This window comes from Sarcophilus harrisii, chromosome 5 (genome assembly GCF_902635505.1).
Source record: "Sarcophilus harrisii chromosome 5, mSarHar1.11, whole genome shotgun sequence".
Lineage (NCBI taxonomy): Eukaryota > Metazoa > Chordata > Mammalia > Dasyuromorphia > Dasyuridae > Sarcophilus > Sarcophilus harrisii.
In genome coordinates this window covers 6,884,271-6,954,042 of record NC_045430.1, presented here as the reverse complement: position 1 = coordinate 6,954,042, position 69,772 = coordinate 6,884,271, and the positions used below count along the sequence as shown (strand labels likewise).

Sequence of the window (69,772 nt, the reverse complement as noted above, 5' to 3'; positions counted from 1 at the left end):
AGAGAGAGAGAAGAGAGACAGAGAAAGAGAGAGACAGAGAGAAAGAGAGAGAGAGAGAGAGAGAGAGAGAGAGAGATGGAGAGAGACAGAGAGAGAGAGAGAAGAGAGAGACAGACAGATCGAGAGGGAGAGTGCGTGTGCACGCGTCTGTGTGGGACCCTGGGAGTGCGGGTGAGCATCCTCCTCGCACACCTCTGAGCGTGTCTGTGGGTCTGGGTGCACACGCACATGTACGAGTGTGACAGACAGTTGGCGGAGAGCAGGCGAAGGCAGCGGGTGTTAATTGCAGTGTAGAAGCCTGTGATTAGCGGGGAGGAGGCGGGGAGGCTACCCTGACGCCCGTGATAGCTTAAGGACCAGTTTGGGGGTGACCATTGACTCTCTGACAGGCTGATGAGCAGATTACAGGGCTCTCTTCCTCTCTGGAAAGAGGCTCCTGGGTGCACATGGCTCTCTCTCCCTCCCCTCCCCCCAGGGCCGGGGGAGGGCTGGTTGGGATAGCAGGTCCCTTTCCTCAGACCCTGTCCTGGGCCTTGTCCCAGCAGAGAACCCCCCATCCTGACGCCCTGGTCTCCCCTTCCTACCCAACTCTGGGTCTGTCCCATGCCCAGGACCCGCCTGGGGTGGGCTGAGTGTGGGCTGGTGGAAGGCGTGACTGACTGAAGGAGGGGGGGGGGAGCTCAGGGTGAGGGGCCCGGGAACCCTGACCCCTTTGTCCCGCCTGAGAAGGATGATGGGCTGCCTGGGAGTCGGGAACATGGTGCGAACCCTCGACGTCGACCTTGGCTGCTGGGATAGCGGGGAGTCAACTGCCGGGAAGAGAGCTCCTCTCCCTCTCTGGCTCTCGGTGTCCCACTGTCTTTCTCTAGAGGTCAAGGTTAAACACACAGTTGGCCTTTGATAAATGCTCCATCAGACTGCGTCCAGAGCTTCCCCCAATTTCTAGCATCTTCCCGGCTAAGGACAGGGCTCCCAATGGGCCTCCTCCTCTCCTGTTTCCCCGCACCCCTTTAGGGGCTTCACCCACCTCCACCTTGCCCCAAGTCCTGCCCTGTCAGAGGGAGAGCTGAGCGCCATATTCAGGGAGGAGTTAGGACTGAGCCGGGGCCAGGGCTGGGCCTGGGGCTCGACATGATTCTGTTGGCTCTTAGGGGGCTGGAGCGATCAGAGAAGGCTCTAGCTGGGGCTTGGAAGGATGGGTGGACAGCACGATTCACGTCTATCTGGAGAGATGCTCATAGGCCCTCCGTGTGTGCATCTGGGGCTGGGCTTTTCTCTCCCCTCCCATCCCTGCTGTGACTCCTGCCTATTCTGAGTTCTGAGCTGGCTCCTCTGCCTCGGGGCCTGGGGCTGACAGGCCCCGCTGGTCCCCAGGGGCCCGTGATGGGCCGGTGGTGACAGGGGGCGGCTCGAGCCAATGGTCATGCCCCAGAGACCCGGCGAGGGAAGTGGGTACTTGTGTCCGGGCCGGCTGCAAAGGAGTCCTGGGGGAGAGAGAGTGATTTCCTCTGCAGGCCCCAGGGAGCCCCCGTCCCATCCTGGGAGGCTGCTTGGGGGGTAGTGGGGAAGCTCCAGACTGGGGCCCAGAGGGTGTTGGCAGGCTGCGGAGTCCCTCCCCACCAGCTGGGCAGCCCTCCCTTCCTCGCCTGTGAGCTCCTCACCGGGAAATCTCATCTTTGCAAGATCCAACCAGCTTTTTTTAATGAAGCTTTTTATTTTCAAAACATAGCCCAGAGCCTGACACACAGTAAGAGCTTAGTAACTGTTCCCGTGGACTTGGGACCTTCTCTAAGTCCTTCCAACTCCAAATGTGTGATTGGGGGCATCCGCTCGGAAACCCCGTGCTGGGGGGCCCCCAGCAAGCCAGCTGCCTGCTCTAGGGCCTGTGTCTCCTCAGCTGTAAAACCCAGCCATCGGTGTTTCCCCGGCCGCCTCGCACTTGCGCTCCACGTAGGTAAAGCTTGGGGTTAACCCCGCCTGCCTTCCGGGGAGCCTCGTGCCATGTCCGGCCTGGGAATGCTGGCCCTCAGTGGGGGAAGAGAAGTCACAATGTCAGGATGCCCGACGCAGCCCCCCAGGGCCCCTGGTGCTCCCGGGCTGCCCCCGGAACCAGCCCTTCTGCCCGCGTCTGAACACCTCTCATCGGGCTCTCACCCCCCCGGCCGAGGCCCCTTCTGTACAGGCGGTAGAGCAGGACTCTCAGCTCCCTAAAGCTCCTCCAGGGTCAGGGCTGTCTGGCTTTTATTTCCAGCACCGAGATCAGTGTCTGCCCAAAGGCCTCCCCAGCCACTCTGCCCCCCGGCCTGACGTGGCCCCAGGTCACCGCCCCAGGGCATCTGTCCAAGGCCACCTGACCAAGTCTGGAGGCCGGGCCATGTTCATCCACTTGGTTTCTGCTGTGTGAATGGCCAGGCTGCACTCGGGAACATAGCGTCTCCTCAAAGGGGCTCTGGGATGTTTGCTGCAGGACCTGGCCACATGAGGGCATCCACAAAAAGGGAGAAGCTCACCCCTTCGGGAGGGCTTCTTGATTTTGTATAAAAATAAAAACTTTCCTCAGCGGAAAGACCGCATAGGGGTGTTTCCCAGGTAGCAGGAAGAAGGAAACAAGCATGTATTTATTAAACACCTATTGTGTGTCAGGTCCTGTACAAATAGTTCATTTGATCCAGGACTAAATCTTAGAACAGCCTCCTCCACTGGACATGCCCTCGAGTCCAGCTCCCCTCACTGCCAGGCCCAGGGGGAGGGGACCCCGGTCCCGAAGTGAGGGGACCCAGAAGGGCGCCAGGGCAGAAGTGTCACATCTGGAGAAGGCCTGGGTCCCAGTGGGGCGCCTGTTAATCCCAGAACGGTGGCCGTGGAGCGGGCCAGACGGGCGCCGAGCCTGCTGTTGGCATTCCCTACGCGAGCCAGGCTGCTGCCAGGGGCTCTGGGCTTGAGCCAGGCCGAGTGTGGCCGGGCGGGTTTGGGGGAGACCGAGCCTGCCATGGGGGGCCCTTTTTGGCCCTGCCGACGATCCTCCCCACGGGCCCGGGGCTTGTTCAAGGTGACCTCGGTAGCTGTGTCTCTGTGCCCGTCCCCCTCCCTGGCGTCGGCAGAGGGACTAACAAGGCCCCGGGGAGACCGGGGCGAGACTTCCCGTCGGCTCGCCCTCCTGGGGTGGGGAAGGCTGGGCTTGGGGAGATGCTAATGAGGACTGAGGGGGACCTGACTCCCCTTCCTTCTTAGACCACACCCTGCCCCCACCCAGCTGGACTCGAACACTGTGCTGCTAGTGAGGCTTCTTGTTTCTCTCCGGCCCCCTCCCCCCCCAGTCTCACAGCCATTCCCCCACTTTCCCTGGGGGTCTCATCACTCCACAGGCATATATTAGGCACCTACTGTGTGCCAGGTCCCCTGCTAGGTGATAAAAAGGCAGACCTGGTAGCACATTCTAAGGTTTGCACTGTACAAATATTCTGTCATTAGATCTCCACAACTCTGGCTGCAAGATGCTCTTGTTACCCTCATTTCACAGATCAGGAAACTGAGGCACCCGGGGTCACACAACTAGTAAGGGTTTGAGGCAGAATTTGAACTCAGGCCTTCCTGCCTCCAAATCCAGGATTCTATGAAACAGTCCTGCCTTCAGGGAGTTTCCATTCTAATAAGGGAGACAGTGCGTGTGTATGAGTGTGTATAAGAAAGACACAGACAGAGATGACCAGACCTGTACTTGGCTGTTTTTCTGTGAAACACGGCAGAGATTTGGCTTTTAATCTCTCTCTCATGGCCCCCCCCAAGCTCCGGAGGCAGCCCTTGTGTTCCCCCTGCCCCTGCCACGCTCCCACGCCGGCCGCCCCTACTCTGCCCCAAGGCCCAGCGGAGGGCCACCTTCCCCTGAAGCCAGGCTGACCATCCCGGCCCAGGAGCGTCCCTCTCTGGTGGGAAGCCCAGGAGTCAGAGGTGGCCGCCTCCCCCGCTTCCTTCCCCGGCTCCCGCCCCGTGCTCCTGCAGACGCCGGCTTGTGGGGGTTTCAGAAGTGGCAGCGGGGGGGCCCTTCCTTCTGATCCGGTCACTCACTGCTCAGTCACACTTATCTCCCCCATGGCTTTGATAGAGGCGGATTGGCCTGGGAGGAGGGGACAGGGCAAAGGACCAGAATCCTCCACCTGAGCAAGGATCCCTTTGATAACATCCCAAGGTGCTGCGCCTCTGCTTGGAGGGAGGGGCCCTCATTTGACTCAGCTCGATCTTAGATCAAATCTAAGTCTCCCTCTTGCTTCTTCACCTGGTGGTGAATGGGCCGAGTCCGGCCCGCTGGTGGCTCCTCCAGTTCCCGGGGCAGCGGTCCTCCCTCACTCCGTACCCATCACCACTGGGGGGGGGGGGGCAAGGGAGGGAGGCTCACCATCCGGACCACTGGTGCCCGGGAGCATGTTCAGCACTGACTCCTATGGGTGGTAGCCTGGAAGCCTCCGCGCCCCTGCCTTAGCCTCCCTCAGCACTAGCCTCCGGGTTCAGGAACCAGAGATCAGCCCCAGGGGTGGCCATGGGAAGGAGAAAGGGAATCATGAACTAGTGACAAGGAGGCGTGACCAACCATTCCAGGGTGTTAGAAAGCAGTGGGTGGAACCTTCTTGGCTTTTTTAAAAAAGTGACTTATTTTTAGCACATAAAACTTTTCAGTTTTGAATTTTCTTCTCCCACCTCTTTTTCCACCCATTGAATTATACATGCGAAATCATACAAAGCTCATTTCCATATTATCCATGTCGCCCCCCAAATGGGGGACAGCTAAGTTGTGCAGTGGATAGAGTGCCTGACCTGGAATCAGGAATACCCATCTTTGTGATTCAAATCTGGTCTCAGACACTTACTAGCCGAGTGACTTCATGCACGTAATCCTCCTTGCCTCAGGTTCCCCATTTGTAAAATCCTACACAACCAAAAACAACAGCAGAGGCAAGAAAAATAAAGAAAAAATATGCTTCAATGTCTACTCAGAATCTATCCGTTCTCTCTCCAGAGGTAGCATTTTCCATCATGAGTGCCATGGACTTGTCTGGGATTATTTTCTTGATTAGAGTTTTTCACATACAATATTGCTGTTACTGTACAGTGTACACTGTACTGTACTAATTCTCACTTCACTTTGTATCAGTTAATACAAGTTTTCTTAATTTTTTTTTTTCTGAAACCTTACCATTTGTCATTTTTTAAATAGTATAATCATATTCCTTCACAATGGCTGTATCAAAGGGCAAGTACAACTTTACAGCTTTTGGGCACAGTTCCAAATTGCTTTCCTGAATGGTTGGACTCGCCAACAATTCATTAAGAGTTTCTACTTTTCTACATCCTCTTCAACATTTATCATTTTCCTTTTCAGTCACGTCAGCGAATCTGCTAAATGTGAGGTGCTTACTTCAAGAATTGTTTTCATTTGCGTGTTTCTAATCAATAATGATTCGGTGCATCCTTTCATGTGACTATAGACACCTTTGATTTCTTCTCCAGAGAACTGCTTGTTTTTATCCATTCATCAATTGGGGACTGGCTCTTTTTCTAAATTTGACTCGGTTCCCTCAATATATTTAAGAAATGAGGCCTTTATCAGAAACTTTCTTTCCCAGCTTCCTGCTTTCCTTCTAATTTTGGAAACATTGGTTTTGTTTATGTAAAACTTTTTAAATTTCGTGTAATCCAAATGATCTGTTATGCTCCCAGTGATCCTATCTCCTGCTGATCATAAATTCTTCCCTTATCCATAGATCTGACAACTATTCCTTGCTCCCCAATTTGCTTACGGCATCACCCTTTATGTCTAAATCATGTGCCCATTTTGATCTTATCTCAGTATACAGCATGAGATGTTGGTCGGTGCCTAGTTTCTGCTACACTTCTCTTCAGTTTTTCCAGTACTTTTTCTCAGGTAGCGATTTCTTGTTCCAAAAGTTTGGGTTTTTGTGTTTACCTAGATTACTATGGTCATTTACCCCTGTGCATTGTGTACCTAATGTATTCCACTGATCTACTGCTTTATTTCTTACCTGGACCAAATTGTTATTACCACTTTGTAATATAATTTGAGATCTGGTACAGCTAGACCACCTTCCTTCACATTTTGTCCATCAATTTCCTTAATGTTCTTGACTTTTTGTTCTTCCAAATGGCATTTGTTATTTTTTCCCCTTGGTCTACAAAATGATTCTTTGATACTTTGATTGGTATGGCACTGATTAAGCAAATTAATCTAGATAGAATTGTCATTTTCATTATAGTGGCTTGACTTACCCAGGACAAGTTAGGTTTCCTCCAGTTGTTTAGATCTGTTTTTATTTGTGTGAGAAGTATTTTGTAACTGTGTTCGTGTAGTTGCTGGGTTTTTCTTGACAGATAGAATCCCAAGTATTCTGTTGTCTGTCTGCAGTTATTTTAACTAGAATCTCTCCCTCCCTCCGTCCCTCCCTCCCTTTGTCTTTCTCTCTCCTCTTGTTGGTAATATGAGAAATGCTGATGATTTATGTGGGCTTATTTTATATCCTACAATTTTCCTAAAGTTGTTATGTTAATTGTTTCAACTAGTTTTATAGTTGATTCTCTAGGATTCCCCAAGTATAACATCCTATCATCTGCAAAGAATGTTTCCTCATTGCCCATTCTTATTTCTTCAATTTCTCTTTCTTGTGTCATTGCTATAGCTAACATTTCTAACATAATACTGAATAACAGCGGTGATAATGTCTATCCTTCCTTCAACTTTGATCTTATTGGGAAGGCTTCTAATTTATCTCCATTACAGATAATGGTTGCTCTTGGTTTTAGATAGATACTATTTATTTTAAGAAAAGCTCCATTTACTCCTGTGCTTTCAAGTATTTTTAATAGGAATGGGTGTTTTATTTAGTCAAAAGCTTTTTCTGCATCTAGTGAGAGAGTCATATGATTTCTGCCAGTTTTGTTATTGACATGGTCAATTACACTTATGATTTTCCTAATATTGAACCATTCCTATATTCCTGGTATAATTCCTACCTGGTCATAGTCATAGCATATGATCTTTGCAACATAATGCTGTAGTCTCTTTAGTTGTATTTTATTTAAAATCTCTGCATCAATATACATTAGGGAAGTTGGACTATAGTTTTCTTTGTTTTGCTCTCCCTGATTTAGGTATTAAAACCATATTTTTCCTAAAAGGAATGTGGTAGGACTTGTTTAAATTTTTTTAATAGTTTAAATAGCATTGTAATTTATTGTTCTTTAAATATTTGGTAGAATTTACTTCTTGATCTATCCGGTCTTATTTGTTTATTTTTTTGTATTAGACATTTACTTCCTTTTTTGTTAACCTGGGCTCTTTATATTTTTGTAAATATTCATCCATTTCACTTAGATTTTCAGTTTTGTTGACATATAGTTGGGCAAAAAGAATACCATAGCTAATACTTGCTTTAATTTCATTAGTTTATTTATTGTATTCACTGTTTCATAAAACCAGCTTCTAGGTTTATTTATTACTTAAGTGAATTTTTAAATTTCAATTTTAATGATCTTTGATTTTTTTCTTCAAATTTCTCTTTTGGTAGTTAGGGATTTTTTTCATTTGTTCATTTTCTAGTTTTGAAATTACATATCCAATCCATTGATCTGATCGTTGTCTCTTTTATTAATATAATCAGTTAGAGATTTGAATATTCTCCCTAATAACTGCTCTGGCTGAATTTTGCTATCTTGTCTCATTGTTGTCAATATCTTTAATGAAATTATTGATTGTTTCTATGATTTGTCCATTGAGTTCCTCATTCTTTAGGATTAAATTAGTTTCCACTAAAGCTTTCACAGATATTTATTGAATGTAATTTTTATTTCATTATGGTCAAAAATGGTGCATTTGATATTTCCGCTTCCCTACATGTGTTTGTGAAGGTTTTATGCTCTAATACATGGACAGTTTATGTGAAGGTATTACATATAGCTGAAAAAAAGGCATACTTCTTTCTATTCCCATTCAATTTTCTCTAAAGGGCTATTATTATCTTACTTTTCTAAAACTTATTTTATCTCCTTCACTCTTTTTCTTATTTATTTTGTGGTTAGATTTATCTCTGCTCTAAAAGGAGAAAGTTGAGGTCCCTCACTAGTATAGTTTTACTGTCTATTTCTTTCTGTAACTGATTTCATTTTTTCTTTAAGAATTTGGGTGATATATCACTTGCTGTATATAGGTTTAATGTTGCTCTTACTTCATTGTCTTATGACACCTTTTAGCAAAATATAGATTCTATTAGGTATATTTTTGCTCTTTCTGAGATCATCATTGTTAACCCTTTCTTTTTTACTTCAGCTGAGACATAATGTATTCTATTTCAAGTCCTTATTGTAGCTCTGTGGGTATCTGTTTCAAGTATGTTTAAAAAACAAAGTGTTTGGATTCTGGTTTCTAATCTGTTCTACTGTCCATTTCCATTTTATGGGTGAGCTCACCCCATTCACATTTCCACAGTGATGATTACTAACTGTTTATTTCCCTTCGTCCTATTTTCTTCTGTTTATCCTTCTCTTTCCGTCTCTCTCCCTGGTCAGGGACATTCCCATAGGACAGTCCTACTCCAGGTACTTGGAAACTTGGAAAGAAGAGCCGTTAGAGGCCTTTGGTGACAGATTGATGAGCACATAAAAGACCACTGGGTTTAGAGGAGTCAGGCAAGTTGAGTTTTAATTTTAACTCTGCTATTTACTAGCGGTGTGATCCTGGATAAGGGCCTTCCCTTCCCTGAGCCAGCCAGCCACTTTCTAAGGCCCCTTCTCACCCAGAGGCCCTTGCCCATGTCACAGGTGTCACCATGTCTAAGATCAAAGCTAGATTTGAACAACATGACTCAGTCTGGAATTCTTCTGTCCTCTGGACTGTGATGTCACGGGGATTGAACTAGAAGGAGATAAGGGGCCAAGCCTCGGAAAAGAAGGATTTCCACCTGTCCTGTGGACAGCTGAAATTGTAGAATAGTATAGTACATAAGGACCCAGAGGACATCCTGGCTCACGTTTGTCTGCTCCCAAGTGCTCCCTTTGGGCCTTTTCCAGCTCCTCCTCCTTCAGAGTCCTGCATCTCAGCCTTTCTGAAGCTCCTCTGTGGGCAGCCAGACTGATGGGGAAGCCTTGGGCTTAGCCCTGTGTGCTGTTCCACTGGGTCCCCTGCTTGCCTAGATATTAGGTTTTTGGGTTTTTTAATTTAATTTTTTTAGATTATACTTGTAAATTCACTTTTTATATTTCCATATGAGTCATGTTGGGAGAGAAAAATCGGGACAAAAGGGAAAAACCATGAAAAGAAGGAAAAAAACCAAGGGGAAAAAAAAAAGGTGAAAATAGTATGCTTCAACCCACATTCATTCTCCATAGATTTCCCCCTGCATGCAGATGACATTTTCATCCAAAGTTTATTGGGATTGTCTGGGATCACTGAATTGCTGAGAAGAGCCAAGTCTATCCTAGTTGATCATGATACAATCTTGTTGTTACTGTGTACAATGTTCTCCTGATTCTGTGCATTTCACTCAGCATCAGTTCCTTCAGGTCTCTGTATTCATCCTGCTGGTTGTTTCTTACAGAACAATAATATTCCATAACATTCATATACCACAATTTATTCAGCCATTCTCCCACTGATGGGCATCCATTCAGTTTCCTGTTCCTTGCCACTACAAAAAGGGCTGCCCCAAACGCTTTTACACATGGGTCCTTTTCCCTCTTTTATGATCTTTTTGAGATATGAAGCCAGTAGAGACACAGCTGGATCAAAGGGTATGTACAGTCTGATAGCCCTTTGAGCATAGTTCCAGATTGCTCTCCACAATGATTGGATTCATTCACAACTCCACCAACAATGTACCAGTGTCCCAGTTTCCCCACATCCCCTCCAACATTCGTCATTATCTTTTCCTGTTGTCTCTGCTAATCTGAGAGGGGTGAGATCGTCCTTCAGAGTCAGTACCACAGAATCCTGTGGGTATGAGGGCATTGGCAGTCTGGCTTCCTTGTGCCTCTGTCACCTGTGGAGGACCAGGGCCTGGAGAAAACAGCAGGAACGGGCAGCTCAGCCTTCAGAGTTTGGACGGGGCAGTAGGAGCCCTCGAGGCTACCTCACTTATGTGACATACCATCTCTGCCTTCTGTGGCCCTGCTTTTTCCCTGGGTAGAAGCTGAAATGGTGTGGAGAGACATACATTTGCACACGTGGATGGGCCCCCCAACCCCTACCCAACAGCTCCATCAGCTAAGAAGGAAGGGAGGGAGCCGCGTGGTCTGAGCAGCTGGCAAAGGCCCTGTCCCTCCTAGAGCCCCAGGTTTCCCAGAAAGGGATCCCCCTCCCCAAGTGACAGTCACTGTCACCTGACTGGTGAGTCTGGGAGAAGCCCGGGGCCGGGCGCCTCAGACTCTCTGCTGGCTGTTCCAACTGAGAACAGGGGTCCCCCTCCCCAGAAACCTCTCGGGCAGGGAAACCTGTCTGTGTGCCTTGACCATGTTCCGCTGTCTCCTCCTGCCCACAGCTTGGGGCCTGGGAGCAGCCACCACCCCCTCCACATGCACACGCCCAACACCAGTTAGCCACAGGGACTCAAGCCTTGTAGGGAAGGAGCAAGTGGGGGCGGGGGGGATAGGAGGAATGGAACGTCCCAGAGGAGTACCGGAGAAGACCCTAGTGACCTTATGGGCTATAGCCCTTCACTGGACAGATGAGGAAACTGAGGGAGGGTCTCCAGGATGTGAGTGGAGGACTTCCAACTCAAGCGCGCCTCCTGTCAGAGGAATGGAGCTGCCCTTTCCAGGAGGGGGGGGGGGGGGGGCCCACAGGGCCAGCCCTGTTACAATCTCATCTGGGTTAGATTAGTGGGGGAGGGGGGTGTCCAGCCAGAAGAGGTTTCTTGGAGAAGGCGGCAGGTGACCAGGCTTGGCTTGGGTCTTCCCTCCCCCTCCCCCCAGGCTCTTGAAGATCAGCAGCAGCTCAGCTCCAGCCCCACCCTTGGGGAGCCAGGTACTGACTCACCGGGACTTGACTCCCGGTGGCACCTGGCCCAGGTGGGAAGTCTCCGGAAGACGTCATTCTCTACCGCCTGGGATTGTGGGGACCATTTCTGTCCTGCGTCCACACCCTGAAAGTCTCTGGCCCCGGGCTCAGCCCCACCCCCGGGTGCCGGGTATCGGGGAGCAGGAAGGAGGGAGGGAGAAGCAAGGGACAAAAAGACTTCTGACTCCCGATGGCTGCCCGGGGCAGCTGGCTAGTGGAGATTTCTCGGGAGCCTGTCCTCCTGTGGCCTGGGTGAGTCTGATTGGAGGCTGGAATTTATGGCGCTTCCTGTCCTCCCGACCCCAGCCACCGGGAAGGACGTTTCCCCGCCCCTTTCCCCAGAAGCCTCGGCTCTCCCCTAGGTCTCAGATTCAGGGGACCGGGCAGCCCGAGTTCTGGCAGCAAGTCCTCCCTCGGCGCCCCTCCCTTCGTCGGTTTGGAAGGGCCGAGGGGCTCCTCGGTCCCCTGGTATCTTGGGCCAAGAAGAGGGGCACAGAACTGGCCCTAACTCGTGACCCCAGGATGAAAATGGGGGGTTGCTGCTCCCTGAAAGGAGGCCCAGGAGATGCACGTGCATTTTCCCCAGGTGTCATTAGGCACAAGCACGGGTTGCCAGCCCCGGGCCGGGTCCCGAGGTGGGGGGAGAGCCTCTGAAGCGGGGGAGGGGGCGTGGGCAGCGCTGGCCACATCGGGGGCTGGGGACTTGTTCATGCAGCCCGGCTCCCCCTTCCTCCCCCGCCTCTCGCTATGTTTCCCAAGAAACCAGTTGCTCTCCCATCTTGTGTTTACTTTCCCGATCGATTTAGAAATATGGTCTTGTTTCGGAGGGGCTTCCTCCCTGATGTCTGGCCCAGGGTGTGCCAGGGAGAGGAGCTGCGCCAGGGGAGCCCCGTTCTGGGGGGGGGACCCTGCGTCCGACAGCCTGGGCACGTGCCCGCTCCCCGAGTGGGGGGGCGGGGAGTCTGAGAGCGCTCTCCGGGGCTGGCAGGGCCCTGTGCGCCCATGGCCCGCGCTGCCCGGGGCTAAGCTGGAGCCGGTCGGCACCCGGAGGCCTGACTCACTCTCGGAAGGGCTGGGTGCGGCTGTGCCCCGGCTCTACCGGGCATGTGTGTGTGAGCTCAGCCTTGAGGCATGTGCATCCCGGGCCGTGGGGGTGGGAGGGCCGGGCAGTGCAGGGGGCAGGGCTGCCCCTTGAGGGAGGTTCAGAGGCAGGGGCCCCCTCCGTGCGAGGGCAGCCAATGAGACAGGTAGCCAGGTGGGAGGACCAATCCGGGCAGGCTTCCCTGAGCAGGTGTTTTCAGGTATTTCCTTCCTCTGGGGAAGGAAAATGTCTGCCACTGGCTCTCCCTGGAGTTGGAGAAGGAACCGCCTTTCTTTCTTTGAGTTTATATTCCCAGCACTTAGCATCAGGCCGGTACGTAACGCCTGCTACTGCTCCGTCAGGCCCGACTCTTGGTGACTCCATTTGGGGTTTTCCTGGCAGAGACACTGGCGTGCTTTGCCATTGCCTTTTCCGGCTCATTTTACAGATGGGGAAACTGAGGCAGACGGGATGAAGTGGCTCGCCCAGAATCCCACAGCCAGCGAGTGTCTGAGGCTGGATTTGGACTCGGGAATCTGAGTCTTCCTCACTCCAGGCTCAGCCCTTCACCCACTGTGCCCCCTGGCACATAGTAGGTACTTCAAAAAGGTTGATTGTTGATTGAAGAAATGAGAACCTTGTAGGACCAGAGCCAGGAGGGATATCCCTGATCATCCACTGGGTCAAAGGTAAGACCAGGACCCAGCTCTGTACTTCTATGTTTGTTGTAGAGCCTCAGGACCCTCCCAGTCAGCTTCTCTTGGAAACAGGCTACAGAAGGGCCTGCCGGGGCAGTGGCCGGATCTCTGTGTGTCAGGAGATGGGAGGGGGCTGAGCAGACAGCATTCAGGGCTCCTCCTGTGTCTCAGCTCTGCCTCCCAGCCGCCCCTGCTCCCAGCTGGGTCCTCCCTACACTCCTCGGCTCCTCCTCCTCCTTTCTTCCTCCCTAGATTTCCCCTCTTTTCTCCCTTCCCTCTGCTTTTTCTTTCTCTCTTGCCACCTTTCCCTTTTCCTTCCATCCTCCTCTTTCCTTTCCCTTCTCTCCTTCCATTTTCCTTCTCTTTCCTTTTCCCCTCCCTCCCCTCCTCCAGATCCCTGAGGCTCCCGGGAAATTGGAATGAATCACAGACTTGCAGGGAAAGCTCCCAGAGTCTAATTAGGAAGCCAACCTAGAGGCTGTAACGAGTCCCATTCCTGTTCCCCATCGGAGTCCCCGCGGTGGGGGACCTCTCCAGGACCTGCCCGCTCTGGTCTGGGAGGGGAGCGAGGGCAGGGCTGGAAGCCCCAGGAGCCTGGGAGTTGCCACCGATGAGATTACTACCTTTTATTTCTCAAAAACAACACTGACAATACAGTCTTTGTGTCTGTCTCCCTCATTGATCGGCTTCTCCTACCCTTGCCAGTAGGGTGGGGTGGGGCTGGCTGGGCCTTCTCTGGGACTCATTTTGCTCATCGGTCTCCAAGGTCTCTGCCGCCTTAATTTCCCATGACTCTGAAGTAGTATCAGCTAAATAAATTGAATTGGATTTCTTGAATTGTAGCAGGAGTCAGGAAGACTCATCATCCTGTGATCTCGACCACTCACAAGCTGTGGGAAAAGTCACTTGATACTATTTTTGCCTCAGTTTCCTCATCTGTAAAATGGGGATCATAACAGCATCTGCCTTTCAGGGTGGATCAAGTGAAATAATTGTCATAGGCTAAGCCCAGCACTTGCCATGTAGTGAGCACTTTATAAAGATTATTGTTATCACTATCCATTCATTCCAGGGGGAATTATTGAGCTCAGGAACATTGGGACAGAACAAAGCAGCCCCTGCTCTTAGGAAGCTTTTGTGGGGAAAGAACATGTACCTAGAAAATCAAATACAAAACCCTGGCGGTGATTTGACAGGCGGGATCAGAATACGCTTGCTTTAGGAAGCTGGAGCCGGGCCAAGGAGGAAGAGTAATTCCCTGTGGAAGGCCAATGAGATGATTTCTTCTGGAAGGGCCATAATCCCTAATGAACTTGGCAGGAGGCGGCCACCTTGGGGAGGGCTTTAAAAGCCCAACCAAGGCACTTACACTTAATCCATGGGCAAGAGAGAGCCACAGCAAGTTCTTGACTGAGTGAGTTCCATGGCCAGATCCACAAGTTAGGTAAGAGGCGTTAAGGACCCGAGTTAGGTGGGAAGCTGAGTCAATTAGCAAGACTTGTTAACTGATCAAGGTAGAGAGAGGCTGAAAATGGTCCTGAGAATGTAAGCTTGGGCACCCAAAAAATGGGAGAGGAGGGACCCTTAACAGGAAGAGAGAAATCAGAAAAAGGAGGAAATAGGGGATAGATGGAGGGTCATCTGGCAGGAGGGCACTTCACAGGCCAGATTTATTAGCTGGGTGACCCTGGTTGAATCACTTGTCTCGTGATTTCTCATTTACTTTTCTCTTACTCATCTGTAGCATGTGCTCTATTCTTTGCTCTTTTTTTTTTTTTTTTTTTTTTTTTTTTTTTTGACTTGACATCTTTTCATAAAGCTCTTTCCTCAGGTCGTTGTATTCCTCGTGTCTTAATTGCACTGTAGTATTCCATGTCACGAATGCGCCACAGTTGATCCAACCATTCTCTTGTTGTCCAACTGTGAGGCTGCTTGTAGTTTTCCGCAATTGCATATAATGATGCTGTCATGAACTCCTCGGAGCAGAGAGCTCTCCCTCTCTTTGCTTGATAAACACTTTGGGGTTTCTGCCCAACCATGGCATTATGGGGGACAGAGATTATGATGCTTCATATACTGGTTGATATATTCTGTCAGAGGGCTCCAAAAGACATTCCCCACGATTTCACTCTTCTCAGCAGAGATTGAGTGTACCTGTTTTCACCTAGCTCCACCAGCATCGCGTTTCCTTGCTTTTAATTCTTTTTGCCAATTTGATGGGTTTTAATTCAGGTCTCTTTGATTATTAGGGACTGAGCATTCTTTAGCATTATTAGGATTTAGCATTAAATACCTAATAGTAAATAAATAAAATAAGTAAATAATGAATATTTAATCATGTTAAATATTTAGCATTATTATGAGCATTATTAGGCTGAGCATTCTTTCAAGGGACTTAGCCATTTGTGCTTCTTTTTTGAAAACTGGCCATCCCCTCTCCTTTGAGATCACTCAGATTTCAAGATGATAATGAAATCATTCAGATTTGGGGTCCTTCTTGCCACGGAGCCACTAGCTGTATATCCGCAGTTTCTTCCTGGACCCTTGTTTACAGATCCATCCAATGGATGGACCAAGAGGCCCCTCTAAAGTCCTATTGATTGATGGCATGAGATTTAGTGTTTCTCCAAAAAGTCACCATTATATCCCTGCTCAGATGGGATTGATTATAATAATGGTTCCCATTTATATAGGTTGGCACATTGTCTTATTTGCAATCCTTAGGACTTCTTAAAAGTATAAATGGTTTGTATTGGACTCCCTGCCATCTAGGGGAGGGGGTGGAGGGGAGGAGAGGAAAAGTTGGAATGGAAGTTTTTGCAAGAGTCAATGTTGAAAAATTACCCAGGTATATGTTTTGTCAATAAAAAGCTATAATAAAAATTTTTTTTTAAAAGTATAAATGGCTATCTTAGGAAGGTAGGTATATTTTACAGATGGGGAAACTGAGGCTCAGAAATGTGAGGTGATAAGCATTTATTAAGTGTCTATTATATATTATATTAAACACCAAGGATACAAAGAACAACCAGACAGCCCCTGCTCTCCAGAGCTTACAGGCTAATGAGGGAACAAACTGCAGAGAGTTACATAAAATACTATTTATCTATCTTGAGAGGAGAAACAGACAGACAGATAGAGAGAAAGACACAGAGACAGCGAGAGACAGAGAGAGAACAAATTGTAGATAATCACAGAGGGAAGTCGCTGGGAGTAAGAGAGGTTGGAAAAGTCTTCTTGCAGAAAGTGCAATTTTGGCTGGGACGGGAAGGAGAATCCAGGAATTGGAGTTGAAGGGAGAGTATTCCAGGTATGGGGAAAAGCAGAGAAAATGCCCCAGAATGGAGAGATATAAAAGAAAACATGCTGGAGATTGAGGTATAAGAAAACTGAAAAGATAGAAAAGGATTAGACTGTGAAGGGCTGTGACTCCCAAGGAAAGGATTTTTCTATTTGCTCCTGGAGGTAATAGAGAGCCCACTGGAGTTTATTGAATAAGGGGAGGTGAGCATGGTCGGCCCCCACTTTAGGAAGATCGCTTTGGTGTCTGAGGGGAGGGTAACTGGATGGAGCAGCATCTGTTGTGTGCAGAGCCATTGGCGAGGGAAGATGGAAATTTCAGACTTGGTACCAACCCTTGATATTTAAAGGCCTCCGTGATCTGGCCTCTTGGATGTAGCGTTCCATTTCCTATCTCCGCACCTTTGCCCAGGCTGTAACCTAGCCTGGATGCCATCCCTTCTGGAGTCTCTCACTGCCTGAGCTGTTCTCCCCTCCCCCAAGAGGCCTTTTCTAACTATATCTTGTCCAGTTCCTTATCTTTTTCAGGATCTTTACCAATCATGAGTTCCAAGTTCCTGCTGTTGTTCAGTCCCTCCCCTCTCCCGGACGAAAGCTTCTCAAGGACAGGAAGACCTTACATGGCATCCTGTCCATAGTGGCCTCTGTCCGGTGATGAGTGGTCCTGAATTCAAGCCCTTTCCATCCCTAATGGAAGAGGGGATTTCATTCCTAGACCAGTTCCTTCCTCAGTTTCCCACTCTGTCAATGAGGATGTTGTACTGAGAGGGGGCCTCTCAGGCCAGAGAGGTGGCTCTGGAGCCTGTTGGGGGCCTGTGGGCCCAGTTCTCAGGGCCTGTGGAGGTTCAGGGGTCCCCTGGGCCTGTGTTGGGAAAACATCGGATCTCCTGCCTCCTGGGAGCCCTAAGTCTCCCTCCCTCTGCTTGTTTTGTTTCTGGGCTGATTTGTTTAATGCTCTCAGCTAATTACTGCTTTTGCATATTCATGGACCAGCTTGCCCTCCCTCCCCTGGCAGCTGCAGGGACTGAGGAGGAGGGGAACGTCTTGGCAGAACCCAAGCCCCATCCCCCCCTTTCTGGGAAGGCTCTTATCGTTCTATCAATCACAGAGTGTTTCCTGAGTCAGCCGGGGGAAGGGGCCTTGGTGGGTGCTCACTGGACCCAAGCCTCTGACTGGCTAGTGACCTTAGGGGGGGGCTGAGACTCCCCCCCCAGGATGCCCGTGGGGCGGGAAAGGGTCCGGGTGGGGCCTGGCCTCTGCTGGGGAGGAGGGCCTGCGAGCAGACCCAATTTTCCAAGGGAATTTCCTTAGGAATAGGGTTTTGACCCCGCTGGACCTTGGGAGTTTTCCACTGTGCTTCAGATTTCTCAACTTGAGGCTGGCCGACATGTGAGCTAGACCCAAGTCTCAGCGGCCATGGCCACGTTCAGCACCCATGCCTTTGGCCTGGTAGGAACCCGAGCAGCCCCAGGGATTTGGGGGGGCCTCCCTGGCTGCCCAATGGGATGGCCCCTCCAGAACCCCCAGAGACTGCTCTGGGCCCCCTGTTCTTAGCTGTTCAGGTCATTCACTCTCCGGCTGCCTCTGTTCTCCCTTCCTGCCTGAGGGTCTCTGGGATGACCCTGAGGGAAGCTCCCTGAGGGCAGGGCAGAATCTCCCTGGTCTCTTTCTTCCTTCCCCCCATCCTCCTCCTCCATTCAGGTCCATACAAGGGGGTGCACTTGTGGGGGAGGGTTAGAAGTGGAGATTGAGTCTAGTTGTACCACTGATTGGGAGGATGGACCCACCAATGTCCCCAGGCCCGTGGCCAAACCTAAGTCATGGCGGAGTGTATGGAATTTTGTACTTCGGGGTTTCCGGTCAGGCTGGGCAGACAGGGACCCTGGCTTGGCTGTCACTGCCCTTGTTCCCAACCTGTGGGGAGAACTTGTACAGGAAGGTCAGGGCTCTTGGGCGCCGTGTTTGAGGAAAGACATTGGCCATGTTCCTCCTGGGGAGGGAAAGATGTTGGGGGACACAGTGACTGCCTCGGGCTGCCTGAGGGAGGAGGCTTGGCTGGGAGCTTAGGGAGCCTAAGCAGCAGAGAGGGAGATGGGGGGCCCAGGTCAGGAGTCTTTCTAACAATGGCCCCTAATACCAAGTTGAGATGTGTGCTCTAGACTTACTGTGTACCAGGCACTGGGACTAGGAAAGGCATCCTCAGAAGGCAGTGAGTTTTCTGTCACTGGAGCTCTGCAAACAGAGGCCGGGGCTTTGTGTTTGTGGACCGGAGGCCTCCGAGGACCTTCCTGACTCTGGAGTTAATGTTTTCCTGGGGGCTGCTGAGTGGGTCGCTGAGGGTGGGTTGGGGGGCAGTCATGGTGTGAGGGGTGACAGGGTGGGGGATAAGTGGGGGGACTGAGTCCTGCTGTCCATCTGTCTCTTGGTCTGGCCCCTCCTGAGAGCTGCCGGGCCGACTTTCCAGCCCTCAGAGGCATTGGCCTTTATCATCGTCTCTGCTCTTCCTTGGCCTGCTGGGACATGGGTTTGGGGGACCTCTTGCGGTGAGGGGACGCTCGGCTCTCCTTCCTCAGCATTGCCAGCCTGGGGTGGGGAGGGATAGGGGTGCCTGCTACCCCCGGCGGGGTCCCGCCCCCTTTTCTGGAGGAGCAGCTGGAATCGGGCTGCATCGTCCCCCCCAAATTGCGCCCGAGGCTGACGGAGCTGTGAAGGAGGGGCTGCTTGGCAGCGGGACCGACTGGCTGCTGAGAACCAGAGCTGAATGAAATATTCCGTTTGTTTGTTTCGCGCCCTGATGGGGACCATCTGCAGTGTGAGTTGGGGGGAGTACTGGGGGTCTGTTTGAAGGAGAAGTGCCTCGGTTTGGAGAGGCTTAGGCTCTCTCGAGTGCTTGTTCCACCATTTTTGTTTGCTGCGGGGCCAGGGACAGAATGCACCCATCCCAGAACCTCTAGGAACAGGCAGGACTTGGTGTGACCTCATTACAGTAACTCTGGGCCCGGGAGGGACCTGGGGTGTGTTGGTGCTTGGGAGAAGGCCTCCGGACCCCATGGGAAACAAGAGCTCGGGAAGGAGACGTTGTTCTTCTCGTTTTACAGGTGGGGAAACTGAGGCTGAGAGGTTGTGCCCTTCCCCGTCATACACAGCCAGTAAGCATCCGACCGAGGTGGGATTCACACTGCAGCTCTGGCCCAGCTCTCTATCCACTGAACCCTCTAGGTCACGGAGCTCCTGGACCTCGGTGCCCTATTCTGTAGAAAGAGGGGTTTGAATGGGGCAACCTTCAGGTCCCCTGTAGCTACAAAACAGGTCTGGGCCTCTGGGAGCAGAGCTGAGGGAGGAAAGCCCGGGATCTGGGGGGTCCCATGTGGACCCCGACAACCCCGTGCCGCCGAGTGCACCTGCAGCGCTGCTGGTGTCTTAATTTGGAGAATGGGGAGAGGGGGCCCCGAGGAAGATGAAAGAGCTCCAAAAAATGGGGCCCAGATGGAGCAGGAGCTCTGGCTGTGGCCAGAGCCAGGGGAAGGGGCTGATGGGACTCCTCGGAGAGAGAGGAAAGGGAGCAGGAATGGGGCGGCCTCACCGAGCGGAGCCACCGGCCTGCGGAGGTCACTGCAGCCGGGGGAGGAGCGGGCACAGGAATCCGAGGGGAGAGCCAGAGCCCGAGCCGCTGAGTGGGAGGCGAGGAAGCCGAGGCGCCTTCTCCACCCGCTTCGCCATGAAGAGACTTGGAGAAGACGCGAGTCGGTGAAGGGCAGGGTCGAACCCGGGCTTTTTTTAGAAGCGAAATCCGAGCCAAGTATTTCTGCCTCCTCTCCGCGGCCTGTTATCATCCCAGCCGCCCCCAGCCATCGTCCCGAGCCTTCTTTGATCCTCCCCCTTTCCCCAGTATTGCTAAAAACAGCCAGAACCGCTCTGTTGTCCTTGGCTGTTGTGACAGCCAGCTCACTCGCTCTCCCACGGCTGCCTGGTGGTGGCTTCTGTGATTCCTTCAGGGCCGGCCCGCTGCTCCCTGCCCCCTCCCACCCGGCTGTTCCCTCGTGGACCGCTCCCCCACCCCCCACCTCCCCCTGTCCTCCTCCCGCACTTGTTTGCGTCGTCTGAATTCTGTCGATGAGCTTCCCATCCCAACTCCCCAGTGGGAGCTTGGAGGCCGTGGGAGCCTGAGATTTATTTGGAATCTGTTCCCACTCCATCCCTCCAAGGAAGGAAAGGGTCGGTTTGTCTTGGACCCCCTTCTGGGCTCACCCCAATGAAGAAAAGGGACCCCTTATCTGAGACCCCCACTTTGGCCCTCCCTCTGCCCCAAGCTGTACATCCGCCCCCTCTGGGCTCGCCTTTCCCATCTCTCCAGAGAAGATCTGTCCGGGGCCTGGATTTCCCAGCATTTTTGACATGGTCCCAACCTCTCCTTCTCAGGCCTTAAAGGCCCTTAGCTGACTACTGGAAGCATCTCCTTGCTCTCCGGATGAGGGCTGCTTTCCCAGAAACTCAGCTTCTGGTCCAGATGGTGGATAGAAGTTCTCTTTGGCCCCCGTTGGTCTGACGATCTCCCTGTTTGCTCCAGGAGAGGGGAGTGTGAGTTTTGGACAGATGGATAGATGGACAGGCAGACCGGGCTGCCCGTGGCCCAGGAGGGGCCAAGGGCTGATCCTCCAGTCTTGTCAGACCATATTTGCTGGGAAACGAGGCATAATCACGTCCGTGCTTTGGACAACTCCATCGGCCTGGAAAAAAAGGCCTCGAGGAGCTGGAGTGGAGGGGGCAGGGGGCAGAGGACGGGCTGGCATCCAAGCTGGTGCTCCCAGGGCCTCTCAAGTGTCCTCTCATGCACCGGGCCCTTCTGACCGAGTGCCCATCTATGTGGAAGGGCTTGCCAGGGCGAGCGGGATGTTAACTAAGCTGGGCTGATAATAGCCAGATCAGAGCAGAAATAGTGAAGTCCACTCAGCCTCCAGGAACCCTCCGGGACTTTTCAGGACTTTCCAGAGCCTGGGAGGGTTAGGAGGGCGTGAGCTCGGGGCACTGGGGGAGCTGGGGGATAGAGGAGCCCGATCAGGGGCCGCCGCTGGAGAGACGGGAACTGATCTCCACTTTTAGGGAGACACTGACCCACCCTGAGGAGCCGGACTCCAGCCACAGCTGCTCCTGCCCTCCCAGCCCAAAAAGTCGCCCAGATGTCCTGGGAGGGGGTGTTGCCCGGGAACAGCTGCTGCCCCCACCGGTGCCAGCACTCTGGGCAGCTTCCAGCGACAGCCATGGCAGGGATGCTATCTGGCACCTTCTCGGGCAAAGGGAAGGAACGAGCGAGCAAGGAGGAGGAGGGATCTGGGTTCCTGCCCATGTGAGAGGAGGCCTGGACTTTCGCCTCTTACTGTCCCGGCCATCCCATCTGCCCTCCCCCACTGTCCTTTACCCAGAAGGTTCAATAAAGAGAGCTTCCCACCGTCCTAGAGGCCTTGGTCGGGAGGATGAGTGGAAGGCCCGGAGGGAGGCCAGCCTCAGGAAGTGAGAAGTGAGGCTGTCCCAGGAAAAGGGCTCGACCCTGGAGGGCAGAACTGTCAGGGAAGCCACAGAGAGGGCTCAAGGTCATGAAGAACTCCCCACAGTGAGAATGAGCAGCTTCGGGAGGTAGTGAGCTCCCCATCCAGGGAAGTCTCACCCACATGCTGGCTGATGATCTGGCAGGGGTGGTCAGTGCGGGAGGGATGGATTCATTGACCTCTGAGACCCCCATGGTTCTTCTCAGTGAGAAGGAGCCACACGCTACAACAAAGTCAGGAGGCACCCGTTCAAATCCTGGTTCTGTTATTACCTGCATGACTAAGAACAGTCACAGTATATCCTCCTGTCACCAAGTACCGATGGTGCTATGGGTCACTTCAGCCCAGCTCTTAACTGTGGCCCTCCCCACCCACCTCCCCCTCCACGCACCCTGGTTCTCCTGGGACCCCAACACCTGGTCCAGGACGGGTTGGGAATTATCTGGAGTGCCGAGGGTCTAGAATTCCCTGGATGGCAAGGACCCCGACTTCTTCCTGACCGAAAGCTTTCGGTTCCAGCCAGTGGGGGTTTGTTCCAAGAGAACGCATTTTTTAATTATTCAGGAAATCATCAGAGAGACGGAATCTGATTCTGTAACCAGCTCGGCTACAACTGTGGCCGTCCCAGGAAGCCCAGAGCACCTTTCACTGGGGGTGGGACGGGGCCTGAGGTGGCCCTCCAGGCCAACAAGCCCGGTAACAGACCCCTGAAAGCCCATGTTCTTAGAGCTTTGGAACCTGCCATTCATAGATCTCTCTCTCTCTCTCTCTCCCCCTCCCCATTGGTCTTGTAGATAATTGCCAAACCCAGAAGGAGGCAGACCCGGCCCAAGACGGGGACTCAGGACGGAGGCATGTGGGGCAGACCGTAAGTGAGACATCTGAATAAAGGGGAGAGTGGTCAAGGTCACGTGTGCCCTGTGAGCCTGGACACTAGTGGGAGGCGGCAGGTATGATGGGGAGACGTTGATGGACGAGCTCTGTCATTCTCTGTGACCCTGAACAGGTTTTCCCTTTGAGGACTCAGTTTCCTCATCTCTATGGGACAAGGTAATTATAGGAGCAGGCGCCAGCTGGGAAGCCATCCCTCTCATTTTCCAGAGGAGAAAACTGAGGCCCCAATAACCTTGACCCTAAATTTATGACATGCTCAAGATCATGCAGGGGTCGTAAGCTTGAGAACATGACCTCCAAATTGCTCCTCATCCTCAATCTAGGGTCCTCTGCTCCTCCTGCAGAGCGAGGCTGGGTAAGGGGAGCAGGGGAAGCTTGAGCAGGAGTGGGTACCTGCAGCAGGTAGGCAAGAAATAATGTTTATTGAAAAGTGCTTCCCATGTGTCCAAGCGGACAGCCAGAGCATTGAACCTGGAGCCAGGACAATTCCTCTCCCTGACTTCAAATCCAGCCTCAGACACTTACTAGCTGTGTGACCCTGGGCAAGCCACTCTATTTGCCTCAGTTTCCTCATCTGTAAAACGGGGCCATTAAGACCTCTTATTATGATCTCCAGTGCTAAAAAGCATCATGGGATGAATGTCTGTCTCAGCTGTCAGGATGATCATGATGAGGATTCCAGGTGGTTGGGCTGCTGTAGACCAGAAGAGCCGCCAGTTCTTGGGTGGCCTGGGCTCCTGGGACCTCCCAAGCTCCAGATCACCAAACACTTTGTGTCTGTGTCCCCAGCTGTTTGACCTCTAGCCTCTGGTCTGGATTAAGTGGTGGGAGAAAGGGGAGCTGATCAGAACTGAGGGAAGAGGTTCTTAAATTCTTAGGCTTTAAGAAATTGGGGTTTGGGGTCATAAAAGTATATACTCTAGACCCGTGTAGACAAACGGACCAGTGTCTGTCCGAATGAGGCGTGAGTGGAAGGTGTCAGTGGCAGTAGAACTGGTTCTGAGATGCTCCGGGTAGGTGGGTAGGGACTGTGTGGAAATTGGAGCTATTCAAGGAAGGACGGGATGGCCAGGTGTAGATAGCCCACAGGTCAGAGTTCTGGGAAAGAATGAGCAAGTATAGACAGCAAACATGCTGGGGGGAAATATAGACAGCAGACAGGTCAGAGTTCTGGATCAGAGTGAGCCGGTGTAGGCAGCAGATAGGTGACAGTTCCTGGGGCAGAGTGGGTAGGTGTAGACAGTAGAAAAATAAGGATTTGGGGGCAGACATGTGGTGTTCTGGAGTGCTCAGCCCCAGGAAATGGAGGAGGTTTATTGTGGACAGCCCCTAGCAGAGGGCAGAAGGATCAGTGTGGATAAATGCAGCTGGAGGAGAAAGGAGAAAATGGGAATAGGAAACAGTGGAAATAGCTCTGGATTTGAAATGAGGGCCCTGGGTTCAAATCCCAGCTCTGAGCCTTGCTGGCTGTGTAATCCTAAATCCAATCCTTTCTTCCTCAAACCTTAGTTTCCTCATTTGTAAAGAGGCAGTGAGCTGCTGCCTAACTGCCTCAGGGCAGCTGTTGGTAGGAATGTGGAAAATCAAATTGGGCTATTCTTTTTTGGGCTAGATAAAAAGTAGGGTAGGAAGCAGGGGGTCTAGCTCCAGAAGGCCTGTCTTTTGTGCTGCTTCCCAGCTAAACAACCTTGGGTCAGTAATTTAAAGCACGATCTCCTTCCCTGTAGAACCGATTTGGTGTCTGTAGCTTCAGGGGGATGTGATAGTTATTTCCAGGTCTCTAAGAGGCTGTCCCGAGGGGCATCTTCAGAGCAGCCAGTGGAGGCTTGAAATCTAGAAAACCTTCCAAATAATAGGAACTGTCCCAAAGTAGAATTGGCTACTCCGGAGGTGGCGCCTTCCCTCATTAGTAGATGTCAGGAGAAGCTAATTTGTGCACACTCTTTGAGAGAGAGAGCCCAAGGAAAGGTGGGTGAGAGGAGGTGACCAAACAGGTCCTTTCTAAATTTCCCTCATTAGTCAGGTTGTGAAAGAAAACATGGACAAAAGGAAGGGACCAAACAGGTCCTTTCTAAACTTCCATCATTAGTCAGGTTGTGAAAGAAAACAGACAAAAGGAAGGGACCAAACAGGTCCTTTCTATTCCATCATTAGTCAGGTTGTGAAAGAAAACATAGACAAAAAAAGCTACAAGACAAATAATTTAAAAGTTTGCTTCAATCTGTATTCAGATACCATCAGTTCTTTCTCTTGGGTGGATAGTATCATAAGTCCTTCAGAGTTGTCTTGGATCTTTGTATTGCTGAGAGTAGCTAAGCCATCCATATCTTACAATATTGTTGTTACTGTGTACACCGGACATGTCGCTTTGTATCAGCTCGTGGAAGTCTTTCCGGGTTTTTTCTGAGAGCATTCTGCTCGTCATTTCTCACAGGACAATAATATTCCACCACAATCACACACCACGGTTTATTCAGCCCTTCTCCAATTGTTGGGCATCCCATCAATTTCCAATTTTTTTGCCACTAGAAAAGAGCTGCTATCAAGATTTTTGTATCTATAGGTCCTTTTCCATTTTGTTTTTTATTTCTTTCATAAAGACCCAGTCACTACTTTGCGAGGTCAAAGGAAATGCATGGTTTTTTATAGCTCTTTGAGCATAGTTCCAGGTGCTCTATAGAACGGTCAAATCAATTCACAACTCCACCAATTGTGCATTAATGTCTCATTTTCCCCACATCCCCTCCAACATTTGTTATTTTCCTTTTCTGTTCTCTTAACTAATCTAATAGGTATGAGATAGTATGAGGTAGTATCTGAGAATTGTTTGAATTTGCATTTCTCTAATCAATTAATAGTGATTTAGAATATTTTTTCATGTCTATTGATAGCTTTGATTATTTTATCTAAAAACTCTTCATATCTTTTGATTATTTTTCAAATGATGAATGGTTCTTATTTTTTAATAAATTTGACTCAATTCTCTATATGTTTGAAAAATGAGGCCTTTCTCGGAAAAACTTGCTTCAAAACTTTTTTCACAGTTATGATTGCTAACTGTATTTTCCTCCATTCTATTCTCTGTCCTTTCACCCTCTCCCTCCTCAAAAGTGTTTTGCATCTGACTACCCCCTTCCCCAATCTGCCCTCTCTTCTCTTATCTCCTTCCTCTCCTTCTTTCCTATAGGGTAAGGTAGATTTCTATACCTAAAAGAGCGTGTGGTATTCCCTCTTTGAGTCAATTCTGATGAGGCGTATGGTCCACTCCCTCTCAATTCCCCCATCTTCTCCTTGACTTAAAAACTTTTTCTTGCCCCTTTTATGTGATATAATTTGTCCCATTAACCTTTTCCTTTCTCCTACCTTTCTTCCAGGATATTCCTCTCTTCCCCCTGAGGCAATTGGGGTTAAATGACTTGCCCAGGTCACACAGATAGGAAGTGTTAAGTGTCTGAGACCAAATTTGAACTCAGCCCTTCCTAACTTCAGAGCTGGTGCTCTATCCACTGCACCACCTAGCTGCCCTTCTTATCTCCTAATTTTATTTTAAAAATATTATCCTTTCATATTCAACTCAACTTTCCCATTTATACTTCTTCTGATGCCCTAATAATGAGAAAGTTCTTATGAGTCACAAGTATCTACTTGCCATATAGAAATGTAAACAGAAGGCCTGTCTTTTGTGCTGCTTCCCAGCTGAGCCACTTTGGGTCAGTAATTTAAAGCACTATCTCCTTCCCTGTAGAACCGATTTGGTGTCTGTAGCTTCAGGGGGATGTGATTTCTAGGTCTCTAAGAGGCTGTCCCCGGATAGAGGACAGAAGTCCATTATGAGTTGTCATTCCTGTTTACCTTTATATATATGAAAGTCAAAATTTTCTATTCAGCTCTGATCTTTTCATCAAGGATGGTTGAAAGTCCTATATTTCATTGAATATAATTTTTTCCCTCTGAAGGACTATACTCAGTTTTGCTGGGTAGGTGATTCTTGGTTGTAATCCTAGCTCCTTAGCACTCTGGAATATCATGTTCCAAGCTCTCTGATCCTTTAATGTAGAAGCTGCTAAATCTTGTGTTATCCTGACTGTGTCTTCATGATACTTAAATTTTTTCTGGATGCTAACAATATTTTTGCCTTGATCTGCAAGCTCTGGAGTTTGACTCTGATGTTTCTGGGAATTTTCATTTTGCCAATCAGGAAGTGGTTGGCAGATTCTTTCAATTTCTATTTTAACCTCTGGTGCTAAACTATCAGGGCAGTTTTCTTTGATGATTTCTTGAAAGACAATGTGTAGGCTTTTTTTCTGATGTGGCTTTCGGGCAGTAATAATTTTTAAATTATCTCACCTGGATCTATTTTCAGGTTGGCAGATTCTTTCAATTTCTATTTTAACCTCTGGTGCTAAACTATCAGGGCAGTTTTCTTTGATGATTTCTTGAAAGACAATGTGTAGGCTTTTTTTCTGATTTGGCTTTCGAGCAGTAATAATTTTTAAATTATCTCACCTGGATCTATTTTCAGCAAATAATTCATGTGCAATTTTTCTATACAATTTTCTATACATATTTCCACAAATATCGTGCTACACAAGAAAAATCAGATCAAAAAGGAAAAAATGAGAAAGAAAACAAGAAGCAAGCAAACAATAATAAAAAGAATGGAAATGCTATGTTATGATCCATACTCAGTTCCCATAGAGCTCTCTCTGGGTACAGATTTCATTACAAGTCCATTGGAACTGGCCTAAATCGCCTCATTGTTGAAAAGAGCCAATTCCATCACAGTTGATCGTCACATAATCTTGTTGTTGCCATGTACAATGTTCTCTTGGTTCTACTCTCTTCACTCAACATCAGTTCATGTAAATCTCTCCAGGTCTTTCTGAAGTCATCTTACTCGTCATTTCTTATAGAATAATAATATTCTCTAACTTTCATATACCATAACTTATTCAGCTGTTCCCCAACTGATGGGCAGCCACTCAATTTCCAGTTCCTTGCCACTACAAAAAGGACCACCACAAACATTTTTGCATATGTGAGTCCTTTTCCCTTTTTTATGATCTCTTTGGGATACAGACCCAGCAGAGACACTGCTAGCTCACAGGGTATGCAGTTTGACAGCTCTCGGGTCATAGTTCCACGTTGCTCTTCAGAATGGTTGGATCAGTTCACAATTCCACCAACAATGTATTAATGTCCCAATTTTCCCACATCCCTTCCAACATTCATCATTATCTTTTCCTGTCACCTTAGCCAATCTGAGAGGTAGGAAGTGGTATCTCAGGACTGTCTTAATTTGCATTTCTCTGATCAAAAATGACAATTCTTGTTTTTCTCGGATGCTCCGGATGTAGGAGCTTCGACTTTGTTGCTTTCTGCTGAGTATGTGATTATGTGTTTGGATCTGTCTTGTCAGTATAGTAACTTCCTATAGTCAGAATTATTTTCTGTTGTTTGCTCACTTCCCCAGCCTAATACTTGACCTTTAACTCTTTTGTTAAAGTGGGGCTTTGCTTTCAGGGTAAAGGGCACACTGTTCCATGCTTCGGGAGTTTTGCACAGCTCTTTTAGAGATAATTCTAGGTATCTGTAAGTTTTTACTTTTTTCAGGGTGATATAAGCTAAGACAGGGGTGTTTACTACTCTCCTAGTTTATGCTCTGCTTCGTGAGCAGTCACAGTTTCTGCCCCGGAACTGGAAGGAAGGACCCTGCTCCACGGTGGCCACAGACTCCTCCTTGTCTTGGGACTGCCACCCAGGACCGGGACCCAGATCAGATTATAGGCAAAGCTGCAGAGTCCTGCCTCAGAGCTAGCACAGAGACCCCATAATCTCCTGTTGACAGTTGTTTGATCCCTTACTGCCTGTGGGCTGAGAGCTCCAGAAGCAGCTGCTGATTCCGGGCTTTGCTGGGGCCTGCTCTGCACTGTGAAGGCCTAGGCTGGATTGCACTCCACTCTCACCCCTCACCTTTCCAGCTGACCTAAGTTATCTTGGGCTGGGAAAGTGTTTCAGTCTGTCTTTGGGTGAGTTCTAGCCCTCCAGGAATTGTTTTACGACACTATTTAAAGCTGTTTAGAGGGCTTTGGGGGAGAGCTCTGGCAAATGGCTGCCTCTTCTCTGCCTCCTTTTCTAAATTTAAATTTCTCATCTGGAGGCAGGGCCAGGATAGGCTGAGGTTGCAAAGTCTGGATGGCCTTCCTGGAAGAGGCGAGGGGTATCTGTTTGAGAAGTTACTGGGGGAGGAGGAGGAAGGGCCTTGGAGGCAAAGCTGAGTCTGGAATGAATTTTCCGGACTTACGGCGGGAAGGAGTCTGGGCAGACGGTCAGAGCTGCCTTCACGGAAACTCACCTCCTGCCCCTTGCCAGGAAGGACAGGCTTTGAAGGAAGCCCCAGATCATGAGCGTGAAGGGGCTCCCCGGAGAGGCTTGCAAAACAGGAAGCGCTTGGAGCCCATTCCAGGAAAGCCTGGCCGGCCCTGGCAGTGAGATGGCCGGCCGTGGCGGCGGGGCAGGGGGGCCCTTGGAGTTCCCAGCAGGAGCCGGAGTCACCTCGCCCACCTAGGAGCCCTTCCGCACAGCGTGCGGGGCTGGGAGGAGGCCTGAGAAGGGCAGAGCCGCTGGGAGCGCGCCCCGAGGTTCTCCTGGGCTACTCCGAGCCGGCTGCCATTAAAGTAGGAAGAGAGCGGGTCAGTGTAATATAACAGGCAGCTGTAGGTGGGGAGCCTTCCTGGGTCTCTTGAACTCTGAACTTTGAGTCAAGTTGGGCCAAGGTGGGGGTGGCCCGGAGTGAAAAAAAAAAAACAACCCCGCTTCCTAATCCTGCTTCCCATCAACTCCGGCCGGAGGAGTCTGGGCTCTGGAACTGGACCAGTCAGAGCTGGGGGCTTGCGACGAGGAGCCAGGGCTGGGTAAGCCGAGGGTACTACCTGGGGCTCCTGGAGCTCTACCTGGGGGTCTTTCCTATAGCACATAGCTGGCCTTCTAGAGCCTGAATGGAGCTGGGGGTGGAGAATGGGGGCCCCAGGGCTTCCCTTCTTACTGTGATGGACTCTTCACATCTTATGGGTGGGGGCAGAGAGAAAGCGCTCAGAGCTGTTGGTCGGCTTGCCCCCCAGGGTACCCGGCCCCAAGAATGATCTGACTCAGCATTGTTATTACCATTGGGGACATGGTGGCTGTTGTCTGTCCTGCCTCCCGGGGCCTTTTTGGCCCCCCTGGGGTCTCAGGGGCTGGAGTCTCTGGGCTCTACATGTCATTGTATCTGTGCTTCCCCCGTTCTCCTAATGCCCTCTGGGGAGGAGTCTGGGCTGCCGGACAGTGCGGTACATTGTGTATATGGTGTCTGTGTCTCATCGTGAGGCCGCCCATTGTGCTAACATAAGCCGTGTTTCTCGAAAACTTTGCAGTATGTTAGTATCCCCAGTCCACAGATAAAGAAAACGAGGCAGGAGGCAGTGCTTGGGTCAGGGTCACACAGTGAGTCCCACCCCTTCCCCACAAAGGGCCGGCCAGGCTCACTGGGGGGCCGGGAGGGGGGCAGGCCCACCTTCAGGTGGCCAATCCATCTTTGAGGGCCACAGAGGCCGGCTGAGTGATGGCGCCCGCAGGGGCTTGCCGGGGTCCCTGGGCCCCTGAGCGCCGCCGAGGCCCCGCTCTCCCCGCCCCCTCCTCCCAGCTGGCCTCAGCCCTGGCCGATTAGATCAGCACGGCAAGCCGGCCTCATCCCGGGAACATTCCAATCATTCCCCCATCAGCACCGGAGTGCAGCCGAGCCAGGCCGAGGGAGGGCCCGGGGGAGGGCCGGCCACCGGGGAACTTTCCTCCCTCTCGGCCCTCCTGCCCGCCCTGTCCCGGCCTCACACGCCGGCTGGAGAGTCCTCTGGCCGCCCGCAGGAAGGTGGGCTCCCGGCTCGGGCCGCAGTGGGCAAGACTGGACAGAGGTGAGAGGGAGAAATGGCCCCATGGAAGGGGCCGGGGCTGGGGCCAGGGCTGGGCCACGCTCTTCCCCGGGGCCTCCGCATTCGCTGTCAGGCCCACAGCTTCCAGTACCTCTGGAAACCCCTGGATTTGGGCCTAAGGACACCTCGCGGGGCCAGGAAGGAAGGCGGGGAGCCTGAAACAGCCTGAGGCCTCTGGACTTTGAGAACCTACAACCTTTCCTCCCCAGCAGCTGGGGCCACTCTTTCTGTCAGGCCTGGGGGAGGGGGTCTCTATGCATCTCTGGCTGTTTTTCTTTGGGTGTCTGGCCCTGCTTCCCTTGGCTGGAAGTCGGAGTGGGTTCCTTCTCTGCTCCCAGACTCAGTTTCTTAGAATGAGAGGATTGGACAAGTTGCCCCCTTGAAGGAGAGGATAAGAGCCTGCTTGTGCAGGCTGGAGAAGCTTTTTGGAGGAGGGGGAGTGAGGGGCGAGGGCTGAGCTGGGGAAGGGCCGGTGATGGCGTTGCTGAGACTCGGGCTGCTCCAGGGAGGGCAGGTGAGAAGTGAGGGAGAGACGTCTGGCTTGAGCCCGAGACTGGGAACGGGTCAGGGGAAGGGGTGCTGGAAGGACTGGGCGCCCTCTGCAGTGTGGGGGAGACGGAGAGGGCAGACTCAGGGGGAATGTCTGCCATTCTGGTTTCTAAAGAGACTGGAGACTCCTTCTTGGAGCTGGGCAGGAGGTGCTGTTTTCTTTCAAGGCCTTTAGAATGTCACAGTGAGAACAGCAGCGGTTGGACGCAAGGAACCGTAGTTCAAATATTGCCTCTGCTCCTTAGCTGTGGGACCTGCCTCGCTCTGCCTCAGTCTCCCCATCTGTAAGATGGGGGAGTTGGAAGAGAGGGCCTCTGAAATCTTTCCCACCCCATGTGTGATGCTCTGTCCCTCTCCTTTTTCTGGGGTGCTGGGTCCCCAGACCTGGAGCCCTGCATGCTGGGGGTCCATCGCCCTCTGGGTCTCTTAATAGCTTCTCAGCCTCGTTTACAGATGAGGAACGAGAGGCCCAGGTGGGTACGTGACCTAGCCACGGTCTCATTGCTAGTAAATGTCTGAGCGTCGTCCAAACCCTGACTTGGAGCGCTACAACTTGCCGGGCGTTTGCTGGGGACGTAAGTCCCTGCTTGTGCCAAGCCTAGGCCGGGCTCTGGGAAGGATACGAGACCTCAGCCCCGCCCTCATAGGACTGCCAGCCTAGAAGGGGTCAAGGTATCCCCACGGGGGAGAGGGTCTTTCGAGGGGAAAGCAGGGGCTGCACGGCACACGTGCCCATCCTTCACCCAGGGACGGCTGAAAATGGAGTCTCCAGACTCCCCCTCCTGGGCTCCTGCCTCCCATCAACTTTTTGCTCTGGGGGACCAAGCAAGGCCTGGGGAAGGGGGAGGGATCTGGGCTGGTGGGTGCTCTTGGTCTGAGGTGGAGAGAAGAGAAGGAGGGATCCGGGGAGCTTCCAAGCGAGCCGGGTCCGCCTGGGCTGGAGATGGATTAAGCAGCCGATTAAATTCTCAGCCTTTCCCTAGTCCCGGTCATGGGGCTTGGATTTTCCCTTCGCTCCCGGGCTGGACCCCCAGCGTGGAGGAGCAGCCGAGCCAGAGCCGAGAGGGCGGAGTTGGGCACCAGGGACCGCGTATGCATGGCCATGGTCACTGGTGCAGGCGCACACACGGACACACACAATGTAAACATGCTCTCATCCATGTTCTTACTTTCACACACGTGCACTCCTGCTCACACTCATGCTCACACGCATGTGAACATGCAGTGTTATACATGCACACTCACACATACACAACTCGTGTACACCCTTACATGTAAACCTGCACTCTTACACATATGCACTTTATCGTGCACTCGTGTACATGTACTCTCACACACAAACTCACAACTTACATGTTCACACACATGTGAACATGCAAAGCTGTGCATGCACTCACACTCATACACAATTCATTACACACTCACAGGCAAACATACACCCTTCCACTTGTACACACTCTCTCGCCACATATCCTCGCACTCATACATACTCATGCACTCATACATACATGTAAACTTACACACGTGTGCTCACACACCTACTTGTGTGCACCCTTGCACATGTACACGCTCTCTCACACCACACGTACGTGCACTCACACGCACACGCCGTCCGTCATCTCCCACCCAGGCGACGGCGGTCCCCCGTACGACGCGCCCGGCCGTGTCTCTTTGTCTCTGTCTCTCCCGCACGGCGCAGTCACACATGTGCCAGCTGGGAGGGGGGCAGGACCCCGTGTCTCTCACTCGGTTTCACACCTCTCCCCACCCGCGTCTTCTCCCCCACCGGGGGCATGGAGGGGGCCTGGAGAACAAAGAAGGGATGGAGGGGCGGCATCTCCGGAGTGGGCCCTCCCCCACCCTGGGGGGCTGAGCAGATACAGAATTTTCAATGAGCCCTGGGAGGCCTTGGAGCCAGGCAGGCAGCGAGGGAGGGAGGGAAGGAGGAGAATGAAATGTTTCCAAAGGAGGAGATTTGTAAGTCAATGAGCCCCGAGCCCGCCGAAGTAGAAAGGCTGAGTGTGGGCGCCCCAGCTCCAGCCTCTCCGGGAGTTTGTGCCCGGACAGCCGGTGCCCACATGCGTGCGGGGTCCTGTGTCCCTGTAGGTCCTCGAGCCTATGGGTCAGACCGCCACCGCATGACCGGCTCCGGGCTGGAGAGCCGGGAAAGGAGGGACGGAGCCTCCTAGACAGCTGAGGTGCCTCCCCGGGCTCCATTAGCAGGGTTATAAATAGTGTGTCCCCAGTGGTGCAGCGGGCGTGTGAGGGCTTGTAAGAGCCGATCTCGGGGGGCGGCTGCTCAGGGAGGGGGCTCCCGTCTCCTGAGGGAGCCTGTAACACCCTTCGCCTTAAATAGCCCCCAAAGCTCTCCAGAAGGCAGAGGCGTCCGAGCGTCTGTGGGTGGCCCAGGCTTGGGCGGGGGTGGAAATCCTCAGTGTGCTTCCATAGGGCCTTTGGGGCTTCCCATAGCTGTGTCGAGGATCCGAGTGCTAGGAGTGCGGGTCTCCACGGGCGTGTCCCTGCTTTGTGTCTACTGCAGCCTCTCATGGGGGTTTCTGGCTGTGTCTGATCACAACAAGAAGCACCCGGGCCTGGATCTTGCCTCAGCCATTGTTGTTGAGCAGTTTTGGTCCCATCTGGCTCTTCGGGCCTTCATTTGGGGCTTTCTGGGCACAGATACCGCCCTTTCCTGCTCTGGAGCATTTTACAGAAGAGGAAACTGAGGGAAATGGGGCAAATTGCCTCGCCCAGGTCCCAGAGCGTCTGAGGCCTCAGTCACTGGTCCACCATCTCTGATCCAGCCTCAGTTTCCCGTTCTGGGAATTGGGATTGTCCCTCCCTGGCAGACCTCTGAGGCTGGAATGAAACAAGAGTGATCATTGTGTACAGCATGTGTGTCTGCATTCACGTGTGGCAGAGGCAGCCAAGTGGTGCCACGGTGGAGAGGATCTTGGACCCACAGTCAGGAAGTTTGTTGTTTCGGTCGTTTTTCACGCATGTCTGACTCTCTGTGAGCCCATTTGGGGTTTTCTTGGCAGAGACGCTGGAATGGTTTCCCATTTCCTTCTCTGGCTCATTTTGCAGATGAGGAAACCGAGGCAAATGGATGTGACTTGTTTAGGGTCTCACAGATAGTGAGTATCCGGGGCCAGAGAAAGATGGGTCTTCCCAACTCCAGAGTTAGCACTCTAACCACTAGGCTGCTCTGGAGTCACAAAGATCTGAATCCAAATATGGCATCAGACACTTGCTCACTGTATGATATAAATCATCCCTGCTTCAGTTTTCTCATCTGTAGAATGGGAATAGTGCAAACACCTGCCTCTCAGGGGTGTTAATTGAGATGCTGTTTGTAAAGTGTCATCGTGTAGATGCTAAATTTTCTTGTGTGTGCTTGTGTAGGGGCGTGTGGCCGTCTGTGGGGGTATGTGTGTTGGTGTATGGACGTGGTCGGGTGCAGCCGCGTGCCACTGCTTTTCTCTCTGGGGTAGGCCAGCCCAGGCAATCCGAGTGGTCTGAGGAACGCAGGGTTCTGAGCTCTCGGGGCGTCCGGTCCGACACATGCCACGTCCCATGTCTTGCCCCGTTCCACCCCCTTGCCCCATGAACAGAAGGAAAAATGCATCGGTTTATCATCTCTGTTCCACTGAGACTCGGGGCGTCCTGGGAAGGTTGGATGGGGAGAGGGGGAAGGGGTGCTTGTAACAAATACTCAGATGTGAGTCGCTCCCAGCAGACCCAGGGGCGGGGGGCTAGGAAGTCCGGAGACTCGTCTTTCCAGGCTAGCTTATTTCTCCCTCTGGGTCTGCTTCTCCTTATAAAAAAGGCAGCCTCCCTCCTGAATCCCCCTCCTGGTAGATCCAGGATTAGCGGTGGTTGTCCGTTAGCACAGACCATGTGGGGACTTCCAACAAGGAAAAATAGACCCAGGAGCTGGGATCCTGTCTTCCCAGAGTGGCCCAGACTCTGTCTCGTCTCTCCGGTGCCGGGCAAGGAGGGCTTTGTCCTCTGAGAGTGCTCACCAGCTTTTGGCAGGGGGTGAGGGCACGCGGTGACTTCCGGGGTTAAGGGAAGCAGCAGCCCCGGCCACAGGGAGCTACCAGTCCAAAGAGTCCCGACTCAGAAGGGGAGCAATGAGGCCTTTGATGCCTTGAGATGACACTGACTACCCCCCTCCCCATCTTCCTCCTTATCTCCACAGGGTCCCGAGGAGCAGGATGGTGTCCTGGGTGTGGGTGCTGACCTTGACGAGTTCCCTGTGGCACGTGGGCGACAACTCAAGGTCCCGAAAACTAGAAACCTTCCGCAGTAAAACGGAGTTGAACCACCTGGTGGTTGATGACGTGTCGGGGACTGTGTACGTGGGGTCCGTAAATGCCCTCTACCAGCTCACCCCTGACCTCCAGCTGGTCCACGCGGTGGAAACGGGGCCCGCGCTGGACAACAAAAAATGCACGCCCCCCATCGAGCCGAGCCAGTGCCAGGAGGCCGTGGACACGGACAACGTCAACAAGCTGCTCCTGCTGGACCGGCCGGGCGGGCGGCTGGTGGAGTGCGGCAGCCTCTTCAAGGGCATCTGCGCCCTGAGGGAGCTGGGCAACATCTCCCATCGCATCTTCTACGAGGACAGGGGAAAAGTCCTTTGTGGCCAGCAACGACGAGCGGGTGTCCACGGTGGGGCTTGTGACCAGCGTGGGCAAGGGCGACGACGACAGCGGGCCCGCCGAGCGCGTGCTCTTCGTGGGCAAAGGCAACGGGCCCCACGACAACGGGATCATCATCAGCACGCGGCTGCTGGACCGCAAGGATGGCAAGGAGGCCTTCGAGGCTTACACGGACCACACGGCCTTCAAGGCAGGCTACCTGTCGGCCAACACGCAGCAGTTTGTGGCCGTGTTCGAGGACGGGGACTACGTCTTCTTCATCTTCAACCAGCAGGACAAGCAGCCGGCCAAGAACCGCACCCTCGTGGCGCGGATGTGCAAGAACGACCCCTTCTACTACTCCTACTTCGAGATGGACCTGGAGTGCCACAGCGGCTCGGGGGAAGTGTACGGCGTCTGCCATGCCGCCTTTGTGGCCACTCTGGAGGCCTCACCCGGCGCCGGCCGCGTGCTCTTCGCGGTCTTCAGCAAGGACAGCAAGGGCGGCAGCGGCAGCCCCCGCTCCGCCCTGTGCCTCTTCCCCCTGGGGGACATCCACCAGAAGATGGAGGAGAACAGGAACAAATGCTACACGGGGGCCCAGGGCAGCAGCTCCCAGACCTTCTACAAGCCCTTCCATGGGGAAGTCCAGTGTGTGAGCCACGGGCCGGTGAGTCTGCCTGAGGGGGTGAGGGGGGTGGGGAAGACTTCGTGCCATCCTCCAGGCCCGGTGGGGCCTCCTCCCAGGCAAGGGCAGCCACCCCCTGGGTTTCCATGTGGGCCACGAGACACAGGTTTGGTCAAGAGACCTTAAGGGAAAATGAGCCCCCTCAGTAAGCCCAGCTATGGGTGGCACAGGATGGCATGGGAGGGGGCAGGGGAGGAGACGTGGCAGGGCTTATCAAGTTGGATTACGGTGACAGGAGCTGGTTCGGGTGGTGGGCAGAGGTGGGCTGGGCAAGAACAGATGGGATCTCACCCTCCTCCATCTGCAGGCCAGCCTGAGTTTCCGCTGTGGCTCTGAGCACCTGCCGTACCCCCTCGGGAGCCGGGACGGGCTGGTGAGCACCGCTACCCTGCAGAGGGACGGCATGAATCTGACGGCGGTGACGGTGACGACCGAAAATGGGCACACGGTGGTCTTACTGGGGACATCGGACGGCCGCATACTCAAGGTGAGCCCGGGGGCCTTCCCCGTCCTGTCCCCCAATCGCCGCCCTCCTCAGGGAGGGATATTCAACTCTGAGCTGAAAGGGGGGGGTGGTGCCCTTACTATAACGTGATCTAGTAGGAGGCTAGAGGCCCGAGTCTTCCCTGCCTGGGCCCTGGGGGAAGAGGCCCTGCTGGGTCCCTCCTGCAGATAGCGGCTCACGCCTCCTTGCAGACTTCTCTGAGGGCTCGGCCACAAATGGTGGCCTCCTTCCGTGGACAGTTCCTGCAGCCTTTGGCCTTCCTCCCTCTGCTCAGGTGTTCCTGACTGCTGACGGGACGTCCACGGAGTACGGTTCGATCCCTGTGGAGCTTAACAAGCGCATCGAGAGAGACCTGCTGCTGTCCGCCAATGGGACCAGTCTCTACGTTATGACCCAGGACAAGGTACCAGGCTCAAGGGGCGTGGCAGCTAAGCCAGGCTCGACCCCCCCTCCCACAGCTCAGGCTGCAAGGAAGGGGAAATTGGGCCTGGGAGCCATTTCTCTTTTAGCACCAAACCCCATCCTTGTCCCTCCGATGTGCACGGCCTTGTGCTCTGCTGGTCAGGGTGAGGGACAGAGGGGTGCCTCAGACCCTGCACTGAGTGAGAGGGAGGCACAGAAGCAGGCCTGAGGCTGAGCAGAGAAAGAGGGCGACAGGGTGAGCCCCAGACCCTCTCTCAGGGAGCTCCCAGACTGGGGGAGAGCAGGCCCAGGAGCCTCCTGGGGCGAGCTGGGTGAGCAGGGGAGGGAAACCCCAGCTCCTATTCTAAGGGAGCTTCCACACTGCAGGGAGAGCAGGCCCAGAAGCCACTCAGTCCTTCCTCAGTCCCCGTTCTGGGAGCTCTCAGGGCTTGGAACTGCCCGGGAACCCTCCGACCCTCCCTCTGGCTCTGGCTCTCCCTCCCAGCCGCCCCCCGCACCGTGCCTGGAGCACAGCGGGCACCTGATAAGGGGCTGGGGCTCAGAGTGTCTCTGCCTCCCTCCCTCCTACGTTGCTTTCTTCCCCTTATCTTCTGTTCTTCTTTCTCTCTGGGGCTCTCTTTGTTTCTTTTCTCCTTCCCTTCTCTCCTCCCTCGCCTCCCCTGCCCTCTGCTCCCTCGCCCTCACCCTCCCTGGAGATAGCGGGTAGCTGGGAATCTGGGTCAGCTCACCTCTCGGGGGCCTTTGTGGGGGTGGGGCGGACACCAGCCGGATTCATTGGGGGAATCAGGGTTTACCTGGAAAATGGCCAGGATCCCCAGTGCCAGGGGGATGGGGGGGGGGTGCTAATGATATTCAAATCACATGCTGGTGAGCGGCACCCGCCTCGCCCTTTCTGGGAGCAGGGGCGGCCACAGCAGACACAGCCGGGGGGTTTCTGGGGAGCCGCTTGGGGTTGGGGTGCCCCAGCTCCCAGGGGCTGCCTCAGAGGGCCCCCTCCCTCCGGGAGGGATGGGCAGCAGCCCACGGGGAGGGAGAGGGACAGGAGCCAGACTTGCTGACCCAGTTTTGGCTTTGCCTTCACTTTTTGAAAGCCTCGGCTCCCTCCTAGGACACGGAGGCCCGAACTGGCAGCTGGGGTGGGGCTGGAGGGTGGGTGGCCGGCTGGGCCTTTAGGATGCACCAGCTGACTCACTCTCCTCTCCAAACTCCTCCCGTTTGCCCGCCTGGCCCTGTGCCCGGCTCCCACTGTGGGGAGACCTGGACCCTGCCCTCCCAGTAGATGAGACAGGCTAACTAAGCAGCCAACATCCAAGGAGACTGGCACACGGAGCCAGGAAAAGGAGGGAGGACACTATCAGATAAAGCTGGAAAGGGGGCTGGGGCCCTCTGGTAGAGGGCCTTGAATGCCAGACTGAGGGAGCTTAAAAGGATTCTGACTAGAAGTAACTGACTGATTTACAGATGGGGAAGCGTGGACAGGAGAGAGGAGACCTTCCCTCTTCTGGATGTTCCCTCTCTAAAGGGGTGTGCCCACTGGCCCCAGTGACAGCGGAGGCAGTGAAGCCCTTTAGGAGGCGATCACTGTGTCCAGAAAAGAGCCATCACGGTCCAGATGAGGCTCTAGGAGGAAGGGAAGGATCAGAACTCAGGACCTAGACTTGGCCAACATGAGGTCCAGCTTCCTGATCCCTGAGTCCCTCGACTTAGGGGTTCTAGAAAGGGAAGTGTGGTGTGGAAAGGCAGGTCTAGAATCTGTGTCTAGTTTAGAACCAGACTCCACATGGCAGCCAGCTGTGGCCAGGGGCATTCGAGCTGTAACCTAGGAGCTGGAAGACCCAGGGTACTGTGGGAAGAGGGTCTAGAGCCAGGGTGCTGTAGGGAGAAGGTCTAGATCCAGAGTACTATGGGGGATCTAGATCTAAGGTACTATGGGGGAGAAGGTCTAGAGCCAGAGTGCTGTGGGGGGAAGGTCCAGAGCCAAGGTACTGTGAGGGGAAGAGTCTAGAGCTAGAGTACTGTAAAGAGAGGGTCTAGGGTCAGGTCCATGTGGGGAGAAGGTCCTAGAGCTAAGGTACTGTGGCGAGAGGATCTAGAGCCAGGGTACTGGGGGAGGGAGGAAGATCTAGAGCCAAGCTGCCATGGGGAAGATCTGGATCCAAGGAGCTGTAGGGACAACACCTTTCCCCTCTCAGGTAATTTACAGTGGAGATCTTGAAGCTTCTTGGTTTCCGTCCCAGTCCTTCCCAGACGAGGTCTCCCCTTACCAGGTCGCCCCCTCGCTCTTTCCTAGGTTTTCCGGCTTCCTGTTCAGGAGTGCCTCCTTTACCAGACCTGTGATCAGTGCCAGGAATCTCGGGACCCCTACTGCGGCTGGTGTGTGCTTGAGGACCGGTAAGTGGCCGTATTGGGGCCTGCAGGAGGCAGGGGAAGGGCCCAGGAAGGCAGTCGCAGCCACGGCTTGAAGGCCAGGGACTGATTTGTGCGTGAGAGGTGGTCCTGAGGGGCCCCCAATCTACATGAGGTGCCTATCTGTCCTTTAGGGGACTGTGCTCTTTCCCAGAGGTAAATGTAGCCCTCACCTCAGCTGTGGGGGAAGCGGTGATCTGGGCTTGCCTCAGGAAAGTCCCTCTTCCTAGTCTGGAGGTCAGATCTTTCTGAGGGAATTCTGGGACTAAGGGGAGACACAGCCTTGCTTTCCGGGATCCCTGGTTTAAGGAGAGGAGCCATAGTTTGGTCTTGCCTTGGAGGCCCTAATACCCCACTTCTCCACCAGCTGCACCAGGAAGATCGACTGCCTGAGGGCCAAGGAGGAGAATCACTGGCTCTGGAGTCGGGGGAACTCTTGTGTGGCCGTTACCAGCGCCCAGCCCCAGAACATGAGCCGTCGGGCTCAGGGTGAGGTAGGAGGGCCTGGGACGAGAGGACTCGGGAGGAGAGTCGGGGAAGGTGGGCAGGAGCCATCAGAGCGGGCTTCTGGGAAACGGGGGCACCTAAGCAGCGTGAGACAAAGGCTTATTGGGGAGCGCTTCTCTCCTGGCCTGTCTCCTGTTCACTTGCCCTTCAAACCCAGGAAATGGTACAGGCTGGTATTGGTATGGAGTGTGTGTGTGTGTGTGTGTGTGTGTGTGTGTGTGTGTGTGTGTGTTCCCTGAGTATAAGCTCACCTCCCTCACTTCCCTCACCTCTCTCACCTCCCTCACTTCCCTCCTCTCCCTCACTTCCCTCATTTCTCTCACTTCTCTCATCTCCCTCACCTCCCTCACCTCCCTCACCTCCCTCACCTCCCTCACCTCTCTCATCTCCCTCACCTCCCTCACTTCCCTCCTCTCCCTCACTTCCCTCATTTCTCTCACTTCTCTCATCTCCCTCACCTCCCTCACCTCCCTCACCTCCCTCACCTCCCTCACCTCCCTCACCTCCCTCACCCCCTCACCCCTCTCTCCACCTCCCCTCACCCCTCCCTCCACTTCCCTTTTACCTCCCTCCCCCTCACCCCCCTCTCCCACTTCCCTCACTTCTCTCACTTCCCTCACCTCCCTCACCACCTTCACCACCTTGGGTGTCTGTCCTGTGTCTCCAGGTGCGTTTGACAGTCAGCCCGCTCCCAGCTCTGACAATAAACGACAGCCTTCAGTGTCGCTTCGGAGACTCGCCGGCTCACCCTGCCCGTGTAGAAGGAGACACCATCATCTGTGACTCCCCCAGCAGCATTCCCAAAACGCCTCCGGGCCAAGGTCAGGCGCTCACCTTTTCCCAGAGGGAGGTTTCCGAGGACAGCCTCATTAAGCCAAGAGATGGCCTGTAGGGGTCACTGATAGGACCAGTAGTGATTGAGTGACTGTGAGAAAAAAGGAGGAGGGGGAGAAAAGGAGAAGCTGACAGGAGGGAGATAGAAGGGCAGGGAACAGTGTTTCTAAGGGGGGAGGGAGGCTGAGGGCCTCCCCTCCCAGGGTCACCTGCTGGCCTTCCATCCCCAGGGAGACTGAAATGAGGCCGTTCCGAGAAAGCCAGACAGCCAGGCCACACCTGTGCCCTGAATTCTGTAGGTCCTCGGTTAGGGCTAGGGGAGGGAGAGGCTGGGGCTGCTGGAGGCCGGGACCCACGAGGAGGGGCCAGGCCCGGACACCCGGCGAGATCTCATCCCATAGAAGGAAAGGCCCCCGGGGTTCCGAGGGGAATTTCAGCGGGGCCCCTTGGGGGCCAAAACATGATTCTCTGGGCTTTAGGCCCCACCGGGGCGGGATCTGATAATTGTCTTTGAAGCAACAGATGGAGGCAGCCAGAAAACTGGGAGTGGGGGGGGGGGAACCTTTTGTGAGAGGGCCAGCATAGAGAAATCAGGGCCTGGAGAAATGGAGGCTGGCAAAAGCCTCTGATACAGGGGGGAGCTCTAGATTTGGCAGAAAAGCCCTGGATTTGAATTCTGTCTCTGGCACTCAGCTGTTAGAACATACCTCTGAAGGTTGCTTCATCTGTAAAATGGGTACACAAATACGCACATTATAGAATTTATAGGATTCTTTCTGATGAAAAAAAATTAGGTTAATCTTTAAACCTTCCTGGCAGAAGTCAGCCTCTGCCGGGACCAAAAATACAAATATAGTCTCCCACCTTCAAGGCTCCCCATTCTACTGGGGAAGGACATATGTGCATATATGCGTACATGTATACATATATAATACATACATATATACATGTATACATTTAAGAAAAGACCGGGTGATTGGAACTTAAAAATCACGGCTTGGCCCTTAACCAAAGCCTCTCACTCAGTTTCCCCATCTATGAAATCAGCCAAAGGACCCAGCACTATCTGCCCCCCACCCTTGTTGGGAGGAAAGCCCTTTGTGAACACCTTAAACCTTCCTGGCTCCCGTGGGTCGCTCGCCCACTCTCTGCAAGAACTGGCCTGATTCACAGAGAGGCTGCTGGGCAGGAGGCTAGAGAAAGCTCCAACAAGAGGATGCTCTTTATTTCCAGGGTTGCTATAAGCTTCTTCCTCTCCCACCCCCTTCTAGGGGACTACGAGCAAGCAGGTCACACCTGAATTTCTCCCCCCCATCTCCCCCACGCCTTTGTCTGGTCTCTCCAGTCCCCCCCTCCCCAAACCTTTCTCCTGCCCCTCCATGTTGTTGGTCTCTCTTCACCCCCACCCCCACCTTTATTCTAGCTTCCTTATCCCTTTCTTTTGCACCCCCCAGTACCTTTGTCTGGTCTCTCTGTACCCACAATCACATCTTTATCCTCTCCTCTCCTTCCATACCTTTGTCCATCCCTACTTCTTTATCCTTTTTCCTGCCCCCCCTCCAGGCTTTTCTCCTGGCCCCTCACCCATCCCCACTCCTTTATCCTTTCTCCTGCCCCCCCTTCACCTATCCCTAGACTGCCCCGTCCCCCCAACGCTTGCCTCTTAGAATTGCTGGTTCTCCTCAAAGCTCTGCCCTTGTCAATTCATTGAGGAAAGCTCTCTAGTAGTGCCACGTTCCCCCCACAATTCTTTGGTGAATCTGTGAATATGTTGTTTGCCGGAAGCTCGCTGAGGGCCGGGGTCTCTTAGTCTTTTGATCCTCAGACCTGGCACATCCCGGCTGCTGCCTAATAACTACTGCTTGCTTGGGTGGGCAGAAGGGAGCCAGTCCAGTGTAGCCTCCCTCATTTTGCAGATGGGGAAACAGGACTAGAAGCAGGAGCGGCTGGTGCATGGGTGGGGGCTCCGCTCGTCATCCAGCCTTTATTCCCTTCTCCGCAGACCACGTCGAGGTCCAGATCATGCTCACCTTCCTGCGGACCCCCGTGTTCCTGACCTCTCATATGTACCCATTCTATGACTGTAAGGAGGCCATGAGTCTGGCAGAGAATATTCCGTAAGTATCTAGAACCCAGTTCCAGGGCTCCCTTTCCCCTCCCCCAGCCCTGGCTGGGCATCTGGGGGAGGGGGAGTTTCTCGGGGAGGGGGCTCTAGCTGGGCTCCCAAGGGGGCTCCCTCATCTGCCTGCTGCCCACCCCGTAGGTGCATCTCTTGTGCCAGCAATCGCTGGAACTGCCAGTGGGACCTGAAGTACCACGAGTGCAGAGAGTCTTCCCCCAACCCTGAGGAGGGCATCATCAAATCCCACATGGTAAGGGCGGGGCCGGGCTGGATGGTTGGGGGGGACAGGGCTGCAGGTGAGGAGGATCCCTGGAACGGGGCCGCTGAGGTTCAAGCCCACGGCCTGCCACAGACACTCTGGGCCCCTTCTGAATGAAGGAGATCATGCCCCAAAGCCTCATGTGTAAGAGGCCCCGTCCACAGAAGGAAGTGTACGAGCATAGGGCAGGCCATGGCCAAAGGCTGACAGGAAGCGATTCTGACCGGAATTATGGGAGCAGTGGCCAGGTCTTGCTTAGGGGGAGGGTCCAAAGTGGGGAAACCATGGGCATCCACCCTCAACTCCCCGCTGCTCCCTGATTGCCTCCTGTGTGTTTTTGAAATCCCTTTCCATCTTAGCAGCTGCGAGGCAGGGGTGGGCACCTCTCGGAAAAGCAAAAATCCTTGGTAATCTGCCCAGAGCCCTGGGCTGGACCCCGGAGAATCTTTGATCTCACCTGCCTGGGCTTTGGGTTCCCCCTCTAGGAAATGAAGAATTAGCTTAGGTGACCTTGGAAGTCCCTCCCAGTTCTAAGCCGGTGACTCTCTGACTCCCCCAAATTCATCCAAAGTAGATTTGTGTCCCTCCCCCCTGGGACAAGACAGCAGGAGGTTTCCCAGAGGCCTGGGGTCCTGCAGCAGGAGACCCCTGCTCACTGGGGCTGCTGACTCTGTCTACAGGAGGAGAACTGTCCCCAGTTCCTGAACCCCAGCCCGCTGGTCATCCCCATGAACTACGAGACAACTGTGAACTTTGAGGGGAAGAATCTAGATCCAGTGAAGGTGAGTGCGGCCCTGAGATGCTCCCTTCTCTAGGAAGTCTAGCCTGTTTTTCAGAAGGGCCCCACTAATGCATTTATGTGCCTTACCCAAGACAAGTGATGCATTTTATTTAGTACAGATCAACAGGTATTTATTAAGCACCTACTATGTGCCAGACACTGAAGGGACAAAGACAGAAGCAAAATAACCCTTGCCTTCTTTACACTCTCCTCAGCAATAGAGGGGAAGGGAATTCTATGAGTACTAAGTCTACAAAGTAATTTAGAAAGAGAAGAAAAGAGAAATCAAATCCTAGAACACTAACATCCACAAAAGGAGAAGGAAGATTCCTTAGAGGAGGTTTGCTCTGGTGGGAGTTAGGGGGGAGAAATGAGAGGGAGAGCATTATAGACATGGAAGCTGGAGACGGGCCGGTAGGTGTGGAGAACAATTAGCCGACTTTGAGTGATGAAATAATTATGTGGAAACTATCCATAAAGAAGGCAGTAATTACCCAGAAGTCCCTTCTCCTGGAAACTCTGAGAAGGCTCAGATAGCCTGGCAGTCCACTGTGTGTCTCGGGCTGCCATAACCTTAGGCCTTGAATTAGGCTCCTCTGAGGGGGCTGGAGGTTGAGGTAGGGAAGGGAGCCCCTAGCGAGCTCTTTGCCTCTTCCTTCTCCAGGGGTCTGGCACTCGGCGCCTGAGTCTGAATTTCATGTCTTCCCTTTACCTCCCCTAGATGCCATCCCTGCACGCTGGCAGTGAGAAGCTGAAATTTGAAACGTCAGTGACCACCGGAGGGTCAGGCACCTTCACCTTCACGACCCCCAAGGTATGACCGAGTCAGGCTGGTCAGGGAATAAGAAGTGAGGGGTGGGTGGATGAGCCCCCAAACAAGAGATGTAGGGCTCGGTGAGACCACACTTAGTAGGTGTGGAGAAAACGCCAAGCAGAGGAGGGAGCCAGTCTGGAGGGCAGAGGGAGTGAGAGGGTGTCCATTCATTAGGGAAAGGACCCAGGGAGCCACCCGGGACAGGAAGGGATTAAGGGCTTCATAAAGAAAGAAGGGGAATTGGCTATATACAAGATGTAGCAAATTGGGAGCAAAGTATGATACAATGTAGCTATTTGCCTCTACTTCTGCCACATTTGGAGACACAATGTATCCCTCTTCCTCTTTCCCATTGGTAGAGGAACTAGTAGGGAAGCTATGTTTAGAGATATAATGTATCCCTCCTGCCTTTTTCCCCATTGGGAGGTTCCAATAGGGGAAGTAGCCTGCTATACAATGTATCCCTCTTGCCTCTTTTCTCCATTGGTGGAGATACTGGTGGGAAGCTGTGTTTAGAGATACAATGTCTCCTTCCTGTCTCTTTCCCCATTGGTGCAGATACCATAGGGAAGCTCTATGTTTAGATACAGTGTATCCCTCCTGCCTCTCTCCCCATTGGTGAGTTACCAGTGCTTTGTTCAAGGATACAATGTATCCCTCTTGCCTCTTTCCCTATTGGTAGAGGTACCAGTAGGGAAGTGCCATGTTTAGAGATACAATGTATCCTTCCTGTCTCTTTCCCCATTGGTGAGGTACAGAGTGGCTTATTTAGGAATACAGTGTATCCTGCCTCTTTCCCCATTGGTGGAGATAACCATAATAATACAGTGTATCTCTCCTTCCTCTTTCCCCATTGGTGAGGTACCAGTGGCTTGTTTAAGAATACAATGTATCCCTCCTACCTCTCTCTCCATTGGTGGAGGTGCAGGGAGGCATGTGTAGAAATGCAATGTATCTCTCCTGCTTCCTCCCGAGGCCTGTAAGGAGCATCCATCATCAGTCCCTTAGGTATTGGTGGGCTTGTGGATGTGCTATTATAGCCTCTGGGGGAGCAGCCCATTCAGTGACAGTGCATCGGTGTGCTCTGCTGGGGCTGTGTGGACCTCCTCTGGGGCAGGAGCCTGGGACCAACCAGCCACTGGTCCTCCAAGGGTGTCTCTCATTTCTCAGTTATCTTATGATGGGAACGAGACGCTGCCTCTGAATTTGTACATCAAGTCCTATGGGAAGAACATTGACAGCAGATTGGAGGGTGAGAAGCTTCATAGATCAGGAGATGAGGGCCTGGGATCGGGGTGGGGCCCGGGACGAGGGAGCTGGGTTGGGGAGGCAGGATGGGTGAGACCTGAGAGAGCTGGGGTGAAGGAGCTAGTCTGGGTGAGGGAGCCCGTGATGTGTGGGAAATGGAGGGGGGGGGGGAGTAGCAGATGAGGGAAGGAAGCAGGTCAGGGTAAAGGTGCTCCCATCAGGGGTCTGCCTTCCCTCCCCAATGCTCTTCCTTCCACAGTGACCCTGTACAACTGCTCCTTCGGCCGTAGTGACTGCAGCCTCTGCCTGGCCGCCAACCCCGCCTATCACTGTGTGTGGTGTGGGAGCCAGAATCAGTGTGTGTATGAGGCCCTGTGCAGCAATATCACCACTGAGTGCCCACCCCCTGTCATCACCAAGGTGAGACGCCCCGGCTGCCGTCCCCAACACCTACCCTTCACATACAGCCAGGGGAGGCGGAGGGCCTGACCCTGGGTAGCCACTTGCCCATTTTCTCAGTGCGCCTTCCTGACCTGGCTACGCCTTTGAGTGTGTAATTCTGTGCTCTTCAGCTGTATTATACCCCTGCGCACACATACACACCTCTCAGAGTGAGCGCTCTTGGACACTCTGACCCACAGCTCCCCCACTTGTACAAACCCTGAGAAGAAGGTGCTTATGGGTGAGAGAGGCTGTGACTGTGGCCAACAAGGCCACATTGTGGGGGCTGTGCCCGGGTCCTCTCGCTACAGGGGAAGGTCAGGAAGGAAGCCACTGGAGTGAGCCCCAATTGGCTCCTGGAGCCAAGCCCCTGCTCCCCCTCCCCCTTCTTCTAAGAGTAGGTGTTCATAGGGTAATAAGGATTGCAGTTCGTGTGTGTCACGCGCGTGCGCACTGCAGACATGAGCACATAAGGGATGGGTGCGCATATTGGGGGGGAAAGGAAGCAGTGAGAGGTACTAGACCCGCTCCCCCAGCTGCCCCTCTGCATAGGCACCCGTCACCCCTACTCACAGTTCTGGGTCCTTGTCTCCAGATTGAACCCGAGACGGGCCCCCTGGGTGGCGGCATTCGGGTCACCATCCTGGGCTCTAATCTGGGCATCCAAGCTGATGACGTCAAGAGGATCACGGTGGCTGGCAAGGACTGTGCTTTTCAGAAGGCCCAATATTCCGTGTCCACCAGGTAACTCACGGTGCTGAGCCCCACCCTTGGCCCTGCTGTGGCACCGGGCTCAAAGTGGGAAGCCTACAGTGTCCCCCAAGGTCCTCCCGTTTGTTTCCTGGAGAGGAAAGGGGAAAGGCCTCCTTACCCCATTATGGCAGGGAAGGGGGTGCACAGCTGGGTCAGGCTACAAACCAAACTATGGCTCGCAGCAGGCCTCGAAGCCTCCCAGCTCTCTTTGCACTTAGCCTTGCAAAGTCGGGACTCTGAGCTCCTTCTGGGCAGACTTTATTTATTTTGATTTTTTGTGTCAACTGAATTGAGGTGCTTGTGTAGACCCCACGAGGGAAAGGAAACATGTGATCTATGGGGCAGGGGATTGGGGCCTGAATTTTCGGAACATTAGGCTAGAGGCCTAAAGGGTCCATGTGGTGGGGGGGAGGGGTGGGATCTGTGACCCTGACCCTCTGCCTCCCAGAATTGTATGCGAGGTGGACGCTTCCAAAGAGCCCATCACAGGGGGGATTGAGGTGGACATCAATGGGAAGCTGGGCCAGTCACCTCCCCACGTCCAGTTTACCTACCAGGTGAGTGAGGGGCCGGCTGTGTGGGTCTGGGAGTCCCCTGTGGCTGACACAGGTGCCAGGGGAGAAAGGGATGTTGTAACAGAAAGCATCTTCGGTGAAGTCCAAACCCTGGGAGACCCAGGATGGGGCACAGATGTGTGACATCTATTTTGATGGGAGCGGCAAGTTGGAGCCGGGCTGGAGACTCGGAAAGCTTCAGTGCCCGGCCTCTGCCTGGGTCGGAGCGCGTGGCCCATATTTGAATCACTGCGAGAGGAATGCGGGAAGGAGAGGGAGTCATCTGTCTTTTGTCTTCTATGGCTCCCTATTGCCTCTTCCGATTGGCATTCAAGGCCTTGCACAACTTGGTTCCCCCTCACCCCCATCCCCTGCCTTTCCAGCCCTATCTCATTCTCCTCTCCTCCATACTTTGCTCCAGGGAAACTGAACAACTGTCTCCCCTTGAGCTGTGTGACATCTCACACTTTCCTTCTTCAGTGTTTTTGCTCAGACTGTGCCCTCTGCCATCATCTGATAATTACTTAGCCCCCATCCTTTTAAGTTCGGTCCCTAGGCAGAACCCCGAGCCGGGAACCTCTGTGCCGTTCCCGCCCCCAGTCCCTCCCCGCACTCTGGGTGCCCCTTTCTAATGTTTTTATCGTGTAATGTTGCTTCTCGCTGAGTTCTCTGCTTCCCCCTCTAGATTGTGAGCTCCCGGAGGGCAGGCACTATGTCTTTAAAACTCTGTATCTCCCCAGCTCTCAGCACCCAGCAAGCACTTAATAAATGTCGCTGTCTCTCCGTGTCTATGTCTCTGTGAGTCGTGTCTCTGTGCTTGTGTCTCTCTGTCCGTGTGGTAACACTTCGCACCCAACCACTGAGTCATTCAGAGACTCCATTGAGCAGCGACTCCCCCCGCCAAGGGGCCACGCTCTGAGCAAGCTCTAAGGCAACAGGATTTGGGTCAATGTGCTCAGGGATGGGGTCCTGACTCGGGCTTTGGGCCTGTCTCCTCCCCAGCAACCAGTGCCCATGGAGGTGAAGCCCACCCAGGGGCCCCAGGCCGGCGGGACCACTCTGGTCATCAGCGGCTCCTACCTGGACACCGGCTCCTCTGAGGACGTCCGGGTGATCCTGGGCACCCTCAAGAAGGGTGTGCCCTGCCAGGTGTATGTATCGCCACCCTTCGACCCCCAGGGGGCCCTTGTGGGAGGGAGAAGGGATGCCCCTAAGGAGAGGCCGACTCGGCTAGCCCTGCCCTCCATGGCACAGGCCCAGTGACTCCCCTCTGCTTCTCCTGCAGCATCGAATTTGGGCCCCAAATCCGATGTGTCACAGGGCCCTATGAGGCCCTCGGGGAGGTCCCCATTGAGGTCCTCTACGGCAACTCCTCGACAGCGGGGAACCGAGTCACCTTCACTTACCGGGAGAACCCTGTGCTGAAGGCCTTTGAGCCCCTGCGGAGTTTTGTCAGGTAATAAGTCTCACCCCTGCTGGGAAGGGACACAGACATGCTTGCAGGCACCTGCGTGTGTGTGTACACACACACACACACACACACACACACACACACACACATATGGATCCATCCCAGCCCCCCAAGTCTGCCCTCCAGATGCAGTCCTCCCCAAATCAAGCTGTCCAGACTCTCCAAGTTTGCCATATCCACTCCACAGATCTTGGCACTACTGGGGATGGCTGAGAGGCTTGAGGCGGGAGGGAAGGGTCCCCAGGAAACCAGTCCTTCCCCTGCTAGCACTGATGGAAGGCGGAAGGAATGCAGCGGGGCAGGTTTGGGTACCTGCTGGGAAAACCCCAGGCCTGACTCAGACCTCTCCCTGCCCTCTCTCTTCCACTCTGGCTCCTCTAGGCCGCTTTCCAAACATTGCCAATCCTCACTGCCCTCTCTAGCACACTTACCATGTCATGTTGATCACTGGGTGGTCCCCCGTGCTCAGCTTTTACCCCCCACGTGGGAGGATGGCTGGGCGGAAAGTCTCGAGAGAGACTGACATCTGACCTCTAAGCCATTTTGCCTGTGGACAAACAGACGTCTGAGACCAAGAGCGAGGGAGATGTCAGGATGACTCCCTTCTTGCCTTGGAGGACTTAAGGCTTAGGCCCTCCCTGTCTTAGGGAAGAGGGAGTAGCTGGAGAGTGTAAATAGCATCACGTCAGTGGGGACTAAAGGGTATAGGGAGTTTCCCCATGTCAGTGGGGGCTAAGGTGAATAGGGAGTCTCCCCTAATTCATGGCTCCTGAGGAGTGTAAATGGCATCACGTCCATGGGGGCTCAGGTGAATAGGGAGTCTCTAACACAGATAGTTCATGGCTTTCAGCTTGCTGGATAACCCTAACTGGCTGATTTGACTCCTGCCCCATATCTTCTAAAACCCTAGAGAGAGAAAAAGAAGCAAGGGCTGAGGGTGGCGCTGCCCTGGGCTGGTGGGCAACGGGCAGCCAGGCTTCCTGCTGTTAACCCTTTGCCCTTGGTTTTCCCAGTGGAGGACGGAACATCAACATCACAGGCCAGGGATTTGACCTGATCCAGAACTTCTCCATGGTGGTAATTGCAGAGCCGCTCCGATCCTGGAGCAAGAGGAGGAAGAGACAGGCTCTGAGCCCCCTCCAGGCCATGACGGTCAGTCCCACCCCGTCCCACCTGCCTGCTTCCAGCCCTTAGGCCATGTCTACCCCTCCTGAAACCTGAACTTGCCCCGTGGGGAGACAGTTTCCCAAAGTGAGCTGGAGGAGGGAGGACAGCACCAAAGGGCCTGAGTCCCAAGGAACATCGGATGGGCTTTGAGGGAAGATAGCTCAGGGTTAGGGTGATAATGGTTATGATCCTGTAGAGGACATGTCACATGAGCGAGCAGACAAGCATGTCTGCTTGTCAATATGTATTTGAAGGCATCTCTGCTCAGGTATGAGTCAGATTTGTGGCCTTGGGGTAGGCAGAGGGGGCCCTCCCAGCTCACAGGCCCCTGGTTCATCCTTCCCAGCCTCTCCCAGCAGTCACTGGGGCATATTGATTTCTGCCTGCAATCCATTTCTTACTGATGGAAATGATCCGGGGGTGGGAGGTGATCAGAAACAAAGCTGAGGCCAGTGTGGGGGATGGGGGTGGAGGGAGATCAGTGCTGTGTGAATAAAGCCAGAGCTGCTCTGGTCCCCAGTGGGAGCCTGGGTCTGGGAGAAGAGGCTTCAGTTGCCACAGGTACAGTTTATACCCAAACTGTGAGGAGGCTGGCCACTGCCGACTTGCTCCAGAGCAGAGATCTGGCTGCGGCGGGCACTTGGAAGGTAGCTTCAAAGCCAAGCGCTGGGGCCCACGGGCCCCTTGTAACGCCATCTGTCTTGGTCCACAGGTGGTGGGGACCACGTATACCCGGTACAGTGACACCAAAGTTGTCTTCTCGTCCCCCCAAGTCCCCGATGAGCCTGAGGCCTACAACATCACCACGCTGCTCCAGATGGACGGCCACCGTGTCCTGCTGAAGACGGAGGCGGGGGCTTTTGAGTATGTCCCGGACCCCACCTTCGAGAACTTCACTGACGGAGTCAAGAAGCAGGTCAACAAGCTCATCCATGCCAGGGTGAGGAGATGGGAGCCTGTCTTCAGGAAGCTTCTCTGTCCCCTGGGGGCAGCCAGGATGGGGACGTTGACTTTACCAGCTGTGAAGTCCTAAATGGGGAAGGAGGGCCAGTTGGGTTGGAGCAGTCAAGGAAAGACTCAGGAAGCTCATCCCCGGGGGCCTTAGACTTTACACAGCAGCCATAATGGAGCATAAAAGGGCAGCCATGATGGGACACTGGAAATCCTAAATGGGGAAGGAGGGCCAGTTGGAGTAGTCAAGGAAGGCCTCAAGCCTCGGCCTTCTCATCCGTAGATAAATGGGATTGACCAAGGCCCTTAAAGCCCCATGTTTTCAGGTCCCCACTGGGGCTGGGCACAGCAGTCAGCTTCCCCCAGAGAGCAGGACCTTCAGGGATTGAAGGCCAAGGGCTAAGCCACTCTTGACCTTCCATCCACCTGTTCCTGCCTCCCCACCCCCTTCACCAGGGCACCAACTTGAATAAGGCAATGACCATCCACGAGGCAGAGGCGTTTGTGGGAGCCGAGCGATGTTTCATGAAGACGCTGACTGAGACCGACCTGTACTGTGAACCCCCTGAGGTCCAGCCACCCCCCAAACGGCGCCAGAAGCGGGACACCACCCACAACTTGCCCGAGTTCATTGTAAGTCAGGGGGGACATCCTGTTGCCCCTTCCTTGGCTCTGCCTGGGACATTTGAGCAGGAGGGAGGGCATCTGAGAGCATGAGGCGATGGACCTGGAGGGGCTCCCTCCTCCTTGAGGGTGGGCCGAGGTCGGCCTTGCTCAAACTCTGAACAAAGGCTTTTCTGAGCCCAGGAATCATGGGAGTGGAAGTCCAGGGAAAGGGGCAGGAGGGCAGGAAGACTATTCCCTTGTTCAAGGGAACAAGTGAGTTCTTAAAACTTCGGGTTCCTCTGTTTGCCTGGAGAGCCTTTGGTGTGCTGATTATAAGTCATTCTCACCTGATCATTAAAGCAGACCCCTGTGTAACGACCAGGGGCTAGCCTTGGGCTGCTTGTCTGTATTAGATTAAGCAGGCTTTTCAGAATGTCTCCTTTTTCTTCCCCTGTATTCACAAGGGGCCTGACTGGGGCTTCAGGGTCCCTAGCACTCTCTGGGTCCGTGGTGTGTGCCTACATGGACCTGCTTTGTAACATTTACCATATGCACTGACTGGGTAGGACCCTGTGTTCTGAGTCGCAGAAACAATGTAAAAGTGACTCGGTGTCTGCCCTCAGGGAACTTAGGGTCTGAGCTACCCCTTCATGTCAGGGAGATGTCCTGAGCCTGAGGGGCTAGTGCCATTGTCAGGAAGGCTTTGGGTCCAGACCATTGAGGGTGCTTCCCAGAGAGGGAGCGCTCCACAACAGCCTCCACGTGTGCCTCTCCAGACTCACTGTGGTGTGTCAGGGAGCCCTCTCTCCATCACCTCCTCCTGGGGCCTGCATCCTAAGAGGGCTGTCCTTGTCTGTGCAGGTGAAATTTGGCGCTCGGGAGTGGGTCCTCGGCCGGGTGGAGTATGACACGCGGATGGGTGACATGCCCCTCAGCATCATCCTGCCCTTGGTGATCATCCCCATGGTGGCCATCATCGCGTTCTCCATCTATTGCTACTGGTGAGACTCACCCCACCCCTCAGGACTCCCCCCTTCCCAGGTTGCCATGGGACTGGCTCCGGTTCCTCCTGCTCTCCCTGGAGCCCATTTCCCAGACTTAGACAGCCAGGCTTAGACCCCAGTCCCCACATCAGCCCTTCCTTTCTTTCCCTTGGGCTCCAGGGCATTCCCCCCAGCTCTCCATCCTCCCCCTTCCAGAGAGGCAGGGAAGACGACAGATCCTAACTTCCCAGAGGCCTCCATTTGCTTTCCATGACCCCTGGAGGTTAGGTTATGGCCTGGGGGACAGGAGATGGGGAGCTCTGGCAATGAACCACCCCTTAAAGTATTAGCACTTCAGCGGATGACAGGGCTTATAGACTTAGATGCTCACCCACTTCTAGACCTGAGCCTAGGACTACGGTACGCCCTTCCCAGCCCCTCAGCCTCCCCTTCCACTGGCAGGCAGCAAAATGGCACTAGAGCCACTAACCAGTTGGGTGTCGGGCTTCTCCCCAAAGGCGCAAGAGTCAACAGGCTGAACGCGAGTATGAGAAAATCAAATCTCAGCTGGAAGGCCTGGAGGAAAGTGTCCGAGACCGCTGCAAGAAGGAATTCACCGGTATGGGGTGGGCCCAGTGAGGACCCCCTGACTGCTAGTTCTTGGGAAAGGGGACATTGTAAGATCAGCTCTGGGCACATGGTGCAGTGGATGGAACATCGTGTCTGGAATCAGGAAGGCCTGAGTTCAAATGCAGTCAGACATTTGCCTCAGTTTCCTCATCTGTCAAATAACAGAAAAAGGAAATGGCAAAGCTCTCCAAATGGGTTAGACCCAAAGGAACCCAAGGTCTGCTCTTAGGGCGGAAGCCAAATGAATGAGGCACTGAGGAGAAAGACAGATTCTTGGTGCTGCCCTAGCCCAGCCCTTGCTGCTGCCTCTCCCGCCTTGTCCTTCCCACGCCCTGTGTTGTGGGGTCATCCAGGAACAGCCCAGGCCCTTCCTGTCCCTTTCCCTAAAGTGCCCCCCTCCACTCTACCCCCTGCTGGGGTCCCTAGCAGAATACCAGCTGTGACACTCCTGGGGAAAAGGCAGGACCGGGGAGTGTCCTCTCAATTTCTCCCCATGGCTGGGTGACTCACCGCTAGAATTTATCAGTGTTGCCCTGAGTGACCAGAAGCCTGTGGGCATTTTAGGGGGCAGAGGACGAGGAGAGCTTCCTCTACAGGGAGGGGCCACTGTGCCAGTCAGAGGAGGCAGGATCAATGGGAGTCAGCCTGAGAGGGTGGGACTTGACCGTAGCTGGATCACCAGGCCTTGGGTGGGCAGGGGGTGCACAGGGAGCCCCCCAGAGGCCCCATCCCAGGCCTGACTCTGACAACTTCCCGCAGATCTGATGATCGAGATGGAAGACCAGACCAATGACGTGCACGAGGCCGGAATCCCCGTGTTGGATTATAAGACCTACACGGACCGGGTCTTCTTCCTGCCCTCCAAGGATGGTGACAAGGACGTCATGATCACGGGGAAGCTGGACATCCCCGAGTCTCGCAGGCAAACAGTGGAGCAGGCTCTCAACCAGTTCTCCAATCTGCTCAACAGCAAATCCTTCCTCATCAATGTGAGTGACTGCTGAGGCAGGGAAGGGCAGAGGGCACGGGAGGCAGAGTAGGAGCCCCAGGCCCTGCCACTGGGGGGACAGAGTAGGAGCCCCAGGTCCTGACCTCAGAGAGCTTCTAACTGGGGGGACAGAGAGGCAACTCCAGGCCCTGTCTTCAGGAAGCTTTCAGTAGGGAGGGGACAGAGGAACCTCACGCCCTGCCCTCAAGGAGCTTCCTGTATGGAGGGGACAGAGGAGCACCCCCAGGCCCTGCCCTCAGGGAGCTCCCAGTCTGGGAGTCAGAGTGTGACTTTTCATGGCCCTGGGCCCTTGGGTAGGCTTGAAAAGCATGTCCTGTGAGGGCAGGGGAGGTAGCGGGCGGCTCAGATCCTTCCATGCTTGTCCCCAGTTCATCCACACCCTGGAGAACCAGCGGGAATTCTCCGCCCGGGCCAAGGTATACTTTGCGTCCCTGCTAACGGTGGCTCTTCACGGGAAACTTGAGTACTACACAGATATCATGAGGACGCTCTTCTTGGAGCTCATGGAGCAGTATGTGGTGGCCAAGAACCCCAAGCTGATGCTGAGGAGGTACTGAGGTCTCTGGGCTGGTGAGGGGGCATATCCAGGGGTAGCCATTGAACGGGCTGTGTGCCAGCACTGTGTAGCATGAGACACGTGGCACATGGCATGGGAGGCTGGGACCACGGGAACCTTTCATCCCACGTGGCCAGGTGGCTGTTCATCCTTTCCATGGCAGTGTCAGAATAATCCCACCTTGTATCTCAGGGCTTCCGGACCCTGTTATAACATATGGCTAATGCTCCAAGGATCTGCCAGCATTTCTTGAGCACCTACTATGTGCCGGACACCATACTCTGGCTAACTAGGAGAAATCCCTGACAGCCCCCCCCCCCCCCCAGGCCTGAAACCCAAGAACATCCTTTTTCCTTTCCCCACTTTGTCGGGATTAGTTCTGCCTCTTTCCAGCTGAGTATCATTGGAGAAGTCCCTTCTCAGAGCTTCTCTGCTGCTGGAGGATGAAATTTAGGTTGCCTCAAAGGTCCCTGTCAGCTTCAGAGCTGAGATCCCATGACTAATTCAAGTGCCGGATCCTGCTTGACCTCCCGGGGCCTTCACCTCCGACCTCTGCCCCTCATTAGATTGTCAAACTCTTGAGAGCCGACCGCTCTGAATCCCCAAGCTGGAAGACGTGCTTCCTGTAAAGAGAAGGGTTTAATTAGGATGGAACGTGTGTGAGTGTGTGTGTGTGTGTGTGTGTGTGTGTGTGTGTGTGATAGACAGATTTTAGGAAGGGAACTCCCAGGAACTAGGTGAGAGTCCCAGCTTTGGATGCTTGCCAGTTCTATGACTATGGACAAGTCACACAAGGCACTCAGTTTCCCTTTCTGTAAAATCCAAGGGGTAGGCGAGCCTCCATCTAAGTTCTTTCCAGCTCCATCCCATGACTGGACAGCCGTCCTTCCCTGAGGCCTATGACCTCGGTCATAGGCCACAGGGTACAGGGAGGAGGCCGAGCCACACCAGGACATTAGCGGGATGGAGAGTAGCTTTCAAGCTCCGTCCACTCCCGTTCAACACAGCTCAAGCCCACACAGCCTCCCCCAGAGCTCTGGGCTGGGCACTGAGGCCCCCTGGCCTCCTTCTGCTTCCAGGTCAGAGACTGTCGTGGAGAGAATGCTGTCCAACTGGATGTCCATCTGTCTGTACCAGTATCTCAAGGTGAGACCTGCGGGTCCCCTCCATCTTGGGGGGGGGGGGGAGAGCACCCTGGCAAAGACTTTGGGGGAGCCGGGAACTCTGTAGGATGCTGACCTTGAGGGGTTCTTTCATACCTCCTGGTCACACGGGTCCCACCGTGGTAGGCCTCCTTATCTGTTACCAACCTCTGCCCTCATCAACTGGATGGGGGAAGGCAGGGGCACAGGCTGGAGCCCCCCAGGGGCATCAGCTGCCAGGGAGAGGAGACAAAAAGCACGACTCCCCAGCCCGGCCCCCTTGCCCTCCGCCTTTTGAGTCTGACCCAGGGTCTCTTCCAGGACACCGCTGGTGAACCGCTCTACAAGCTCTTCAAGGCCATTAAGCACCAAGTGGAGAAGGGCCCCGTGGACGCCGTGCAGAGGAAAGCCAAGTACACCCTGAATGACACGGGGCTTCTGGGGGACGACGTGGAGTACATCCCACTGGTGAGCCCCGTCCCCTCCCTGCTCCTCTCCTGGCCGTCCTATCCCCTCTCCCACTTTCTATCCTTTGCTTCCTGGGTGGCCTTGACCTTGAGGAGTCAATTCCGTTCTCTGGACCTAAAGTTAGAAAATGAGGGGCTGAATCTCCTTCTGCTGCCCCCTTGTCTGCAACCAGACACAGGCCCCTTGGAGTCCTCCTGCCTGTCCCACAGCCTGAGCTGGAAGCCCCCTGTGTCCCCAGAGCTCCGCTCTCCCCTCCTCCAACCCCAGGGCGGAGAGCCACCCTCAGATCTTCCTCCTCAGCCTCAGGGTGGCAGGGAAAACTAAGACTGCTACGGTAGGGGAGGTGGTACTCGGGTCCAAAGTAGGCAGAACCTCGAAGGCCGAGCTTAAAGGGGTCTGTTTGGATAAGGGTTAGGGCCACATACACATGCGTGACCCAGGTGGGCTCAGCCCTGGCTGTTTAGCCGTGGCCGATGTTCTCCGGCTCTGCCATTTTTGCTTCATCCATCATCCTAGGCTCTCTGCAGCTGCTCCCTCCTCCCCCCCAGGCTGCCTTCGTGGGCCCTGAAGGACAATCTTTCTCGTTCACGGCGTGGGGAGGGGGCTGCAGGAGCCTTCGCTCCCGCTAAGCGTCTTTCTGAATTGTCCCTTTGCTGATTCCAAGGCCTGATGTCTCAGTGCAATCGGAGCCACTGAAATGTGCCGCTCCCAGTTCTTCCTAATTAACGCCCCCAAACAATAGCCTTAATGAGCCCTGTCTGTGGATGTGGCAGGGGACACAAAACGTGGGCCTTTTTTCCTTTCTGGGGCTGGAGCCTTGAGGATTTGGGATTATCCTGGCTGAGAAGGAGACCAGATCATCCAATCGGGACTCTGAGTGAGGGGTGGCTCTCGGGGACCCCCAGCCCTGCCCTCGGGGAAGGGAGCAGGACAGGGCACACAGGGAGGGACGGCTGAGCCCAACTGATGCAACCCCTCTTCCCGCAGACCGTGAACGTTATTGTTCAGGAGGAAGGTGTAGACGCTATTCCTGTCAAAGTCCTCAACTGTGATACCATCACCCAAGTCAAGGAGAAGATCATTGACCAAGTGTACCGCACCTTACCCTGCTCCAGGTGGCCCAAGGCCGAGAGCGTTGTCCTGGGTACGGGCTCACGTGGGCTGGGCGTTGGCTGGCGGGGTGGCCCAAGGAAGACCCGGGATTGTGGAAAGGGGAAGGACTTTCCATGGGACTGGTCTAGAAAGGCATTTTGGAGCCAGATGGAGAAATGGCCCCCAGGGTGGGAAAAGGAACCCAGAAAGCTATATCCCAGAAGCTAAGGGAGGATTGAGTGTCTGGGAGGCGGGAAGGAAGGGCAAATGGGTCAACAGCGCCAGGCAAGGAGGAGAAGGAGGGCACCAAGGCCTCAGGCTGGGGAGGGAGGAAATCACTGGGGACCCTGCTTGGAGAGACCACTTTAGTGAAGGGATGAGCTCAGAAACCACAACTGTAGAGAGTGAAGTGAGGGAAATGAAGGCAGGGAGGGGCGGAAAACTGAGGGCGGCAGGGCAGGCGTAGTAAAGGTCAAGAAAATTTTAAAGAAAGTTTGAGGAAAGTGAGAAGAAAAAAGGGAGGAGGGAGAAAAAAGGAAAAGGGAAAGAAAGAAGGAGGAGAAAAGGGAGAGGAAAAGAGGACAGGGAGAAGAAAAAAGGGAGGACTAAGACAGAAAAAGGAGGAAGAAGAAAGGGAGGAAAGACAAGAGGGCTGGAAGAGGGAAAGAAAAGGGGAAAAAGGGGAAAAAGGGGGGAAGGGAAAACCCAAAGAAGAGACAGAGGGAAAAAAGAGAGGAAAGGTAAAGAAAAAAAGAGCAAGAGCTAGAGAACAAAGACAGAAAGGGAAGGAAGAAGAGAGGGAGAGAGACAGAAAGAGAGAGAGAGCAAGAGCTAGAGAGACAGAAAGAGAGGAGAGGGAAAAATAGAGGTCGAGAAAGAGAGAGAGAAAGAGGACAGCATTCAGGGGACAAGCTGCTGCCTGGGAGGGCTTTGAAATTTCAGTGTGGGCGGCTGGAGGAGGGAAGAGGAGATTTGCAACATTAGCTATGGGGAGTGGACTAGAGAATCTCTCTTGGAAAGGGGGTTTTTCTCCTGCTGACCCCAAACTCAGAACGTCCCCTGGGGCTCCTAATTCTGCCTGACGACAGAGCCCGAGGTGGGTGCCGGGAGCCTCATGGGGGAGACCAACATTGAGAATTGTGTTTGGGCTGAAACCTTTCCAACCCACCGAGCATCAGGCCCTTGGGGAGCACCTGCTGTGCGCCAGGCCCGGCTCAGTGCCAGGGACATAGGGACGAGAGTGCTCGGAGGCGCTGCCTTCAAAGAGCTTTCTCTGAGAGACCTGGGCTGAGCCTGTGGGGGGAAAGGGCAGAGGTTGACCTGGAAGCGAGACGAGCCTCATTCTAAGAGGAGCCAAGGGAGGCTCGTTTGTGGAAGGGCCTTGTGCCCCAGAGCAGACTGGAGCACCTCGGGAGGGAGCGAGCTCCCTGTCACCTGGAACTTCAAACCTGGGCTGCCCCATAAAGGTGATTCCTGCTCAAATTTCCGGCCCGGAAAATTGCTGAGTTGGAGGATTCCTTTGTCGGATTTGCTATTTATAAAATGGGGCGCCTGAGCCTGTGGCGGGCCTGGCGCACGTGTAAGTGGAGCTGTCTCCCCACAGAGTGGCGTCCTGGATCCACGGCCCAGATCCTGAGCGACTTAGATCTCACCTCACAGCGTGACGGCCGCTGGAAACGCATCAATACGCTCATGCACTACAACGTAAGGGGGGCCGCGCTTGGAAACCTTCCCCCGGGCCCTCATTGTCATAGTCATGCCCCCTCCCCTCGTCCCTCAGGCCCCCCACCATCTCAGGCAGGGTCAGCCCCTTGGGCCCCCAGTTCCCAGGCTCCTCTCTGCCTCAGCCATGCCCGGTGACCGCCTCCTTGGCTGGGCCTCCAGCAGTCCCGGAAAGATCCCAGGGTTTGAGTCCGGGGGTAAGCGCAGGAGGGGCCTGTGGTCCCAGGGGTCCTAGAGCTCCAGCCATGTCCCCCCAGGTTCGCGATGGGGCCACGCTTATCCTTTCCAAGATGGGGATCTCGCAGCAGCCTGAGGACAGCCAGCAGGACCTGCCCGGCGAGCGTGAGTCTCCCCCCACCCCCCTTTCCTCCTTTGGCCTCTGCATCTGTGTCACATGGACCAGTCACTTCCCTCTGTGCCCAGTTCCTCCGTAGCCCTTGAGCTTAGATCAGAAGCTCTCCAACTTCTGGACGGTGCCACAATCCACGGGGGCTTCCTGGGGAGATCCTCCTTGCTGATCGCCCCCTTCCCCAGCCCCTTATTCAGGAGCCCCGAGTGACACCCCCAGTAGTTTTTGGGGGGCAGAGAGCAGAGGACCACCCCGGGCCTGGGCGTCAATCAGCAACACTTAAGGCCCAGCGGGACAGCCCCACTCAGCCCCACCCTGTCCCCCCCTCCAGGCCATGCCCTCCTGGAGGAGGAGAACAGAGTATGGCACCTGGTGAGGCCCACGGACGAGGTGGAAGAAGGGAAGTCCAAGAGGGGCAGCATGAAGGAGAAGGAGAGGACCAAGGCCATCACGGAGATCTACCTGACCCGCCTGCTGTCTGTGAAGGTGCAAGGGCTGGGGGCCGAGCTGGGAGAACTGGGCGCTGGGGCTGAGAGTGGGGGGCTGGGGGCTAGGAACACCAGGGGCTAAGGGCTGAGAGCCGGGGGTTGGGGGCATCAGGGGCTGGGGCTGTGCCGGCAGCTCCTGACCCACACAGGCCTCTCACTCTGTGCTTCCCTCCTTCCCCACAGGGCACGCTGCAGCAGTTCGTGGATAACTTCTTCCACAGCGTCCTGACCCCCAGCCCAACGGTCCCACCTGCCGTCAAATACTTCTTTGACTTCCTGGATGAGCAGGCGGAGAAACACGAGATCAAGGATGAGGACACCATCCACATCTGGAAAACCAACAGGTGATGACTGGGAAGGAAAGCCTGGCAGGGGATTCTGCCCATTTCCCGCCATAGTGAGATCAAGAATGGCCCCGAATTCTGCTCAGTCCTGATTCCTCTCCCATCTGCTCCTATACCCTTGAATGTACCCCTTGTCATAGTGCTATTTGTCCTCCCTCAGTTTACCTCCTGTGGCCTCCTCCCTCAGTTTACCTCCTGTAGTCTCCGGCCTCAGTTTACCTCCTGTGGCCTCCTGCCTCAGTTTACCTCCCATGGTCTCCCCTAAGTCTGCCTCTCTGTGGCCTCCTGCCTCGGTTCACCTCCCGTGGTCTCCCCCTAAGTCTGCCTCTCTGTGGCTCCTCCCTCAGTTTACCCCTCCGATTCTGGGTGAACATCCTGAAGAACCCTCACTTCATCTTTGACGTCCACGTCCCGGAGGTTGTGGACTCCTCCTTGTCCGTCATCGCTCAGACTTTCATGGATGCCTGCACCCGGACGGAGCACAAGCTGAGCAGGGTGAGTGCGGACCTCCCGGCCCACCCCGGATGTCTCCCCAAGCCCTTGTTTCTGGTCCTCCATTTGATCTGGGAGCTATTAAGACAATGGCATGAGGCCAGAGGGGAGGGGAGAGGGGGCTGCCCCTTAGGCGGGTGCTTTGCATCCATCCACGACAGGCAGGACAGGAGGAAGGAGGGGACTTCTCTCCATTCTGAGTCCCACAGCCACTAAATACAGAAGGAGGGATTTGAACCCAGATCTTGGGGCCAGTGCTCTAGCCACCCCAGCTAGCTGTCATTTGGGAGCACAGGTGATGGGGAGGTGCCCAGCACGGGGCTTGGAAGCCCCTTTTGTGGGTAATCGGGTGTTCTTTCACCTTATTTTTAATGCTGTCTTATTTTTGGATCACCTTCATTTCCCCGTAATCCCTTCCCTCCTCCCTACCAAGCAACCACCCCTTGTAACAAGGCTAAAAAAGAAAGAAGGGAACAAAAAAAGCATTTGATCATCCAGCAGCACCTCTCCTCAGGAGAGACCCAGCACTCTCTCGAAGGCCTTTCTGCCTCAGTTTACCTCTGTGGCCCTCTTGCCTCAGTTTCCAGATGGGAAAGACTAGAAATCCGAGAGGGCAAATGCTCACCCGGTGACAGAGCCCAGATGAGCTCCTGGCCACTCTGGCCGGAGCCCGCGTTTTGCTGCTGTTCTGGGAGGAGCCACGGCTCTCAGGCCTTCTAGGGAGGCTCCAGAAGCCGGCTCCCTGTGCCCCAACGGGGCCAGCCTTCCGGGGCAGAGCCAGCCCCCCACTCCCACCCCCGCTTCCTCCTTCCAAGGTTGCTGTCTGAAGGTCACCGGCAATTCTGTTTTTCCTCAGGATTCTCCCAGTAACAAACTGCTCTATGCCAAAGAGATTTCTACCTACAAGAAGATGGTGGAGGAGTGAGTTCCATCCCCGTCCTGCCCTCTCCCCCCACTGCTTGGTGGCCTCAGAGCCTGCAATGGAGAGCAGCGTTCTTCCAGAACCCTCTCTGACCTGCCCAGCCAGCCCTGGTCTCCCTCCCCGACCCGGGCCCAGCACGCTCCATGTCTGATCTGGGCCGAGTTTCACAGGGTCTGGCCAGTATCAGGGGGCTCTATCCCATGTCCCTGCTGGGCCAAGGGCTTCCTGAGGCCACCCCCACATTGTTATGTCCCCGAGGCCGTCCCCCCTCATTGCTGGGTCCCCAAGGCCATCCCCCACATTGTTGGGTCCCTGAGGCTGTCCCCCTCATTTCTGGGTCCCCGAGAGGTAGGTGGGCATCTAGAAAGCCCGGGACCCCTTAATCCCTGTGCAGCTGGTGACCCCCTCCCTACTCATCTATCCATTTGTCTGTGTGTCTCCCCAGTTACTACCGAGGGATTCGGCAGATGGTCCAAGTGAGCGACCAGGACATGAACACCCACTTAGCTGAGATTTCCCGGGTAAGAAGGGGGAGGAAGGGGCAGCCTTTTCTCTCCCTCCCTCTTTCTCTCTCTCCTTCTCCCCCATCTCAATGAATGGGCCCCCTTCCTCTCTCCAATGAGTCACCTGCCATGGCTGGGGGGAGAAGGGGGGCTGCTTCATTGTGGGGCTGGGGCTGGGAATGCAAAGTTATGCTAATGAGGCGTGGGGGGTATGGAAATGAGGAGAGGGGAGGGGAAGCAAAAACGGGGTCTGGGTTTAAGGGTTGTTCCAGCAGCTGTGTGGGTGGCTGTGGAGGGGACGGGGCTGCCATGGGGCCTGGGATCGGCCGAGTGAGCGATGCTCGCGTGAGCTGCGTTGCCGCGTGATTGTGCGGCTGCGACGGCACGTTGAGGGGTGCATCTGCCCAAGAACCTGTCTCTGGGGCTTTGCCTCCCGGGTGCCCGCTTCTGTGAGCCGGAGACCCCGTTCCTCCCCTTCCCAGTGGGAGAGACCATTAGCGCACTCCAACTGTGCGTCTGTTCACATATCTGTTCCCAAAGCTAATTGCCCACCTCGGCAAAAGGCTCCCTGCCAACCCGCACGGGTGCAAGCCCAGAAAGCCCGTCGTAAATCCACGGGCCGGGTGCGGGGCTGGTGGGGGAGACTGCTTGCTTAAGCCAAGGGACCGGTCTGGGACCACGAGAGGGAACCCACCTGTGTAACTGTGTGTCCGGCTCAGAAAAGGCAGGGCCGAAGCCCTCACTGCCCCCTCGGCCGGCCCCCTCTGCTCAGGGGCCTTTGCTCACCAAGCTGGCGCTGTCTCCGCAGGCACACACCGACTCCCTGAACACCCTTGTAGCCTTGCATCAGCTGTACCAGTATACACAGAAATACTACGATGAGGTAGGTGGTGGGTCCAGGGAGCGCAGGGGATGGAGACCAAAGATGGGAGGGAGAGGAGCTGTGCTTGCCCTGGACCAGGCTCTCGGACGGTTTTGGGGAAGCTCTTGGGTTGGGTGACTTGCCCACGATCACACAGTTGAGCGTTTGAGGCTGGATCTGAACTCAGGGCTGCTGGTCTAGCCACCGAGTCGCCTAGCTGCTCCCCCCCACCAGCCCCCACACCCCTTCAGCTCGTCTATCTGTCTGCCCCCCTCAGATCATCAACGCCCTGGAGGGGGATCCTGCAGCCCAGAAGATGCAGCTGGCCTTCCGTCTGCAGCAGATCGCGGCGGCGCTGGAGAATAAGGTCACGGACCTCTGACGGCTTGCTGTTCCGGGCTCTTTCCTCTCCGAGGAGCACGCTATCCCGTTTTGAAACGTACACTTCTGCAAGGAAGAGAAATCATGATTTTTCTGGATCGGCAAAATGAGATATTCAAAGGATTTTTACTGTAAATTCCAATTTGATGGAGCTTGCGCACTGGCTCGCTCCCGTGTGGGTGTGAGAAGTAGACCTCTCTCTCTTAGAAACGTAGATGTCGCCTTCCTAGCTCTGAGAGGCAGGGCCGAGGCCGGGGAAGCCGGAGGAGGGCCCTGGGCCGGCCCGCAGCCCGCCCGCCCGCTGGCCACCAAGGGCCCTCAAGCCCCACGCAGCCCAGCTGACCCGGGGCACCCCCCGGCCCGGCAGCGCCAACAGGATGAGCCGGGGGCGATTGGGGCCGGGGATCCTGCCCGCCTCAGCCGCACACACGGGCCACAGCGTTTGGGGTACTTCCTAAGTCATTTGTAATGTGCCTTATTGATCCTCTGATGCTTGTGACTTGGGACCAAACCAGCATAGAAGCGAACAGCAAGCACCGGTTCTCTGTGTGTGGGGATGGATGGCGAGGGGCCCCGAGGCTCGGCCCTGGGAGCGCCCCAACACTGGGGACTGGCTGTCTTGACCTTCTGAGCAGCCCCGGTGTATGGAAGCCGGCTCTCTGGGTCTGCTCTGAGCTGCCCGAGGTCCGAGTATCCACCTGCCTGTCCCTATTGCTCAGCTGCTGTCCGGCGGCATCTCGAGCCTCTCTGTGTCTTCCCCAGGAGGTGAGAGACAAAATTCGGTACGATTTCCCCCAGCGCGAGGGACAGAGCAGCCTCGCCCCCCCCCTCGGGCCCCTTGGGCTCTGGCACGTAGGTACGGCAGCCTGTGGCATTGGCGGCTGTGCCCGAGGGCCGTCCCTCGCCCTCCAACGGCCCCGACCGCCAGCCCAGGGCCTCCCTGGTAGGACTCTGCCAGCCCCGTGGGCCACAGGAGCCGCGCGGCGGCCGGACTCGCGGGAGTCTTTGTCGTGTCTAGTGAACACATGAGGTTTCGTCAGTGTGGAATGTTCGTGTCACGTCGAGTGTTGGCCGTGTCCCGAGTCGGGCATCAGATGTCGCGTCCGTGGAGCATTAAATGTCGGGATTGTGGGAGAGGTCTTAGAAGGCCACGTGTCCAAGACCACGTGAGCACGGAGCAGATCTGGCCACAGCATCATGATGCTGGGCCCGTGGCCCGCCCGCGCGGTCTCTCCCTCCGTGGTCCTCGCTGTGCGGCGCCGGGGCCTGGGCTGCTGCTGGGAGGAGACCGTCTGGGGGGTCTCCTCCCTGCCCCCACCCTCTCCCCTCTGTAAATCTTGTTCGTTGTAAACCAAATACATGTGTTTTTTTCATACCTGCTAGGGGGCTTGTCATTTGTCCCCAGCGCCAGCCCCTTCTCTACCTCCGCCCCAGCTCCTTATACTGTCTACACTGCTCTACCCCTATATATATATATACACTGTTTATAGCCCTGCCCTTTATGCTGTCTACACCACTCCCACCCATACTGTCTACACCTCTGCCTCTGGTCCCAGATGGCCCTTTGGGAACAATGTCAATACCTACAATGACCCCTGAGTGTTCAGGGTCCTGGGCCAGTGGCCATAGGGGGCAGCTGGGAACGAGGCAGACTTGGGCCTCCACGGGGGGAGGGCGGCTGGGGGTGACCCTGTTCTACTCAGCCTTGGGGCACCTTGCCCCTTGGGCTGCCGGCTCTCCTGGAAACATCTCACCTATCCAAGCACACACGTGCATCTGGGCTCACTTGAGAACACACGTGTGCGTGCATTAGCAGGAGGTGCACCAGCCTGGATGAGCACCCCCGTGTGTGCGAAGCTGGCAGCTTTACTACTCCTTCCCTCCCCTCCCACTCCTCAAGGTCCCCGTGCCAAGCCCCAGGGGCGCCCCGTCTGTCTCCCTGGCAGCCCGTGCCGGCCTGCTGTGCGTCCTCAGTCTGCCAGGCTGGCACCTTCACAGCTCTGAGGGTCTAGCGAGAGGAGGGGCCGTGCCCACCCGGCCCCTGGGGGACCAGGGCCAGACTGGCCCTTCTTAACAATGCTCCCTTCCCTTCAGTCCCAAGCCCAAACTCATTCTTCAGCCCTCTGGCAACTCACGGCCCCCCAAGGTCATGGGGGAGCTCGACTTGTGTGTGATCTTAGTCATTTTCTCTCCGGGCCTCAGTTTCTCCAACTCAGCAATGCCAGATCCTACAATCCCCTCCCAGTTCTCCTATTCAGAGAACTGAATCATTCTGTTCCTAATCTATGATCCCAGTTTGTAGAGGCCCAGAACCCCAGAACTGGAGGCCCCCGCCTAACCAAGACCCCTTCCCATAGCATCCCTCACAGGGCTGGCCCCCAGCCTCTGCTGGATGGAGAGCTCACTGCTTCCAGCCAGCTCAGATTATTAGGAAGCCCAAATCTGTGAAGGGTCCCTGGCTTGGAGTCCATAATTAAACAGTGACAATGAGGGCTTGGACAAAAATCGGGGACTCTGTCCATTGGAGTTGAAGGACCTAGCCATCCCCCTCCCCAGAAGCCCCTCCCTAATCCCCTTCTCCTGGCTCTCAAACATTGCCCCGGCTCTCTCCTGCTGCTGCCTGCTGGGCCAAGCTAAATAAATCCACAAATGGGAACCATTGTGTCACCCCCCCCCCGTCATGTTTTGGTCAAGTATATCATGAGCACGATGCTTATGGGGCATGATCTTAAGGGCCCTCTCTCACCGGTCCCGCTTCCCTGTTCTCCAACTTAGCCACGTTCTTCAAGCCTCCAGCCTGGGGCTTCTTAAGGGCTTCTTTTTCCACTCAAAAATCTTTTTGGTTCAAGAAGTTTTACACAACCCCGGGTATATAGATATATAAAATAGGTTTACAAATCAAACATTTACCAATAACCATTTAATTTCATGACCCCTTTTGGGATCACAACCCACAGTTTAAGAAGCTGTGCCCTAGATGATGAAGTGAATCCAAACATTTATTTAGCGCCTGCTGCATGCAGTGCTCAAGTAGTTTTGATAATGGGATTGCAGGGAAAAGGGGAGAGATGGAGTTGGAAGCCCTACATCCCAATCCCAGCTCTGCCACTTCCTGGGGTATGTAACCCCAGGCAATCCCTTACTTTCTCTGAGCTTCAGTTTCTCCCTCTGTAAAATGAGGGGGCTAGAACACAGCTATGATAAAAGATAAGATGTAGTCTATGCCATGTAAGAACAGACACAGGCCTAGATCTTCTGAGGGCAGAGAAGGAAGGAGGTGGAAAGGAGGGAAAGGGCAGGCAAAAAGAGAGGGAGCACCATTTGGCTTGGCAGAGACTCAGGGGAGGCTTTATGGAAAAGAGGGAGGAGGGCCCCAGGCTGGACCTTAAAAAACTGGCAGTCCTGAGGGAGGATGGCGTTCCCAGGGCAGGGAAACACAAATCAGAGTCCAGAGGAAGGAGGGGGGAGAGTAGTTGCACATGGGGGGACAAGGATAGAGGTGGGGGGGCCCTTTGGGAAGGGTCTTGAAGACAGGAGAGGAACTTTGTGCTAGTGGTAGGAGGAAACCAGGGTAGCTTTTCTCTGCAGGGGAGTGACCGGGTCAGACCTATGAGCCAAAAAGGCAAGATCCTGATGGTGGGAGCACTGAGGAAGGGAGAGTTTGGAAGCAGGCAGATCCAGAGGAAGTTATCCTACAGCCCAGAGGAAAGAGTGAACGGCCCAGCCCCATGATCTCTCCATCATCTGCCTTTAATCCTAAGTATGAAATAAAGTCATTTGCACCAAAGCCCATAGAGGAATGTAAGGAAAAGCTCTGCCTGGAGTCAGAGGCCCTGGGTGTAAAATTCTAACACCTACAGAATTCAACCCAAGTCCTTTCTCTTTCATTAGCCTCAGTTTCCCTTTCTGTAGAATGGGCAAGCTCATCTGTATAGAGAAAACCAAATGGGGAAAGGATTTGAGAGAGAAAAAAAGAAGTCCCTGGACTGGGCCTATGGGTGGAGCTGGCAAGGATCCTGAAACTTTCTCTCTTTGTTCCCTTTGATTTTCCTCTTGCCTTCTCTGTACACAGCAGACACAGAGCTCCCTCCCTGGTATCATCCCCTCCTAAAAAGACCCTAACGATAGACAGCAAAGTGTCATCTTTCCAACCTGAAGCAGTCAGTATTACTAGGGCTATTCTCCCATATTACAGAGGGGAACACTGATGTCCAGCTAGGGGAAGGGATTGCCTAAGCTTACATGAACAATTATCCCAGCTCTTCTCACCAGATAATGATTCTTTCCACTATCCACTATTCCTTGACACTCAAGGAAGTGCTGACTTTCTGGGGAGGACATCTTGCAAGGATGGCCAAATTTCCAACAGGCAGGGATGGGGCAAAATCCTAGTCAACTCCTCTATGGCCCTCCTCCCTCTACCACTTCTACCTGAGTTGCAATGCCTGGTACACAGTAGGCACTTAATAAATGTTGATTGGTTGAGTGGTCTAGCCAGGAGTCAAAATAGACTCACATAATACACCCCCAGAAAGAGGAAAGGATGTGAAACTAGAGGGAGGGCCCCTGTTCAAGAAGGAGATGTCAAAGTGAAGTTGGGATTTCTGGACACAGCTTCAATTACAGAAATGCCAGGTGTCCGGCCAGAGGTGGAGGACACACTTGCCTAGTGTCATGCCAATATGAAGAAAAAGATTTCAAACTGAAAAGAAAAGGATGAAGGAGAAACCACAGATTTAGAGCAGAAGGGACCCTAAGGTCCATCAACCTCCTGCCACCTCACCTCACTTGAGAGGTGAGAAAACAGGTTCACACAGCTAAAAGATGTCCAAGACAGTATTTGAACCCAGGACTTCCTGACTTCAAGCCCAGTGCCCTACACACCAAGTTAGACACCACAGAAAGGAACTACAATTAAGGAAGATTAGACACCCCTCAAAGTTCCCAAGAGACAAAATCCAAGGAAAGAGTCAATAGGTAAAACCATGGCTTCCTGATGTCTAGACACAAGGCTCAAAGTGTAAGCAACAGACAAAAGGAGCCAAAGATCTGTTCCCACCACAAGGAGACAAGTCGGGCCCCATATATGTCCGTGACACATGGCTTCCCCACGGCTCTGGTGGAAGCACCGGAGGCTGAAACAGAGTAGGGAAAGGGGAGGGTATTATCATGTATTAAAAATATCCACCTGTAAGAAAATGGATGGCCCAGCCATTCTGGAGAGCAATCTGGAACTATGCTCAAAAAGTTATCAAACTGTGCATACCCTTTGAGCCAGCAGTGTTTCTACTGGGCTTATACCCCAAAGAGATACTAAAGAAGGGAAAGGGACCTGTATGTGCCAAAATGTTTGTGGCAGCCCTGTTTGTAGTGGCCAGAAGCTGGAAAATGAGTGGATGCCCATCAATTGGAGAATGGCTGAGTAAATTGTGGTATATGAATGTTATGGAATATTATTGTTCTGTAAGAAATGACCAGCAGGATGAATACAGAGAGGATTGGCCAGACTTACATGAACTGATGCTGAGTGAAATGAGCAGAACCAGGAGATCATTATATACTTCAACAATG

At 54.1% G+C, this 69,772-nt stretch overlaps 1 protein-coding gene across 1 annotated transcript; it reads left to right on the top strand.

The window, feature by feature from the left end:
* Positions 1–10,933: 10,933 nt before the first annotated feature.
* PLXNB2 (plexin B2) lies at positions 10,934–65,579 on the top strand. Its single transcript, XM_012550395.3, is given in 38 exon segments — positions 10,934–11,308; positions 22,473–22,546; positions 35,287–35,712; positions 35,714–36,398; positions 36,724–36,903; positions 37,196–37,324; positions 39,635–39,735; positions 40,118–40,244; positions 40,925–41,078; positions 43,094–43,208; positions 43,355–43,463; positions 44,153–44,254; positions 44,975–45,067; positions 46,238–46,319; positions 46,575–46,735; positions 47,352–47,500; positions 47,958–48,066; positions 49,066–49,214; positions 49,349–49,519; positions 50,548–50,686; positions 51,414–51,641; positions 52,109–52,285; positions 53,120–53,259; positions 53,760–53,860; positions 54,631–54,860; positions 55,249–55,430; positions 56,516–56,582; positions 56,900–57,046; positions 58,034–58,190; positions 59,742–59,842; positions 60,118–60,202; positions 60,541–60,695; positions 60,881–61,041; positions 61,389–61,536; positions 62,390–62,454; positions 62,901–62,976; positions 63,767–63,841; positions 64,098–65,579. Coding segments are annotated over 37 exon segments (5,595 nt in total). The 5' UTR covers positions 10,934–11,308; positions 22,473–22,532; the 3' UTR covers positions 64,203–65,579.
* Positions 65,580–69,772: the final 4,193 nt, after the last annotated feature.